Source organism: Schistocerca cancellata, chromosome 9 (genome assembly GCF_023864275.1).
Source record: "Schistocerca cancellata isolate TAMUIC-IGC-003103 chromosome 9, iqSchCanc2.1, whole genome shotgun sequence".
Classification (NCBI taxonomy): Eukaryota; Metazoa; Arthropoda; class Insecta; order Orthoptera; family Acrididae; genus Schistocerca; species Schistocerca cancellata.
Genome location: NC_064634.1, coordinates 212,089,555 through 212,161,643, shown reverse-complemented (window position 1 = coordinate 212,161,643; position 72,089 = coordinate 212,089,555).

Sequence of the window (72,089 nt, the reverse complement as noted above, 5' to 3'; positions counted from 1 at the left end):
ATACGTTAAGGAGGAGGGGAACAAGATGTGACATGGAACATGACTGAAGATTAAGGGGAGGGGGAGGTGGAGGAGGTTAAAGACATGGAAAACTACTTAACAAAACAATAGCTTAAGGGGAGCTGGAGGTTCCAATGCTGCCCATGTTAAAATCACTAAGTTTGAGGAACATTTATGAATAAACTACCAAATAGAAAATTTTGAATTTTTTTACATATAGAGTGGTTTATTATTGCAGTTATGACAGAGGGATTTAGGAGTATCTTTTGTAGTTTCCTTCCAATTATTTTTTTACTAATCACCCAAATTTTTTTACAAATAATTGCTTTATAATTAAACTGAAATGAAACTACTGAACATATTGCAAAATGGCTGTGTTACAATGTAAGTTTGACCACTTGGAGTGCTGTATACAAATTTCATCTCTCTAGCTTGAGTGGAATTTGAGAAAATGTTCCTTAAATTCGAAAAATTCTAATTTATGGGATTTGGCTATCAAAGTTTCTCAATACATTCCTGCACTATAGGATGGATTATCAGGGTCTTCTTCTTCATCCTCCAAAAGCTTCCTCTTCTCTCTTCTTTTCTGGCCTGTTGTTCCATCATACTTGATATGCCTTTCTCTTCTTTCTGCTTCTCTTATCCTTTCTCTGTCAATATTTCTTAGTGCTCGTACAGTGTTCACCCCAGCTGTAAATCCTAATGCGTTCAGCACTTCACAATTCACACTGTTCTCTTGGTTGTAGGTTGCTATTGCATCATAAATGCCAAAGTGCAGTGTTTTTATGCTCACAGACACCCTTTTAGGAATCACTTTCCAAATCAAATTGTTTACACTCTCATTAGGATTCTGCGTCTTTCCGTGTAGACATTTGTGTAACAATTCTGGCTGTGCTAAGTCATGAAAAATTGGTTTTATTGCATTTATCACAGCTGCTGGCAAACCATGTTTGTGATCATAGTCCTTTTTTGGAATATATTTGCACCAGGAATCTTTTGGGAACAGGCTGTGTTGAGGGTATTCATTGGAAGAGGCAGTATGAAGGAACAACACCCACACTGGTTTTCGCATGTCACTAACATTACTAGTATTTTGCCTTATAGCATACCCATAGTATCTCTGTAGACGTTCAATCACCACATCAGTAAGCCTGCCTCTCCCTCCAATTGTCTTTCCATCACTGGGCTTCCTTGAACCCAAAGTTTGTTTGGGCCTTCAAAGCCGTGCACCCATACGCTTTTGCACATGCCCAATGCATTCCAACTTTTCAACTACAAATACATTTCCATATGGTTTCAGTTCCTCTATAGTCTTGAAACCTTTGGAGTCACCATCCCCAAGGTAGTTCAAAAAATGGTTCAAAAATGGTCATCAGTCCCCTAGAACTTAGAACTACTTAAACCTAACTAACCTAAGGACAGCACACAACACCCAGTCATCACGAACCAAGGTAGAATTTGTACGTAACGTTGTATCTGGGAACTGAACGTTCAAAAATTTGTTTCACTCCATCCACTTCCATTGCTCCACTTGATCCACTAAAATTTGCCTCACAGGTTCCACTGTGCTCTCCTTTGATTTTAACTTTGCACCTACAATGTTCTGATAATATTGAAACATCTGTCACTTTTGCACTATCACCACAATTAGCAGTTACAACCCGATACAGGGATTTATGACCCCTCTTTTGCCAGGAACCATCTAATGCCACTACCAAATCCCTAGAACCACCATTCATTTCTACAGATTCCTCCACTGCTTCCTTCATGGTTTTCAAAGCCACATCTTCAACAGAGGATCCTACCAGTTCACAGTAGCACACAAATTTGCTTGGAGGCGATGGCAAGTTCATAATACCACAAAACAGTTTACAAGCAGCAGACCCTTTTCCAATGGATCGAAGACTATACACAAGTCGAACATTCACATCAAACACTCTAGATCGTCCATTTTCACCAAAGAGACTGGCATGTGAATTATAGAAAGTCACTTGATACTTGCAACATGCACAGATTATCTTCATCTCACAAGCTAAACAAAAGTGATTTGTTATCTCTAGACCCACTCCTACACTTGAACACATTTTGCACAGAACACTTTCTTTCAGCACAGAAGATAATAATCCAATATTCAGTACTTCGTTAATATCATCACTGTCACTAACATATTCACGATGTCTGTCACTTCCACCAGTCAGCTTCTTCCTAGAAGATGTCACAGGGCTATGGCTGGCCATGTGTTGCTTAGCAGAAGAACGCATTGTTTCAGTAATTGTAGTACCGCAACTTGGTATTATTGTTAATTTTCTTTTCCCTATGTGCTTCCTCTTCTTATATACATGGTTACTAAAACGTGGCATCGTAACCAGAACAACGCTTTACACAAGAAGTACAATACTACCAACAACAGGTGCAAAAATGAACTAATTCGAAACGATAAATAACAAAGAGACGATGTTCCGCGCTCTTAGCGCTTCATTTGTCACAGAAAACAATGTAGCCAACCCTTGCACACTCGCTGTATGCGTAACAGGCCGAGAAAATCCAAAGCAGTTCGCCAGGAAGTCACGAGAGGGTGTTAGATGCATTCAGCGGCCGCCCATTTCCTCCGCAGGCGTGGGGGAAAATGGTAACAACTCCACTTCTAGGGCGAGCAAAACAATAATTCAAGGTTACATTAAAGAGGAATGTTCCAATTAATTTTCGGTAGCAAAAAAAAAAGTAATTTTTTGGATTTGACCACCTCCGGCTCTCCGTAAGTGTTAGGATCGAGTCTCTTACTCAAAAGTGTGTCGGTATTTTAAGAAGTCGGTGCGGAACCTGAATGTCGGGGGCTTCCAATTGAGACAATATTCTAACGTAAAGGATGATGCCCTAACTGTGCAAGGAAAAACCAATGATGTCATAAGAGAGGGCCACCTATTTCCCACTAATTATTGATAAGTCTAATAAATTAGTCAGTTAATTTGATATGGAGAGTGGTGCGAGTTTCCAAGAAGAGATGGGTGGAGTGCTATGTCCTTCCACATAGATAGCTCAGTGACTTCAATTTAATCTGGGAACGGTAAGGAGGTAGTGGGTGCGGCGATGAAGCGTGCAGGGGATGAATGAACATTTTGTGGTGGTGGCATTGTGCCTAGCTTGTCAATGTGAGCACACGTATAGCTTTTGCTCATCAGTTTCGAGAAAAAACAGTATAACACCCATAATTTTCAAAAATATATATAATATCAACCTATATCTCCCACACCAAAAACACAGCACAGACCGAGTAATTTTCCTGGAATTTTTTTTCTGGAAAGGGAGGGGAAGGGGGAAGGCTGGAGGGCCAATCAGAGGGAGAGGGGTGAGGAAAAATGGTTTAGAAATGAACAATAGTTTGAGGTGAAAAATACGTTAAGGAGGAGGGGAACAAGATGTGACATGGAACATGGCTGTAGATTAGAGTTGGGCAACACGATTCTTTTTCCCGATTCGATTCCTACGATTCAATCTCACATTGCGAATCGATTCCTACGATTCGTTCACGATTCTTTCACGATTCATTCTAGTCTGCGATGGCACGATTCTTACGGAATGCAAAAAGTTCCACATCTTACTCACAGATGGCAGGACATGTCTGAAATTTTCAATGGGGTTAGAATCGATCTGTGTCATGATAAGATATGGCAGAAATAGTTTATTTATGAGTAAACATGCATATAACGTTACAAGTGTGCTGCAGATTAAGGGGAGGGGGAGGTGGAGGAGGTTAAAGACATGGAAAACTACTTAACAAAACAATAGCTTAAGAACATGTCAATCAAAAGTGAGCAATAGGTTAAGTGCTGAGATGGACGAGAACAGTAGATTACTGGTCATCTTTGCCCATGTAATTATCCTTGACCCTGATGCAGGCAACGTGCACTAACGAAACGCTCCAGAACGAACTATCCAGAACAAAATATACCACTACTAAAATATTAATTAGCATTAATATGGTTTGTTTAAACAGAGTAAATGACTACAGTTAATCGCAAATCAAGTCCTATGTGCCATAAAACATTTTTGTATTGATTATCTGACGTTAACTTTCATGGTTGCTAGAGATTTAGGACAGATAGTAATGGGACACTGTCAGTCGGATTTTTATTGTGGTGCTCAGAAGAAACGCAATAATAAAACTAAAGAGGGAAGACATACCTCTGGACAATATGTTTGATTTCAACAACGGAAAATATACTATAGAAACAAGTCTGACTGTGCTTGCTAATGGAAGGCAGCTGTAATAAAAATCATCATGCTATCATACAGTTTATGTTTCCATAAAATGTTAAAGCTAAATCGTGGATTCGTTGCTGTGAAGTAGGAACCAGGAAGGCCAGGCGCAGGTCGTCAGGATTGTTTCTGATATGGTCCCAGTTTCCATAAAAAATTCCAACGCAGACATTAGCTGTAAACAATAATCTTTATTTAAAATGTAACCGTACCTTTTCGTTGCACAAGTACCGGAGATTATGGCCGAAGTGCAGAGGACAGACTATCAATCTGTAATATCCGGCGTACCATAGTACGATCAGTAAAAGTTGAAGGTCAACAGAGACAATTTCCTGTTCAGAAGAACATAAGAGAAGCTGCAGCTTATCGCTACGGGAGAAGCAATATGGGATACGAATGAGAATTTCGTCAAATGAATTACAGCGCAAGGCTGCTGAGATTCGCAGCTGACATAGCCCTTTTAGTCTGGGGTAAGAAGACCTAGAATTATAGTGAATGGATTGCACACGACTGTGCAAACAAAAATTTAATTACCGCCCAGAAAAATTCAAATTGCGCCCGTGTAACGCTGGTGATGTTATTACTCCTTCCACATATTCATTCTAGAATGCGACACGTTTTCTTAACTATGTGTGAGGGCTTAGGAAACGTTTGACCCTGCCTGTCATGTGATGTTATCTTCATTCGAAATAGCAGAAGGTGCTATGTGCCATGTTAGGAGAATACGGCGGTTGAGACAAAAACTGAAAAGCTAAAGAAGCAACAAGGGTGCGATGAGTCTATTTTGCCTTATTACTCTTTCATTTAGTGATCACAACTTTCCATGCCTCAGTTGCAATAGAGCTTGAAGTGTGCTCACAAAGCAATATTTTTTGGTTAAGTGCATCACTTCAGTATCTGGATCTCCTCGCCACTCAAAATGCATTATATTAAGCAGTATTTAGGAAGCCAGTTCTCTCGAGATGAATGGCGAATATGAGCAGTAAGGAGCAGATAATGGCATTGAACAAATGGTCAAACGTTCATTATACAAAGAAATGATACACAGAAGCGCCAAAGAAACTGGTACAGAGTTACGTATTCAAATAGAGAGATACGTACACAAGCAGAATACGGAGCTGCGGTCGGCAACGCCTGTACAAGCAAGTGTGTGGCGCAGTTGTTAGATCGGTTACTGCTGCTGTAATGGGAGGTTATCAAGGTTGAAGTGAGTTTGAACGTGGTGTTGTAGTCGGTGCACGAGCAGTGGGTCACAGCATCTCCGAGGTAGCGATGAAGTGCAGGTTTCCCCGTACGAGGATTTCATGAGTGTACCGTGAGTATCAGAAATCAGGTAAACATCAAATCTCCGCGCTCCGGCCGGAAGCAGATCCTGCAACAAAGTGACCAATGACGAATGAAGGCGATATAGCTTTGGGAAATTAGATTACTACGTCTGACGAGAAGCGAAGCGCATTATGTCTAATTGTGTATATCTGTCTATTATGCTCAAGTACAGTCATTAGTGTCACTCGTCCGATGAGAAAAATCCTAGAAGCTGTACAAAGGCACATCCTGTCTGTAGGGCGAATGCTGATTAGTTTATTGGGGAATTTACTGATACACGTCGTGTGTTTCCGTATGCGAGGGAAAGAAATATAGGAAAATCACGGAAAACCTGAATCAGGAAGCCCGGAGACGGGTTTGAACCGCCGTCCTTCCGAATGAGAGTCTAATGTACTAACCACTGCTCCACCTGACTCGGTAGGTAAGGACGCCAAAAAGTCCATCAGAACTCCAGAAGAGGACGTCAGCTTTCGTGTAGACTGTCTCTTTAGATTTCGTATTCCCTTTTTCTGCCAATGAAATGCAGTCTTTGGTTCGCCTCCCGTGCAACATTTTCTGTATGAAGGTTCCAATTTGGGCTGAGACCTTGGATATTTAGCTGACAAATTTGAAATTTGTGTGATGTACCATACAAACGAAATTTAACGGGACTTTTTTTTACTCTTTTTTTACACTTTTCGTTGTTTAGGGTCAATTCTGACTTTTGGCAACATGCAGATATTACCTGATTCACTTTGTGATTGGTTTTGATTTTGTACTGACCTGTCTACACTGAAGAGACAAAGAAATTGGTACCCCCGCCTAATATCGCGTAGGGCCTCCGTGAGGACGCAGAAGTGCCGCAACACTACGTGCCATGGGCTAGACTAATGTCTGAAGTAGTGTTGGAGTGAATTGGCACCATGAATCCTGCAGGGCTGTCAATACATCTGTAAGAGTACGAGTGGACTGAGATCTCTTTTGAGCATCTCGTAGCAAGGCATCCCAGATATGCTCAATAATGTTCATGCCTGGGGACGTAGGTGGCCAGCGGAAGTGCTTAAACACAGAAGAGCGTTACTTGAGCCACTCTGTAGCAATTCTGGACACATGGCTTGTCGCATTGACCTGCTAGAATTGTCCAAGTCCATCGCAATGCACAATGGACATGAATGAATGCAGGTGATCAGACTGGGTGTTTACATACGTGTCACCTGTCAGGGTCGTATTCAGAGGTATCAGGGGTCCGATATCCACCCACGCCCCACACCAGTACAGAGCTCCACCAGCTTGAACAGTCCCCTGCTGACATCCAGAGACCATGGGTTCTTTAGGTTGTCTCCATACCCTTACACGTCCATCCGCTCAAGACAATTTGAAACGAGACTCGTCCTACCGGGCACATGTTTCTAGTCTTCAAGAGTCCAATGTCAGTGTTGACGGTTCCAAGCGAGGTGTAAAACTTTGTGTCGTGGAGCCATCAAGGGTACAAGAGTGGGCCTTTTGCTCCGAAAGCTCATATCGATGCGGTTTCCTTGAATGGTTCGCAAGCTGACGCTTGTTGCTGGCCCAGCATTGAAATCTGCAGCAGTTTCCTGAAAAGTTCACTTCTGTCATGTTGAACGATTCTCTTCGGTTTGTTCCGTTCTTGCAGGATCTTTTTCCGGCCGCGGCGGGTTCCTGATATTCACAATACACTCGTGAAATGGTCGAACGGGAAAATCCCACTTCATCGCTACCTGGGAGTGCTTAATCTATCACTCGTTCGCCGACTATAACACCACTTTCAAACTCATTTAAATCTCTATATCCTGCCATTGTAGCAGCAGTAACCAATCTAACAACTGCACCAGACACTTGTTGTCTTATTAAGGACTTGCCGACCGCAGCGCCGTATGCCGCCTATTTACGATATCAGTGTATTTAAATACGCTTGCCTGTATCAGTTTTCTTCGCGCTTCAGTTTAGATGGTGAACGACAGCCATCATCAGCAAATAGTCGAAGGCCGTGGCCCGACAAGAGCAGGGCTAGCAGCGTTAAACACTGGCGGCGAGAGTTTCGGGAGGCGCGTGCAGCCGGCTGTACTGCGTTCAGGGGGCCGTGCACGTTCGCCACAAACCAGCACGTGTTTCTCGAGTGTGAGCCGAGCGGCGAGTCATGTCTTTCGAAGAAATTATGACAGCGGTTCTAGAAAATTAGCAATCTAGTCACTCTCAGTATAAAAATAGGTCGACTGGAAGGAGGAAATGGAGTGAAATGGCAATGAATCTAAATATTGAGAACAAGTAAATTTTATTATTGTGTCATTTTCTTCTGACAAATATGGAAATACGTCTCGCAAATTTCATACCACCAGTGATATCACGCGCAATTGTTTAAATTGCGTAATGCTGTTTTTGTTTAAAATAAAACGATAAAAGGCAAAAAGTTGTTGAAATGACTTTTAGTTACATCAAGGTAACAAGCATCTTTTGCTCTGGTGATACAATTGAACGGAAATTGGTGCGGGGTACATTGAAATGTGCCTCGATATTTTTCGAAACGTAGTCAAATGTAGACAAGGACATTCTCGTACATTCATGGAATTCATCAGCAGCAAATCGTAAACCCTTCTCAAAATTCTCTCTGTTTCACTAGAATGCAGGACCTTCACTTATAATGAGCAAATCGACTTTCAGAAATGTATGCCCGTCCAGTATCGGATAGAAATGCAGCCCCCTCTGTTGTTTATCTATGTATAAGAGCTATCGCACATCCTTGCTCTTGCAATTTTATAGAAACGATATGTTAACAAAAACACACAAATCAAAAAGTTTTGCATCACCCCGGTTCCCACAACTCTTGAAGATAGACCTTGACTGCGGTTATTGTATCACAGACACAGTTCCTTTGACTGTTCAGAGATGTTAGTAAACCTGTCCAAAGAAGTAAACAATCATGAGGTCTGACAGCCGATCAGTGCCAGTATTTCCACCAGGAAGGAGATACACAGCTCGTTTTGTCTGTAGTTTAGCCATGCCTAGAGGGTCAATACCGCGAACCGATCGCGTCCGCATTGTTACTTTGTGCCAGGAAGGGCTCACAACAAGGGAAGTGTCCAGGGGTCTCGGAGTGAACCAAAGCGATGTTGTTCGGACATGGAGGGTATACAGAGAGACTGAAACTGTCGTTGAGATGCCTTGCTCAGGCCGCTCAAGGGCTACTACTGCAGGGGATGACCGCTACCTACGGATTATGGCTCGGAGGAACACTGACAGCAACGCCACCATGTTGAATAATGGTTTTCGTGCAGCCACAAGACGTCGCGTTACGACTCAAATTGTGCGCAATAGGCTGCATGATGCGCATCTTCACCCCGCACGTCCAAGGCAAGGTCCATCTTTGCAAACATGACACCATGCAGCGCGGTACAGATTGGCCCTGCAAGATGCTGAATGGACCGCTCAGGATTGGCGTCACGTTCTCTTCACCGATGAGTGGCGCATATGCCTTCAACCAGACAATCGTCAGAGACGTGTTTGGAGGCAACCCGGTCAGGCTGAAGACGAGTACAACAAGATGGAGGTTCCCTGCTGTTTTGGGGTGGCAATATGTGGGACCGACGTTCGCCGCTGGTGGTCATGGAAGGCACCATAACGGCTGTACGATACGTGAATGCCATCCTCCTACTGATAGTGCAACTACATTGGCAGCATATTGGCGAGGCATTCGTCTTCATGGACGTCAATTCAGTCCCCCATCGTACAGATCTTGTGAATGACTTCCTTCAGGGTAACGACGTCGCTCGACTAGAGTGGTCAGCATGTTCTCCAGACATGAACTCTATCGAACATGCCTGAGATAGATTGAAAAGTGCTGTTTATGGACGACATGACCCACCAAACACTTTGACGGATCTGCTCCGAACCGCCGTTGAGGAATGGGACAATCTGGACCAACAGTCCCTTGATGAACTTACAGATAGTATGCCACGACGAATACAGACATGCATCAATGCAAGTGGACGTGCTACTGGGTATTAGAGGTACCGGTGGTGTGTACAGCAATCTAGACCACCACCACTGAAGATCGCTGTATGGCGGTACAACATGCAATGTGTGTTTTTCATGAGCAATAAAAAGGGTGGACATGACGTTCATGTTGATCTATATTCCAAATTTCTGTACAATTTCCGGAACTCTCGGAAACGATGTGGGGCACAACTTTTTTGATGTCTTTATTTGTACCCTCACTGCGGAACTTAATAATACCCTATCGTTGTTTTTACGCCTCTAATCATTAAGTTTATCCAGTTTCTCTTTTTTTTTTGGCAAAAGAAGCAAAACTTGACGTGGCATATAGATGAGTATGCCGTATGTGTTTCTCAAAAGTCGTCACCGGCGACACGTCTGAAGAGAAAAGTTAAAAAAGTCAGATGAAAATAAATAGTTGCGTTACAGGTTCTGGGGATCCTGTAATTCAGTGTACCATTAACAACGGACAGCTGGGTCTGAAACTTACCAAAGGATTTTATTTTCACACAACATTGTTTACGACGTACGACAAACTACAGCAGACAGCGTACCATCTTTCCGTTTCTGTCACTTTGCTGAGTATAAAGGTGAATCAAGATTCAGAAAGTCGTCACTGTGTTCACAGCTTCATAGTTACGAAAGCGTTTCATTGGATCAGTTCCATGCGGCAGCAAAAATGTATCATTGTCGTATTAGAAAAAAGAAATTTGATGCCTCATTCTCTCTGGATAAGAAAGTTTCGAAAACATGATAGACATTATCTTATGAACAGCTTGAGACTACCCATTAAGGTTAAAGTTGATTATAAACATATATAATCTATCTTTAACACATTAAAAGTGAGTCACTTATGGTATAGAAGTTCACCACTTCATTTGAATGGGAATATGAACGAAGCTATGGTACACTGCGAATTATTTTCATATTTCTCAGATGAAGAGCAGGGAAAAAACTTTTCGGTAAGTTTCCATTCCAATGACCCAGTGCTAAAAATATGATGGGTTATAGGATCCCTCCGAAACTGTAACAGAATTGACAATTTATTTTACCTGAATTGCCATCCATTTCTAATTGAAGATGCATCATCTATAATCACTAGCGTATATATTTCTCTTGTTGTCTGGTTTAACTGTGCTTCCCTTGGTAAAACAGAATATAATCAAAAACTCGCAACAGCTACTACGACACAATCTTGAAACAGAGTGTCTTATTAAAAAAGCAAAAGGCGACAAGAGTGGTCAATACCTTATAAAAAACCCCATTGGCTTGATTTGCTGTGATGTAAGACAAGAAGTTTCACATTTATTACCATGCCAGGAGGCGCTCTTTTCACTAGCTACCAGTGACTTTCTAGAACTTGCGGTACTGGACTGAGAACAAAGCTTTAACTTTTTCTATATCGATGAAGATAAGAAAGTTCAGTGCGTTAAACGTATGGCAAAATAATCTCTTCATTGTGAACTATCGTTTGCCAAAATCTTGTTTCGACATCTCGAACAGTCTAGGAGATATGCGGTACGTTAAGAATATTTCGATCTCGCATGCATGCTGTCGGAAGTGATTGTGCTACATTAATTCCATTTTCTCGAGATTGAAGACATACAGACATCTCCTGCCAAGTCTCATGGGAAATTCAATATCTTCGCTAAATTTCACTTGCAGTAACATATGGTGTAGTATTCTCGAAACGCAAAATCATAGCGAGTCATAGTATTCATTGCAAACTTTTGCGAATTTCGCGCGACTTCTTACTCAAAAGCTAATATCACAATAAGTGTGATCACTAGCGAGATGATTGGCACTTCATCATGCAGGTGATATATAAGTCTACGACAACGTAAATATAAAACATTTTTTACCGAATATTTTCTATACAATCGTGTGGGAAAGACTGCAGAGCTAACGGAGCACTGCAGAACTCTACTACACGCTACTGAACTCCGGACACTACAGCGACTGCTTGCGTTCTGACGTCATCGAGAGTTCTGCACGTTCCGCGCGACACTGCGCTCGGGCCGAAGCCTAGAAGGGCTGCCGACGTGGAAGTGTTTCTGTAGAGTAAAAACAACTGAGGGTATATAACGCTTTCTTGGGAAACACCGTAAGTAAGTACTGTATGCCGTTTCACTAGACAACTTCCCGTCAGTGACTACCACTGTAGCATTTCTGACAGGAAACCACGAATCCGTCTGGTATCCGATTCGATACTTCATTCGCACGCAACTTGATTAGACTCTGCTTCTGAAGAAAGTAGTCAAACACCTTGTGGAATTGTTCTCCTAACACCCCAAATGAGAATCAACGTTGGAATGCGAGAACCTTCCCTTTAACACTGTGTACAGGGTTATTACAAATGATTTAAGCGATTTCACAGCTCTACAATAACTTTATTATTTGAGATATTTTCACAATGCTTTGCACACACATACAAAAACTCAAAAAGTTTTTTTAGGTATTCACAAATGTTCGATATGTGCCCCTTTAGTGATTCGGCAGAGATCAAGCCGATAATCAAGTTCCTCCCACACTCGGCGCAGCATGTCCCCATCAATGAGTTCGAAAGCATCGTTGATGCGAGCTCGCAGCTCTGGCACGTTTCTTGGTAGAGGAGGTTTAAACACTGAATCTTTCACATAACCCCACAGAAAGAAATCGCATGGGGTTAAGTCGGGAGAGCATGGAGGCCATGACATGAATTGCTGATCATGATCTCCACCACGACCGATCCATCGGTTTTCCAATCTCCTGTTTAAGAAATGCCGAACATCATGATGGAAGTGCGGTGGAGCGCCATCCTGTTGAAAGATGAAGACGGCGCTGTCGGTCTCCAATTTTTCAGCATGTCCAGATACACGTGTCCTGTTACGTTTTTCTCGCAGAAGAAAAAGGGGCCGTAAACTTTAAACCGTGAGATTGCACAAAACACGTTAACTTTTGGTGAATTGCGAATTTGCTGCACGAATGCGTGAGGATTCTCTACCGCCTAGATTCGCAAATTGTGTCTGTTCACTTCACCATTAAGTAAAAATGTTGCTTCATCACTGAAAACAAGTTTTGCACTGAACGCATCTTCTTCCATGAGCTGTTGCAACCGCGCCGAAAATTCAAAGCGTTTGACTTTGTCATCGGGTGTCAGGGCTTGTAGCAATTGTAAACGGTAAGGCTTCTGCTTTAGCCTTTTCCGTAAGATTTTCCAAACCGTCGGCTGTGATACGTTTAGCTCCCTGCTTGCTTTATTCGTCGACTTCCGCGGGCTACGCGTGAAACTTGCCCGCACGCGTTCAACCGTTTCTTCGCTCACTGCAGGCCGACCCGTTGATTTCCCCTTACAGAGGCATCTAGATGCTTTAAACTGCGCATACCATCGCCGAATGGAGTTAGCAGTTGGTGGATCTTTGTTGAACTTCGTCCTGAAGTGTCGTTGCACTGTTATGACTGACTGATGTGAGTGCATTTCAAGCACGACATACGCTTTCTCGGCTCCTGTCGCGATTTTGTCTCACTGCGCTCTCGAGCGCTCTGGCGGCAGAAACCTGAAGTGCGGCTTCAGCCGAACAAAACTTGATGAGTTTTTCTACGTATCTGTAGTGTGTCGTGACCATATGTCAATGAATGGAGCTACAGTGAATTTATGAAATCGCTTCAATCATTTTTAATAGCCCTGTATAGTTTTTCATTCTGTTGACGCGGATGTAGATGTAGAATAAGAATACTGAATCTGTAAGTCCGACTGATACTCTAACCAGAAACTTTCCCGTTTACCGACTTAATTCTTCAAGCAAGACAGGCACTTGGTCTCACGATTTCATTCGTCTGGTACCTTCTTCCTTATACGTCAGGTCTGGACAGTCCGTAGAACACAGCCTGCAGAAGGCAAAGTTCCGGTTTTGAATCCCGATGCGGCAGACAGTTTTAGCGGCATACATTTTGAAGACAGTGAACTCCACACTGCAGAGTGAAATAGTCATTGTAGACTAAGCGCACTCCGAGGGTTACAGTGATCTGCCGCCTATTGATATTCTGCCTAGTCTTCAGGTGACCCCGGCTGCTAAGGAAAACGCGTTCCGTGCTCCTCCAAAGGCATCCAGCGCTACAGAGAGACCACGTTCCAGTTAATAGCGATTCTTCGGCTGAAGACGTTTCTGGGCTGCGACCTCGCAACGTACAATACGCGAGTGAGGACATAGAAGCGCCTCCTTCCGAACTGTGTAATTAGCCCAGAGGCGGGAATCTACTCTCCGGGCACGTAACGCCGAGCAGCGCCGCAGGTCTTCGGCGGACACGCAACAAGTGCGCCGGTCCAAGGACTCTTGCCGGAGGAATGCGGCGCGGGTCCGGCTGAAGCCACTACTTGGCAGGTCCTCTCAGCCACTCGGCGGGAACACTGGCTGAGCGAGAACGAGCGACTTGGCCTGAACGGGTTCGCAAGTCGCTAACTAGTCAACTAATCCTGACACTCAGTCCCGCATAACCACGGTATTATTGCACTTTGTCTCCCGCGGCCATTATCGGAAACTCGCGTCGGCGTTAATAAGTACAGTGGTGAACAATCAAAACGCGTCACGCTATCAGTGCTCTGAGGCCAGTTGTGCATATGCCGCTAACCCTCCGTTACTCGCACGAAAATTTGTGACATCGTCACTCGGGTAGATGACTCATCCACAAGGCAAGCGGTCTATTTGTATACTTTGAACTGTCTTAATGATGATTTTTTATTAAATCTAAATATAATACATTTAGCATTTGTAGACAGTGTAATATATTCTAACGTATGAAACAGTTTCACTATTCGAAGAACAATATCTTCAGCTGGACTACTGACATTACATGGTCCCTCTTGTGGCTTATCGACGTACAGTTCTAAATGCAAAGTGTAAGCTGTTTTTACATCAACCAAAGCAAACGCTTTCAACCCATACTTTGCTGGTTTGCTAGGAATATACTGCCTGAACGGGTAGCTTCCTCTAAATGCCAAAAGCTGTTCGTCAACATTAAGATAATCAGTAGGTGAAAAATATGTTTGGCAATTGTTCGTGAATAGTTCAAGTATCTCTCTCTTACTCCCTGAGAGCAGCCACCTTTTTAGTCTCTCTGCGAACACCTCTATGATGGATATTATCAAACCTCAGACATCTCAACAGAAACCTGAATCGGTACTGACTTATGCATAAACAACATGATTCAAGTCCGTTTTCCTTTGAGTTATCCCACAATTTCGATATACTCTTCCTAGAACATCTCAAAGATCCACTTAGACATAACAAACCAATGTAAGCTCTGATCTCTATCGCATCTGTTTCTTTATCATCCCTTTCCCTAGAGAAGTTACCACCAACTTAATTGATGTATATGTTAGTGCATGTTGCGATAATGCTTATTATGTTTTCATCCAAGAACAAATTCAGAATTTCTATTTCTGTCTTTTTTATACGAGCTTGATTTTTTGGTCCAGGCAAATGCGTAATAAAATTACGAGCTCTGCCTCTAACATTGGTACGATATTTATTTTTCCTCCGTTTAGTTATTCCATCTTTCCCTGAAAAAATTCATTCTCTTGAGTTACTTCTTCCTGTGATTCAATTCATAATTTTTTGACACATCTTGTTCTGTTCCTGAATCATGACCACTTTCATGAACACAGTCCTCAGTCTCTGGGTCAGCGCTATCACTATGAGCATCTTCATCACTCAGCTCATTGAACCATTCCAACCGTACATTAGGATCTGTACTAAACTCCATCCGAGTATTTTTGCCTTTGACATTTCTTCCACAATTTAGAAATAAAGAGAATACAAGGTAACATGCAAGGTAACTGCAATCAGTTTCAATGTACATACATGAAAGATCGATTGAATCTAGGAAAGCCATAAAGTAATACAGACTTACTTTGTTTCAGATTGTGGCAGCAGAGCTCGAGCGGATGACAGGTGTCCTCCAGTCTATAATAATGTTTCATAAACAATGTATCTTTTGTAACTGAAAGCCAACAATGTTTGGAGCCAACAGCCAGAGAGTTAACAGAAAGGTACTGAAAATGGCGCGAACTCAGTCCTGCCCTGTCAGACAAAATTGAGCGGGAAAGTCATGTGGGTGATGAGTGTCATCCGCGCGAGCAATGGAGGCTTAAGTGGTTCAGCGTGTCCTCGTGATGTACTGTCAGTAATGCATTGTGGACTTATTTGTTGACATGAATACCCCTGACAGTAGAAAAATGAGGAAGCTGTGGCGAATGTGGACACTTCCAGGTGAAAATGAGCTTATACTCAAAAGCTGTACAATTTTTGCAGGAAGAAAAAACACCTGAAGCAGGTAATGATACCTCTACAGAAAGTAATTTTGTGGATGGTAAAAATGGTAGGGAAGTCAGAAAGAAGAATAAAATACATATTGAAAAACTTTAAGAAAGCGAAAGGTATCGAAGAAAGAGTTAAAACTCTTAGAAAAAAGGCGTTACAAAAAAGTAATTTCTCTAGATGATGTTGATAAGGAACTTATTGCAAGAAACATCTGTCGTATAATGAGAGGAAATGGAAGTTCTACCGTCGAGAAAGCTTCTTATATTTCCGAGAACTGAGAGAAATTTTCAAAGGAGAAAATTTCGAAAGAGATGGAGTTTTATTTCAGAAACTGTAAAAATAAGAGTTACGTCCTAACAGAGTGTTCCGACATTGTTTCGAAGCTAGAGAAGCACTTGAAGGCAGTGACAAATAGTGAAATATGGCAAAATAAAGCAGTGGTATTCACGGACAAAAAGTGGATGCCTACGCATTATACCGCGACAAAATTGTAGCAAATATTGTATAGTGGGAATTATACCTTAATGTATAGGAACCCTCCAGTTGTATGATAAATCTTTGTTTACGATTCAGCTAGTTCGTCTAGGTGGTCACAGCAGACCTCGAGTTGTTACGATGATTTCAAGCCTTAGATTTCCTGTATCGGGATGATGTTCCCCGCTTTCTGCTCTGTTTGAAAATTGGACTACCGACCTCTTGACGACTAAACTGTGTCATCACTACTGAACAAAGAATGTGGAGTCATGTTCTGGACTGGAATAAATTACGAAATAAAAGGTAACCCTGAATATCAGGTACTGTATTTATCATACAACGAAAGTGGTCTTATTCATTACGGTACTATGAAATAGTGCTGCAGCACGAAGAAATTCCGAGTCTAAGACTAATAACATTGCTGGCCATAGAGCTATTTTCCACGTCGGAGGAGCAATGGCTCTTGTAGAGGGAGCAGATTTAACTTACGGTTCGAAATCTAAATCTTAACATTGTCAGGATAATACGTGTGGGAATAATTATCGCATATGTTAGAAGATGTTTGTAGCATACCACCTGGTAGTATTGTTGTTCAGAAAAATAAATCTCCTACAACTACAGCTCGCAGACAGGACATAACTCAGTAGCTCATCGAGACCAAAATCAGCAGAGCATCATAAGAAATGAGCTTTTCTAAATTTTGCATTATAATACACCAAACCCTATTTTTAAAGCAGATGCCGTTTTAAAGTCTAAGGGATATGCTGTTCTGAGGCTCCGACCGTACCACTCTGATTTGAGCCCTGTTGAACTGATACGCAATACAATGATACAAAAAACTGCACATAAAATATCTTCCATTAATTCAATCACCCTAGAACAAATAACGCCAACGGTCCCACCGCAGTGGTAACATCGGTTCTCGTCAGACCACCCAAGTTAAGCGCTGTCGGGCTTGGCTAACACTTGGATTGGCAAGCGGGGCGCACTTGGCTATTGAGAGGCCAATTGAGGAGCTACTTACTGGGCAAGTAGCCGTTCCAGCTAGGAAAACTGACAACTTTTGATAGTGCAGTATGCTGACCATGGGCCCCTCCATACCCGCATTCATTGACGCCTGTGGACTGAGGATTACGCGGCGATCGGTCGGTACCGTTGGGCCTTCTTAGCCTGTTAGGATGGAGTTTAGTTTTTCTTAGTTTTTCAAATCTAAGATTACCCAGCATGACTGGTTAAAAGCTTGCGAACATATAAAAGGAACTGCGTATCGGTGCATAGACAGGTCAATGGGACAAGCAATAGAGAATACAGTAAACACTGTTGGTCGAGAGAGTGAAAACGAATGTGCAGCACTTATGGAAATCGACATAGGAGTGAAATTGGAACGGACTCCAGTGAAACAGACACTTCAGATGAAGAACTTGGCGTCTATGGCTTGTGTGATGGATCAGCTACTTCGTAACACTATTCCCAAAGGTCGAAGTAGTTTTCGTAGCGCTACTGTAGTTATACCGTCCTTCCTTCTCTCGGTAACCCCGACTAAGTTCTGACTCACGATACGCATACTGAAATGCCCTCACTCCCAGTTGGAATAATTCTGTGGTCGACTAATAACTCCTTCTTGAACTTCGAAGGTGTTCTTACGGTCTTCAATCCGAAGACTGGTCTGACGCAACTCACTACGCTCATCTATCCTGCGCAAGCGTCATCATCTCTTGTAACTACTACAACCTGGATCTATTCCAGCATGCTTATTGTATCCAAATCTTGGTCCACTTCTACGACTTTTGCCTCGCACATTACTCTCAATTACCAGCTTGGCAAATCGTTGACGCCTCAGGATACAACCGACCATTTCTTTTGTTCAAGTAGTGTCGCAAGTAGCTGTTCTCCCTAGTGAATTGGAGTACCTCATCCATAGGAACCCGATCCACACACCTATTCTTCAAAATTATTCTGTAGCAAAACATTTCAAAACCTTTATTCTCTTTTTTACTGCTTATCGTACAAGTTTCTCTTCCGTAAGAGGCTGCAGTCCAGACAAATAACTTCAGAAATAAATCCTAACACTTAAATGAATATTCAGAGTTAAGAAATTTCTGTTTTTCAGAAACTTTTTGTTGGTGTTGCTAGTCTACATTACGTTTCCTGTACTTCAGCCATCGCATCTTTTTTTGCTGCCCAAGTAGCAAAACTCATCTAAAAATCATAGTGTCTCATTTCCTATCGTATTTTCCTCGGCATCGCCCGATTTAATACAGCTACATCACATCTTTCTTTTTTTATTATGCATACAACTTTGCTTCTGCCGTTTTGCGACACTTATTAGTAGTAGCAGGTAGTGACGCAGGTAGTGCATCGTATGTGTCATACAATAAGGTTAGGTATTTGTAAACATGGCGCCATAAAAATATTAGTCGATTTGTGATGAAATCATAAAGCTATTCTCCGTTGATTATGTGAACTTACGAGCCCAGTCCTCGTCATTTGCGGAATGTTTTAATTTTCTAATTTTCAAAAAGTGGTTCAAATGGCTATGAGCACTATGGGACCTAAAATCTGAGCTCATCAGTCCCCTAGACCTTAGAACTACTTAAACCTAACTAACCTAAGGACATCACACACATCCATTCCCGAGTCACGATTCGAACCTGCGATCGTAGCGGTCACGCGGTTTCTGACTGAAGCACCTAGAGCCACTCGGTCACATCGGCCACCTTTCTAATTTTAACGTGAAGAAATCTGTGGCTAAGATTCATTAAATGCTGCAGAAGACTTTTGGTGGGCCACCTGTTAGCGAAAGAACGCACAGAGTATGGTTTCAACGCTTCAAGATCGCTGATTTTGGAGTCGAAGAGCGGCATGGCAGTGGTGGAGAGAAGGTTCTCGAAGCTACTGAAATCGATTAAACCAATCACAGAAGATCGTTATCGAAAACAATTAACGTGCTAGAGCCGGACACTGAAAGACAAACGGCCACAACAGGGCGGTGACATGAATAGACGTTTTTTCAGTACGACAACGCTCGACGCCATGGCGCATAACCTATCAAGAGATAATTACAAAGGTTGGAATGAAAAGTCCTAGACCACCCGCCGTATTCTAGTCACATTGATTCCTATGCTTACCACCCATTTCGTTCAATGGTACACGGACCGGCTAACCAACACCTCTGGTCATATGAACAAGTGCAAAATAAGATTCATTAATGGATCTCCTCAAATGATGCCCGTTCTCACGTCACGGGATTCGTATGATGCTCGAAATTTGGGAGGAAGTAGTGGCCAGTGATGGATAATACTGATCGTAAATGTTTTGAAAAGTTTCCTCAATAAAGTCTCGAACTTCGATAAAAAACGGCGGAAGCGAGTTTGGAGACCTGATACTCTTTCCTAATAATCGTATTATGATCTCATTTTTGACCGAAACCTCTCTATTCCGAGAGTAAATTGTTCAAGGTGGTCCCAGTAACTTTCACTGCAAGTTCTTTCATAAAGTTTGACTACTGTTGAATGTTTCTTTCGTCAGGTGGGTATTAGAATGCTGTAAAGAAAGTATTCACAAAATTCTACATCTTCATCTATAAATATACCATGCAAGCCATCTTGCGGTGTGTGGCGGAGAATACTTCGTGTACCATTGTCAGTTTCTCCTATCCAGCTCCAGCCGCGAATAATTCGCTGGAGGAACGATTGTGGGTAAGCCTCTTTGTGGGGTCGAATCTCTCAAATTTCATCTTGTCTCTTGGCAAGACATACTCTAGGAACATACACCCACGGAACTTTACCAATGATCCACACCGTCATATAGAACGCATCTCCTGCAGCGTCTGCCACTGGATTTGGTCGGTGATATCCACGACTCTTTCGCTCTTTCTAAATGAACCTATAATGAAAAGTGCTTCACTTCTTTCGATCTTCTTTATTTCTTTTGTCAGTCCTATCTGGTGCGGAACCCATACTAAAGAGAAATATTGTTGGTGGACCGAATATTCTCTAAGATACTTCCTTTGCTGATTAATTACATTTTCTGAGGATTCTTCCAGTCAATCACAGTCTGACATCTCCCTTAATCGCTGTTGATTTTACGTGTTCCTTCCATTTCAAATCGCTTCGTACTCATACTCTTTTAAATTATATGGAAGTAACCGCTTCGAGTAATCATATTACAATTATGTAGTCATATATCAAAATGTCTCTTTGTCTGTGTTTTCACAATACATTACATTTGTTTGTATTGAGCGTCGATTTCCACTTCTTGCACAAAGCGTCGAACCTCTCTAGGTCTCGCTCCATTTCTCCACATTTCGCAAGCTTCGCGACTTCTCTGTATACAACAGCATCATATGCAAAAAGGCTCGTGGAATTTCCGACGTTATTTACTAGATCATTTACGTATACTGTGAAAAGTTATGGTCCTATAACACTCCCCTGTGGCACGTTCGAAGTTGCTTTTACGTCTGCAGACTTCTCTCCCATAGGAATGATATGCTTTATTCAGTTCCCTAGACATTCTTCAATCCAGTCACACGGTTATGTGATATTCCGTAAGCCCGTGTTTTGTCCATTAGGCGGTAGTGCGGAACTATACCGAGCGCTTTCCAAAAGTCAAGGAACACTAAAATTGATCATTACGACACCGCCAATAGACAGGAAAACGAGTCTCTGCATAAAAATTGAATTTGTTACTAACATAAAATATTGACCAAAATATTTACAGACCGACAATGTTCAATAGAAAAGGTCATAAAATTCAACTCTCCGAAAGAGATAATTTAAAAAATGGGTTAGGACGTGCATCCATAAAGAAAGAGGATACACAGAATGGAAAGGGCATAAGTACTAACAAAAAGTATTTAGAATCAAAAGCGCACATCACTAAATGCTACATGGTAGTGAAACTACAACTCTTCTTGACACTCAGTTATAAATTAGACCTGGAACCTTTGCCGGCCGGGGTGGCCAAGCGGTTCTAGGCTACGTCCCATAGTGCTCAGAGCCATTTGAACCATTTTTTTTAACCTGGAACCTTAGAGAGAGAAGAATCAAGTGGATCGTTTTAGGCTAAAAAAAAAGCAAAAAAAATATGGAAATTAAATATCAGTAATGAAATATATCAAAATCTAGCAAGAGTAACAGAAACAATAAGAAAAATAAAGACTGATATTCTTAGGACATAAACAGAGTATGATTTACAACAAGTTGAGAGTATGAATCACGAAATATCTGCGAGGACAGTAATTAACAATGTACTGGACCCCACAAGTTAAAAATTTCTAGAAACACACAAATAAAATAGAACGGAAAGAGAAATAATTATACTTTTAAGCTGACGAGTGTTGAATTTAAGACTCAAGGTTGGAAGCAGTATGAGGTGTGGAGTGATCTAAAGGATATTGAAACATCCAGAACAGAAAAAAATTATCATCATCATTTTCTTTGGGCCTTTGTCCCCCTCCAACGCGGGGTCGGCCGTCTTACTATGGATTTGGCGATGTTAGCGTCAGAGGGTGGCCGGATGCCCTTCCTGTCCTCACACCGAACCCCCCCCCCCCCCCCCCCCGGACGGAATTAGTGCAAATGGCTCTGAGCACTATGGGACTAGACATCTTAGGTCATCAGTTCCCTTGATTTAGAACTACTTAAACGTAACTAAGCTAAGGACATCACGAACATCCATGCCCGAGGCAGAACTCGAACCTGTGACCATAGCGCAATTCCGGACTGAAGCGCCTAGAACCGCTCGGCCACAGCGGCCGGTGGAATTAGTGCACCCCAGCTGTCTGTGTCTTGTGTAAGCCATGAAATAGTGCGAACGTTTTTCAAAAGTTTGGGAGTCATGTAACTGAGGCGGAACGTGGGGACCAGCTCGGTATTCACCAAATGGGATGTGGAAAACCGCCTAAAAACCACATTCAGGCTGGCCGGCATACGGGCCCTCGTCGTTAATCCGCTGGGTGGATTCGATCCGGGGCCGGAGCGGCTAGTGGAGTCCAGGAAGCAGCGCATTAGTGCTTTCGGCTACCCTGCCGGGACAAGAACAGAAAAGAATGATAAAGAGTTGACAGTGTCACGTGCTCCCTAGTTGGCCAAAAATTATAGCAAATATATAACTAATCAGTTTGAATATAACCAATCACTAAATATACCAGAGGGCCAAAACTTTAAGATCGCCTGATCAGAATGCAATACAGCATGGTAGGTTTCTGGAGCTACGTGGTGTAAGATATCTATATACAGGACACGAAATTCTTGTAAATTATGGTATTTTGATTTGTGGGCACAGAGATAATACCCGGTACCGTTCCAGATGGGTACCACTATGTTGAGATCAGGAAGATTTGTTGAGCAAGCTATGAACCAAGACATCAAAATGATACCTACTTCATGTTCCTTAAAAGCCTGTAGCACGTTACTGGCCTTAACTGTCTTAATGGAAGAAACCATCTGAGCCGAGGCGACTTTAATTTTAACAGGCATAGCACTGCACTGAATCTGCCGTTGTCTATCCTGATCATGTGTGTGTGAATAGAGTCTTTGGTCGAGGAGTATGTTGTTGGTTTTTGTCGGGCCGTGGTACTGACAGTTGATGGCACATGGCTGGAAGTTGTTGGTTTTGGGGAACTGCCGCTGTCCGGTACGGGCCTCGAGAACTGGAGAGTGGTTAAGTAAATCGGATTAAAACTATGCCGGTTGGATTAAGGACTGATACCGGATAGTTGTGGGAAGAGCCGCAGATGCTGCATGCAACTTGGTCAGCAAGTTTTGGGTCAAGTCTGCAAGCTTCAATTTTCGGCACCTGGAGATCACCGATAGGGGCTGGAGATAATATCACCCCTGCATGGCTCCTTCACACCTGAGTGGAGTTAACAGTTGTTTTCATTTTGGTACTTGTTATCGTTAGGCCACGTGTGTGTTAATTTGAAGTTAGAGCTGTCATATTAAGACGCCTCCGACTGACTATGTGGATGGTCATCGATCAGTGTAACTGATATTAACTTGTTTCAGGCCATATTCCGTGTAAGTGTATGACCGTTCTGTGTCCTAAATTGAATTTATGAAATTTAAATTGCAATATAGTCTGTGCAAAAGGCAAGGCACTTTTTACAGATGGTATGCTTTTGTAATTGGATTTGCTGGAGCTTGTATTATATTTTGTTAAGCTTGCAAGTTGTACCTGTAGGCAATAGTCACACTATTGCCTACATCCTGGACATTGTCGTTAGTATCCTTGTTTGATAACATTACTGTTCCCTTCTCATGTGTGTTAGCAAGGTAAATCTGGCAGCGGACGAGCCGTTCCTGTTTCCTGGACCTGGAGCAGAGACCAGTTTTCTTCGTGATGCGACAACACTTCCCTCTTCGCACGACGTCTATGTTGGCCTGCAATCAGAGGCCTCCCCCAGCTACCACGTTTTGCCTCAGGTTAAGCAAAATTGATCGTTTGATACGTGCCACGGCGGAGTGTTTCCACTTACTTCCGGAACTCTTGAGCTGTTCAGTATTGTGAGTTCAGCAGGCACATAAGTTTTAAGGTGTGTTCTGCAAGTCTGAAGTCCCTTATCACTGTATTTGCTCTTTCACTAGTTGTTTAACACTGCATCCTTATTGCTGGTTCTGTAGCATGTTAAGTTTTAAAGCCCTTTATTCTTGAGTGTGAACTGTTGAGGTTTCCATTTTTATCCACAGTCATTAGCTAACTCCGTTCATTGTGAAACTTCCCTGCTTGTTGCCTGTTGGCTGTGATAGCCGTTTGCTGTAATGTGCCACCCTCTCTTGTATTTTGGGGGTCTGCGTATTCATTCGAGGCTCTTGTCAGCGTTTCTGGTGGTGTGTCCCAGCTGGTAGTCACATTTAAATTGTACACCTTCCAAGCTGTCCTTGTATTGTGGGCGATTGTGCATTTTATTGAGTAAGGGTTTTTGTTAAGGTTATAAATTGTTAAGGGCTCTCCAGCAGCCACAATCAGTGAGGTGACTTCTTAACCTTACTGTATTTTTGTTAGGCATTGTCCATTATTTAATGTTTACCCATGATTGGGAATTGTTAGTGCCTTTAGTGGTAGTTTCTTTGCTTACTGGTAAACTGTTTGGTTGAACCAGCTTGCAGTCACGTGTAGTTGGTATGACCTACTTGCATGTTCAACAGCTAAAACTGAACGGTGTCCGACACACTTGTTCCTTCACCAGTCTTGTAAACCGACATTATATACAGGGTGTCCCAGCTATCTTGTCCACCCAAAATACCTCTGGAACAATAACACCTATTGGAAAACGACTTTCACCGGTATCAATGTAGGGCTGGGGCCCATGAATGTACATATTTGGAAACATTCTAAAACGAAAGCATATGTGTTATTTAACACAAACTTAAGTTTTTTTAAATGGACCTCCTATATTTATTCTTCAGCAATCCATAGCATGACAAAGCACATACACAAATACGTTGATTGCGTCGCAATATCCCCATTACATCCCGAGATATTAAGACGCGAAGTTGACGCTTGAAACACCCGACATGCGCTGCTAGCGCACGTCCTGAGGCTCAGGCGTGAATCCCATGTTGCCCGTAATCGCGATGTGATTGACATGTGTAATCACACCTCCATCCCTATCAAGAGGTCCGTAACGAATAATACGGTCTGCTGTCATCAACTCTCATAAGCTCATAATGATTTCCCTCTTGCACGTTTTACGTATCTACGTACACAATATGAACCAGTGCCGATCGGTGTACACCCGTCAGGTTGTCTTATTTATCCTGCACACCCAAAATAAAGTTTATCTAATGCGTTTTATGACCCATTGTGCCTGTCGTGCAGGGCCTGGCTCTACCTAGTCAAGTGTCCAACGTAGTTCCCACTACTGCCACAGTTACCACTTCGCCTTGTTTATGATTTGCGACCCATGCAAACTCCTGTACTCCACCACCCTCCGAGCATCCTATTTGTTGTTGCTTTGGCATGCAGTACACCGCTTGCCAGTGTAGTCGTGCATCAGAGTAATCTAGTGACGGCACGGAGGTAGTACACATTGTGAATAAACGTTGTGTTGTGGAACTTACACTGGTAGAAATGCTGCTGATCTATGGAGAGTGTACGTTGACGGGAAATACGTTATGAGATTGCTTGTTTTTTGATAGTACTGTTAGCGAACATTATGATTATTAAGTTAATATGTCTGTTTTCTACTCTACTCTACATACCTGTACTGTACCCTGTTGTAGGTGGACGAAATTCTGTTCAGGTAGGACGACTGTACAGAAGACAATTCCCTGACAAGCCATCGCCTTCGCGCCGGATGTTTGGTCGTCTCACATCTCGTCTACGTGAAACGGGAAGCTTAAATCCAAGACCTCGACATCGTCCTAGAACACGCACAGATGAACGTGCTGAAGTTGCTGTGCTCGCTACCACAGCTGTGAATCCTCAAATCAGCACACGTCAAATTGAACGTGAAGTTGGTGTGTCGAAATCAAGTGCACAGCGTATTCTTAAACGTCATAAATTTCATCCTTACCATGTTCATTTACACCAGGATCTTCATGGAAATGACTTCCGCTATAGGGTAACATTTTGTCGGTGGGCTCAGCAAAAACTTCTGACTAATACAAATTTTTGCATATGTTCTCTTTACCGACGTGGCATCATTCTTCAACAAAGGAATTGTCAATATGAGGAATATGCATTATTGGTCCACAGACAATCCAAAATGGCTCCGTCAGGTGGAGCATCAACGTCCGTGGAAAGTTGATGTTTGGTGTGGGATTATTGGAGATACCATTATCGGACCTTTCTTTATAAACGGCATCCAAAATGGCAGACAATACTCCAGATTTATACGTCACAATCTTCCTGTTCTCTTGGACACCGTACCTCTGAACAGGAGAATGGTCATGTGGTATCAGCATGACGGATGCCCTGCACATAACGCCTTACGAGCACGACGACTTCTGAACTGTAAGTTCCCTGGTACGAGGTGGCCCAGTTAGGTGTCCTGCCCGATCTCCGGACCCTACACCGCTGGATTATTTTCTTTGGGGAGCAGTGAAGGATGCTGTTTACCAACATAAACCAACAACACCAGACGACATGAAGCAACGCATTATTGATGCTTGTATAGCCATCAAAAAGGAAACAGTAGCACGAAGTAGGGCATCCTTCATCCGCAGAGTGACCCTACGTATGCAAGCCAATAGTCATCACTTTGAGCATGAGATGTCAAGACTATGTTTAGTATGTAGTGCTGGTATCACAGTGGATGTTTCTACAAAGGGCCATTTTACCCAGTGATGTTAAGAAACATTTGTTTGCAGCAATTTGTCATTTAACGCATTAGATAAACATAATATTGATAATTATGTGATAATAAAACTAATTGGTTAAACACGTTTACATTCATCTTCTATGTCCTACCTGAACTTCCTAAATCAAAACATTTTTACCTAAACAACGGTAAAACTTTTAGTCCAGTTACTCGTTTCACTAAAACCATCAACATGAATTTTACTATTACGAGTGAATAATTAACTGTCACTTGCGCTAGATCTAAACGGCATTACCTTTATAGTAACGGATTAACGATAAGCGAAGTTAACTTTGTGACAACGTTGCGGTACACAAATATGTTACAGAACCGCCTCACCCCTAGCCTATGGGATAAATACCTGCTGGAATGTACGACGTTAATGCAGGATGGCAGCAGACCGTATGATTCGTTTCGTGACCTCTTGATAGGTATGGAAGTGTGATTACGCATGCAAAATAACATCGCGATTACGGGCAGCATGGGGTTCACGCCTGAGCCTCAGGACGTGCGCTAGCAGCGCATGTCGGGTGTTTCAAGCGTCAAATTGGCGTCTTAATGTCTCGAAATGTAATGGGAATATTGCGATGCAATCAACGTTAGTGTGTATGTGCTTTGTCATGCTATGGATTGCTGAAGAAAAAATATAGGAGGTCCATTTAAAAAAAATAAGTTTGTGTTAAAATACACATATGCTTTCGTTTTAAAATGTTTCCAAATATTTACTTTCATGGGCCCCGGCCCTACATTGATACCGGTGAAAGTCATTTTCCAATATCTGTTACTTTTCCAGAGATATTTTGGGTGGTCAAGATAGCTGGGACACCCTGTATGTCACACATCACTGCCTTTCCTAGTTTACAGAGCTGCAGAGCTCCCGACCTTTACTGCAACATTTTGTCGCGGACTTCTGGTTCCACTGTCCTCCTACCATTCTGAATGGATGTTAAGCACAGTAACAGGTGAGCGGCTGATCACCTTCGCCATATCCTTGGTGTTCGTTGCCGGCCGTCTGGCCATAACAGTATGCCGTTAGTTACAGTTGCTTATGTTTGTGGATTTCCCCATCTGCGGACCATATCATCTCGACGCTCTAACCCATTCGTGTCCGTTCCACTTACATACCTTCCCTACTGCTTCATGTACCTGGAATGTCACCGTGCTGCTTTCACTCTCGCGGTGAGCGATGGTCAATTTTTTTGCCTCCTGACAATGACTCATCTCAACTATTATCAGAGGCCCTTCATAAATTACATCCTACTTCGTAATTAGAATTTTCGTCATAGGCTAATTTCATTAAATTGGCAAAGCTGAGACTATGTCGCACCAAAGTGCAGGCAGCCGCCAAAACGCACCACTCTCAGCGGCGATGGATAATCGCTTCAATGCCATTATCTGTGATAAAAAATTTCGTATTCACGCACGGTGGATATTTCTAAAGTGTCTCTAAGAATGTCAAACACCAAGTTCATAATTTTATTTAATCCTAGAGCTACGTTTATATGTTTCAGATGGATGAATGTTTCCCAATCGTAAACAGCTTCAGACTCATAGCATCATATCTCAAAAACTACGGAACTTATGGCAATATGTTTTTCGTTGATTACCAAAATGTCTAGTTCTACAACGAACCTTTCTAAACTTGTTTACTGGATTGTGCTTCCTACTTATAATCTTCTGAAAGTGGCGTTCTTATGAAATATCGTTAATATGTACTAGTAAAAAGTAGGAAGTTCAGAGTTTCTGTCACCAACAAAAACCACGTACAAATTCTGAAATTCAGTTATGGTACGGCCCTCTCCAAGCACGACAAAAATGTTTTCCTAATTTCATTTAGTGGCGATGTTAACTTGTTTACCCAAATAAGAGGAATTTTCACGTCCGGAAAAATTTCCTTCTTGTCGCCACAAATCTCGAAAACGATTCCACTCACTGAAATAAGATGTTGGTGTTTACACAAAGTGAAATATATCTGAAACGCAGTCTAACTTACCACAAGGTACGACCATGAGCTCTTGGCGTTACTGTAAACAGGAGCTCAGTACGGCAGGCTGTCGGGTTTCCACCAGCTGTCATAAGAAAACGTCTTAAAGCCGGAAAAGGCACTGAGCACCTCAGGTGATTCACAATACTCTACGTTACAGGAGGAACAAGCAACAGTGCAGTATTGCATTTCGCTCGATAAATGTTTTTTGTCCTTACTTTAAAATCATAACGGCATTTACTTTTTGACTTTGGCGAAAAATAAAGTTCTTAATTTGTTTTTCTCCATTTCTTTATTTGTAGCCCATTTTATTTTCTTTAGCTGTGGGCAAAAGTACGCATTACGCGCTGTTGCAACAGGGCCATGTACTCTTACCGCACAGCATGTGGCGAGTGTGCGTAAAATTATTTTTAGGAAATCTTTTATTACTCCTCCAAGAATAATTGTATGGCAATGAAACTTTAACACAATGTTACCAACTTGGTGTTGGAGGCATAATTGACATACTACTGCTGCAAGTTTTTTAAAAAATTAGTAGAACGAAAAATGCATACATTTTCCCTCACCTACGCTTTTATTAAGACACGTTATTCACAGATAAGTTAATCTCGCGACGAATTTCGGGATACAAAACTCACATAACTGACTGTCTATTCATACAGTATTAACAGATATTTTCATGCAGATGTTACAGTAATTAAAATCTAAAACTGAATGAAAAATTCAATAGTCCGCAATAGTAATACAAGGGTTAAATTGTGGCAACTGTTTATTCACAATCGATACAAAAGAGTTACATGTTTGCACCTGTTACTGTCTTTTAAACTAGTCACCAGCGACGTGTAGAACTTGTTGCCGGCGATGTGGAAGGCGTAGCAGAGCCTGTTCTGTTGGTGCGAATGGAGCGGTCTACTGCCTGTCGAATCTCTGGAACAGTTCTGAAGCGAATGCCACGAAGTGGTTCCTCCATCTTCGGAATCAAATCAAAGTCACAAGGACTTATGTCTGGGGACTATGGTGGATGGTACAGTACTTCCCAGACTCCTCGACCGAACAGAGCAGCCACAGCTTGCGCTGTATGCGCACGCACATTGTCGTGCAAAATGATAGGTGGGTTGGGCCGAAAGTGTAGCCGCTTCTTTTGCAAAGCTGGTCGCAGGTGACGCTCCAAACACGTGTAGTAATATGTGCATTGACGGTCTACCGTGGAGGAACGTAATGCGTTAGGATAATACAATCACAGTCGTACACAAGAATCACTATAACTTTCAGCATACTGGGGCTCTGACGCACTGTCGACTTTCGCGGCGATCCATAAAGAAGCCATTAGTGGGGTTTGCGTTCCAGTTTAGGCTCATATGATGTGGCCCATGTCTCATCAAGTGTTACGATACAGCGTAAGAAAGACTCTCCTTCGCGCTCATAGCGCTCCAAGTGCGTCTGAGCAGCGTCGTAACGCATCCATATCCGCATTTCCGTCAAGTCATGCGGAACCCATCGTCACGCAATTTTTCTCGTGCCCAGGCGTTCCTTCAGGATGCGAAGCACAGTCGTATACGCTAATCTGGTTTCATGAGCGAGTTCACGAATCGTATGGCGTCGATCACTGCCCACTAACGTGGCAACAGCATGCACTTCTTCTTCAGAGACGCTAGGACGACCTGCCCGATGCATGTTTGCCACAGTACGCTTATGTTCGTTGAAGGCTTTTACCCAACGTACGACGGTTCTGTACGGCAATGCCGATTCCCCGCACGCCTCTTCAAGACCTTGATGACACTGTCGCGCTGTATGACCTCTGGTACTTTCAGTCTTCATCCAACTCCGTTGTTCCTGTTTTGAAAACATAGTGACACCGTTACGTTAGACCGCTCGCTCACAAGTGACTGCGTTTCCCTCGACTAAGGGCACGCCAGTGACGAAAGAACTAAGGTAGGTATGTCAACAATGTGTGCTATCAGCAACAATAGTAGATTCCATTACATAGTGTCTCCACAGCAGTGTTGCCACTATTTAAGTTCCAACCGACGTATTTACTGCTGTCTATTATGGATTCACGCAACCGGTTTCGCAACCTTCATTTTATAAATTATCTGTAGAAGAACCCAGTAATATGTGCTGGACATGAAATGTCCTACAGAAACGAAAGAAATGTCGGATGTGTCGTGAGAAAACGTATCAGTACGTCTTATGTTTTCACTGATTTTTCGCTGACAGTGCTGTTGCCGAAATTGCGCGATCACAGGAAAATGCATTAGAGCTTGGACGATATTTGCACTTCTTATAATGAATGAAAGTTCTCTTTGGAAGTGGATCAATAAAGACAAAAATACTTGCTTACACATTGTTTAAATTCGTACAAGGAATCGTAAGAAGGGCCATTAAATGGGACATACAAAATCGGTCGAACACATGGCAAACAGAGTGCATGGACTTGGAAGAATGGTATGTTATCCGTGAAAAACAATGTTGCATGAATATAAGAGATTGGTATTTGAGAAAACTGTATGGTAATACAGCTGTCACTATCGTATGTTCCGCCTAGAGATCAAGAAATTACAACAGTAGAAATTCGTAGGCGGATAGAGACATGTAAACTGTCATTTTGCCCTTAGTGGATAGCTATTTTGAATAAGATATCGCTAATATAGGTACGAAATGCATACTCTGTCTCGAATTGTAAAATTCCCAGTCGGATACTGATGATCTGAACTTCGCACCGGACGCTATGGTGACCCACAACGTAGAGAGGGTAGTAATATCGTACTGTTACTTCATAAGACTTTTACGTTATTTTGGATGACAGTTCCTTCAAAACTAACTTTTCACCTGATTGAGATATTTCTTGTGCATTACCATAAAATGATTTACGATTTCATCTGTGAGATTTTGATTGTGTCCTATGTAACGTGTAGGCTACAGATGAAAAATATTCATCTTATTGGACCAAAACTATGATTTCCAGTTTACTGCTGTGTCACACCAATTTTCATTTCTTACATTATGATGACAGCTGCGACTGAGTCTCATACGGAGTCTGAAGTAAGTCTAATGTGGCCCCTCCCGCCAGAGGTTCAAACCCTCCCTCGGGCATGGGTGTGTGCGCGTTGTTCTTAGCATAAGCTAGTTTAGAGTTATTTTAATAGCGTGTAAGTCTAGGGAGGGGTAGTTGTGCACCGTCACTTTAAAGCACAAATACAAACACAAAATTAATCCAGAAGCCTTTTATTATTAGAGAAACAAGTCAGCGAAAATAAATACGTCATCTAGTAAACAATAACTTAAATAAGTTTGAAATATAGAAATGTGATTCTGCTAAATAATAAGATAAGCTAACCCAAACTGTTCTAATGCATGAAATGCATACGACTGTAGTAATATTCCACCAGAGCTGCCTTCTTATACTTTATTTATTGCTACGTGAGCACCTTTCAAGAAACATAAATCCGAATAACATGTTAAACGAACCTAGGCAATTTGGTCCCTTAGGAATTCACACACGTTTCAAAATTTTTTTCAAGTATAATGCTGGCTAGGAGGATGTCATTGTGCTGGTACTCTACAAAATATACCATAAGAGTACTTTTGGTCTGTAGACGTATGTCAATAAACGTGAATTGTGCATATGTGAAAATAACTGCCTTACAATAAATGTGCTCACGACGACATTAGTTGGTAACAAATAATCATAATTTACAGACAACAGTAGCATTCATGAAAATAATACGAGCAACAAACATGGACTCCTTTGAAAACGTAGTTTTTCGCGATGACGTTATGGAATAGATGCTTCACACACTTTTCTGGTATCGGCTTTGTATTCCATCTGAAGCTTCGGCGACTTCCTACATCGTTATCTTACGGAGATATCAGTAGACCGTTAGGTTCTTTATTAATTACGTTTTGGAGACTTCTCGAAATCACGGAACTCCCATACCTTACCACAGATTACGTACATGTCTGTGACTGCTTCCTTTAGATGTGTGACGACTCAGTTGACTTGCCTGTTGCCTTTCAGTATTAACGCCATATTGGTGACAATGATAGATGTTTTGAAAACAACTCGAAATAACTTTCGTGGGATGAGTCCTCATACTCTGTAGATTAATTTCTAAACAGAATCAGTCACTAAAGTTACATCTAGATTAAGTTTTAACGAAACGCCAGCGTTGTAAATGCTCAGCATGTTGCCGTATTGTCACTGCGAATTGTATTATGTATATAATCTAAATAACAGCAATATTTTGATATAATCCTTCTTATGGATGTGAGACAGCGGTCCTTAAATCAATCGTCATGTTATGGAAACTTTGCTGTGTGGGAGTCGAATGGTAGTGTGCTGTACCTGGAAAAAGGAAGTGGACGAACGTATGTATAAGACAAGGACTTTTCACTCTAATCATTTTACTTCATGATTACTATTGAGGATGAGGGTTTTAGTCCAAGTGCTTAGTTGCTACTTTTTAGCATGTTAAGGCGCATATTTAATGAGTTAGGAATGGAGACTCATTGCGTACTCTCGCAAACTGCTGTTGTGTATTCTTCCTGTTTTAACATGTTCCTACGTTAAATAAACGATTGCAGTGATAGATTGTACATATCATCAGTGGAGTATAAAAATAGCAACAATAAAGAGGACCTGAGGACAAAATGTGCCTACGTCTTTATTGCCACAAGTCACTCCGATTGGGTGATTTGACGTGGGCAATACACGACCTAAAATGAAGTTAGTGAGGGGTAGTTGTGCACCGTCACTTTAAAGCACAAATACAAACACAAAATTAATCCAGAAGCCTTTTATTATTAGAGAAACAAGTCAGCGAAAATAAATACGTCATCTAGTAAACAATAACTTAAATAAGTTTGAAATATAGAAATGTGATTCCGCTAAATAATAAGATAAGCTAACCCAAACTGTTCTAATGCATGAAATGCATACGACTGTAGTATTATTCCACCAGAGCTGCCTTCTTATATTTTATTTATTGCTACGTGAGCACCTTTCAAGAAACATAAATCCGAATAACATGATAAACGAACAAACAAGATTTAGAAATAAAAAGTAACTTTGAACTTCGATAGAATTCTTATCAGAAATCGATATTTCAGAACTGAAGAGTGCATTTGCAGTCAGTGGGTTGAGTGTGCTGGTGGCTGGCCAGAGGGCCGTGTCAAAACACTACTGAAATAGAAGAAGTCCTTTATTCAGTGTCGGTACATGTTTTATCGTGGCTCAGCGAGGCATAACATATATCACTTGGTTGACTCTGGCCGGCGCTGCCGGATGGGTGACGGGTTAGACCAGTGAGAGGTAAAATCATACATTGCTTAAATGTTTCAAGTTCAATTCTACTTTAATTTAGCTTCTTTTTAAATGTTGGACTCGAACCTGTTTGCTGTTTAGATTTCTGAGTCTGCCTATAAATTCAAATTTTGTTTAATTATTCGAAGTACAGTTTGCCTTAATTCATGTGTGTCTAAACATTTATTCCGAATATCAGTAATGACACTTACAGATTTCTGATCCTGCCTGCAAGGTCAAATATTGCTTAGTTGTTTCACATTAAATCTTTGCCGTAATTAAGGTTAGCCTAAACATTTGAACTGAGTCTCGGTTGCACTACTCAGATAGCTGAGCTTATCTGGAAAAACATAAGTTGTTTAATTGTTCTTTGCATGCTACCATTGTATTGCATAGTGGTAAATAAAAGGAAAAAAGTTTTATGTTGACTGTATCCTGGACTTGGGTTTGGTCCTTCCACTGTAGTAGTCTTTGTCCTGCTATCTCAACAAGTCACTTCCTTTATCCAGTACTTCTCCATCAGTCTCCGATTCGTCACCCTGCATCCCCAACGGCCTGACAAGAAGGGATCATGCCTTTTATATGGCAATCTGCTGGCACAACCACAACATGATCCTTATTTTGTTCCTCTATACAATAATCCGTCATGCACGCAAAAATTCAGTTGCTTAATAAACTGTTTACACTCCATGTGGTTGCTCTGTGCTGTTTGCCATTCAGCAGGGTCGTAACCCAGAGCTTGTACGCCTGCTATTTTATTGCTTAACCCATCCACGCTTACGCGCTTTTTCCCTGTGTATGCGGACTACTTCATACTCCACTAAGTTTTAATGAACATTTCGTCAGTGTACTGGAAGGGTCTTTCAAACCTAGTAGCCGCGCTGGGTACCCGCGCGGTCCAGGGCGAATTGTCACGGTCCGCACTGCTCCCTTGGGCAGGGGTCTGTGCGTTGTCCTTAGTGTAAATTTGTTTCAGTTAGCTTAAATAGTGCGTAAGCTTAGGGATCGATGACCTCAGCAGTTTTGTCCCATAAGACCTTACCACAAAATTCCAATTTTCCAAACCTTGAAACTGCGAAAAAGTAGCACGGTCCATCAGCACCTAGAATTTTCTTCTGTACAGGTAGCACCAGACAACTGTTGCTCCACACACAAAGCTAAGAATTTCTCTCTCTATTGTTGAATAATTCTTCTCTATTCTGTTCATTTGCCTAGATGCAAAGGCTATAGGATTTTATTGACCATAGACCTCTTGGCTCAAAGTGCACTCAGGAACATGGTTTGATGCATCACATGACAACATAATCTCCTTCCCAAAGTTCAGAAAGGGAATAAATGTTAACACGTTCTTTAATGAAATAAATGCTCCTTGACATTCCTCTGACCACACAAAAGTAACACCCTTCTTTGACAACTGTGTAAGCGGTCATGCAGTAATTGCAAATCCCTTCATGAAGTTTCTACAACATTTTGAAAGACCCAAAAAAGATTGTAGCTCTTTGGTTATTCATGGTGCCCATAAACCTTGCACTGGTTCCACTATCAAGGATCAGTTCTTACACCACCCTTGCTACTCACACGGTACAAATAATTGACTTTTTCTACCATGAAGTGACATTTCTCAGTACTTAATATCAAATGGGCTACCCAGAACCTATTGGACACTATCCTTTCCTCACCTGTTGCCTATGCTCCTGTACATCTCTAGAAAAGACGATTATGTCGCCCAGAAACACCAAATACTGACACAGTTTCAATCGTTTTAGTAGACCATCCAATGAACGCTGGAATGTAGCTTATGATTTTTTTATCCAATCTGATAGTGTTCGCAGGCTGCTGAAAACGCAGTTTTCGCTCTATCCCATGGAGACACTTTTAACTGATGGTATCCACATTGAATTTCATCGTCAAAAAGTACTGAAATAGCACAAGATTGTCTACCATTTCTGTGATGTACATAAGTGGGAAGGCTTCTGTCAGAGTTTTGCAATTTAAATGGCTGTAATCTAACAGAACCGGCATTTCTTCTTGAAATGCGTACAGGTCTTCAATAAAATTACAGTTCTCCCCACCCAGGGGTTATTACTCCCTTTTACTATACCATCAGCCAACTGTTGAATAATAAACCCCTGAAAAATTGTTTGCAGAGATCATGGTAGTCCGTGCGGTCCCCAATATAGCAGTCCTTCACTCCCTGTCATGATTCTGTTTTGTGACACTAGTGTAGCAGGTGACAGCCCTTGCAGGAAAAACTGACCTTGAAATTCTAGCAACAGTTCATCCCTCTGTGTCCTTATTTTCACCTTCAAATGCTTCAGATTTTCACGAAATGCAGTTCTACCAGCATCCTGTGTCTTCTTATAGCGTACACCTTCTGTGTAGCTCTCTTCCTCGTCTGGAATTTACTAAGTAGCCTAAAACGTTCCCTTCAATAACTTAATCTTTTCAGTGCCAAAATGTCCACAGTGATAATTACTATCTTGCCTCAATCTCTCTCTTGCGTGCCAACAATACATGTCTCACACACAAGATGCTACATATAATACCCTACTACCCTCCAGTGATATAGAATACATATTACTTGGTAAGTTAGGCTCCACATTCACCCACAGCGACTTTATGGTTCCACTAGACACACAGTCTAAGCATTAATGTAACTTTTTGCTGTCTAACTGCGTTGTCATGCACACAGGAAGTTCCCTGCAACAGATGAACATTGACGACGGCTTCCACTAGCTGGTGTGTCTTCCCATTATGACGCCGAATGTTAATTATAGCATGATGTTTACGAAGAAAGTCTAACAGTAGGATCATGGAGTACGCTTCGTTTGCATGCGGCACCACTTCCTCAGATTGCCTGAGCCTAGTCGTCTCAAACGAAAAATTTATCGTCGCTGATCCCAATAATCGTACATCACTAACCTCACCCCACGTACTTTGTAACATATTGGTTTCCAGTGCCTCCTACCTACTAACCCTCTTCAGGACACTGCCAAATGCGACCAACAAAATCTTTTATTTCCTACCACCTATCACCACCTCTTTGGCACATTACGCCTCTGCATTCCTTTTTCCTACATTCATCTTTACTAGGAACTCCGTTCAGCGGCTCTGAGATTCCATCTTAAGTTCAACAGGTACTACCCACCCCTCAGACCATCTCTAACATTATCCCTATTTCCCTGTCGATGATTTACCATTAAATCATCCGACGTCCGTATCATTCACCTCCCCCCCCCCCCACCTTTTGTGGCCGGTAGCACTGCCTATGCAATTCCCGACGTCCGCAATTTATCATTTTATACTGGATACAAAGATGGTTCCTTGATCCCTTACAGTTACTGACACTTTGATTTCCTCATATACAAATTCTAATTTAACAACTGTATGGAGATTTTAGGCGCCTCAGTGCACATCCTCCTAAACGTCTGTGGTGCAAAGTCTCTCAGCATCAAGGTCACACTGTTCGGCTTCTTGTATCATAAATGTATACATTAACTTTCATGATCTTGTTTGGAAAGTCTTCATTGATTCATTATGCCCTTTTTGCAAACCACACTCAACTCATGGAAAGACAGTGCACTGTTCTGTTTCCTGAACCTCTGTTCCTATCATTGCCTGACGTGGTCAAAAGAATCTGCGCTGCACACTGCCTCTTGGCACCACCTAAACGATTTCGCTTCTCCTGTCACATGTAACCTTGCAATCTGACGAAGCATGTATATCAGTCAGTGACCCGAGATCCTCCAAAAATGCTAACACAACTTTATACAACATACCAGCAATGGGAGAAACAAGGTTAGCAACAGCCTGTTCCACTCCTAGAGCCTGTGGCTTTAAGACAGAAGTTTACTATCTTCTCCCACTTATTTGCCCTGAATTGAGCTAACTGATAATTGTCACCATAAAAGAACAAAATATTCTCATTCACCTCAGATGGCCATGTTGTAGGCTATGGCTTCGACAACACGCTGTTGGCTGTAGTGACATCACCTGCCCTGACACAACTCTGAAGAGTGCTGTGTGCCACGCATTGGGGTGAGAGGTATCGGTAATGGGGCAGACCCGTCTCTGTTTTACGTGCACTACATCCTACTGCACTGTACATTAAATCCATGACTGCCTACTCTCATGATGAGTATGTTCCATCTTTGGCTACACGTCATGCACTCAACACAGTAACACAACTCACCATGGGCACGTAATAATAGGTCTGAGACAACAGAAAAATGACACCAGCGGTAGTGGTGTGCATTCCGCAGAGATTAATGCAACGGTGAGATGCGTGTGGTCGTCACATGACACATGTGCTATGAGCTAAGTTGTGTACAGTCGCATTTGGTGCTCAGAGGTGTACATGATCTTCTCGAGAGTGTTACAGAACTACATGCGCCGTTGCAATAGATGCATTGAGACTGGTGATCGTCCCTTTGAAAAAATTCCTTTGAGCTATGTTGTTCTTATGCAGTGCAGACTGTGTAAGTGTATAACATAATCCATATGCATTTCCGACCAGTGATTGCCAATTAAATATAGGCGGCTGTGAATGCGCTATCACTTGTTTCAGTTTCACCCGAAAGGCAGTAGCGCGTGCAGAACAAGTGCGTGTAGCTGCGATATAATTCATGAAAAACAAGTAGCAAAATCTCAGAGTTTGTTGACACAAAATCTAACATTCATAGAAAGATCTACATTTTAAAACAATTAAGACTACTGCGACTGATACAGAAAAATTACTTTACCCACTTTAAATAAAAAATGCTTGCAAGCAAATGACATTTAAGTTCGCGTTATCGCCGAAAAGTCAGTCACTCGAAGCAACGAAAAGTCCTGACCAACTTCAAATCCCAAAATATTTCCAGGTGTTGTAACCTCCCCACAAAAATTTCAAAGGAATGACAATATTTAATAAAAATGGAGCCAAGAGAAACCTTGCCACAAAAATGTTGACCTGACAATAATTTGAATATTAACAAGAATACAACCTAACGTAATCTCCCAGCAAATAAATTTACTGACAATGACAATTAAACAAAATTAGCAATCTGACCCAAGTATAAATTCCTCACAAAACAAAATGAAAGTCAATTCAGTGATAAGAAAATCTCAGTGATAATGAAATTTCAATTAAACCGAAATATTGGTCTTTGGCCCTGTGCAAATCAGAATTAAATTCTTACCTCATTGTAACTGCTAGTCAAATTTCTGCTCTTATTCTTGCGCACAGCTTGGAGGAACTGCATTGCAAATAATAATATTCGTTTTTTTTTGTAATTTAATTGAAACTTTTCTTTTAAGTGAAGTGGAACGAAATCGTTAATTCAATTAAATAAATTTTTTTTTGTAAAATTGCTTTTGAAATCAAAATTATTATTGGGGCACTTGTTGGAAATTAATTACAATAAATAAACTTTACATTATCTGATGATTACCTTAATTAACAATATACCTCATTCATCTTCTTGACCAGTGTTGCCGACAGACTACATCACACAACCGCACTGGGCTGCTACTACTGACCGACTGCTCTGCATGACGACTACTACAGAACTGCTCGCAACACTCGCGCGGTCAAGCGCAGACTAACTACGATTATAGGCTCTCTGGTCAAAGATTTTAACGTGCCTCACCATCGCTGCTATGTTACATACGTGTTTCATAACCCTCCACTGGGGGGGCAAAAATTTGGCAGCGATGGTGAGTCATTTGGACTTGCCATCGCAAGAAATTTTTACAATTTACAGAATATTCAAATTTAGTACATAAATTAAATGTTGTGCATATGCACCGAGTACAAAACATTTCAGACAAAGACAGGATGTGAGTACAAAACATAGTAGTAAATCAGAAAACTGTATATACAAATTATTTGACAGAAACAAAGTGCACATGCACTGAAAAAATTCTTTACCATTTTCAGAACAAATAAACAGAATGGCAGAAAATCGTGTTGATAAGTGACATGAGTGTACTCGCACTGGAGTTGAGAACATATTAGCAATTTACGAAATGTATATATAATTAGTAACAAATGACATAAGTGCATACGTACTGAAGTATTGAATATACAGAATGAGTACAAATCATATTGAAAAATGAGAAAAGTGCACAGGCACTGAAGTTCAGTAGAAAACATATTAACACACAACATAAGTTCACATGCACTGTAGTTCAGAACATATCATTAAAATAAAATAATAAAAAAAATGTATATACAATATTAAAGACAAGAGTGCACATACTGTACTTGAGAACAAATCGAAAAGATGTCTTAGGCATTTTTGCAATAAACATAATGGCAAAAAATCATATCGACAAGTAACGTAAGTGTACTCGCACTGGAGTTCAGCGAATCAAAAAAAATGTATAACCCATGAACATAAATAATGTTAGCAAAAAATGATTTTCACTATGTGACAAGAATTAGGATAGGAAAGGGAAGGATTGCATCATGGTTGTAGCACTTTAGATTGCACACAGCTGTTCTGAAAGTCATATCTTTCCACAGAAGTATAACACCATGTGACACAATTTGAAGTTCTTTTCCCATCAGAATTTACCAGTGTAGCCAAGACACTGAACTGTCGTACTAATGTTCCATGTTCTCATTTTGGCAGTACACTAGGTACACCAAACAGTGGGACCATAATAACGTCTTCATCGCTCACGGTGGTGGACAGCATGTCGTGTCAACACCACGCTCTTACAAGGCACACCAACGTAGAATTAGTGCAAAACCAAAGATAGTGCTCCATGATCACTAGGATAGACAGGACAAATGGACATTGCAGTAATTCAGGGTAGTTAGCTCATGATGTGAGGGACATTAAGTCACATAATATTAACAATTACAGTCTTCATGAGTAGTTTGCGGCATTCATACCCCAGTGATTGAACATTTCTGTACCAAGTATGTAGTATTACAGAAAAATGTTCATTAATTGATTTACATAGAAACAGTAACCTTCTTTTCCTCGTTACAAAGCATTATTTTTCAATAGTAATAATCATTAGCCTTCTCCTAATTACAAAGCATTATGAAGCAATCGCATTCTTTTCCAGTTACAAAGTATGGCATCGTTAATTAATTATTTGTCATTTCAATATAGTAAGAATCATTAGCCTTTTCCTAATTACAAAGCATTATTAAACAATCACATTCTTTCCCAATTATAAAGCATAGTTAATCATTTGTCATTTCAATATAGTAAGAATCATATTCTTTTCCAGTTACAAAGTATCAACATTGAAAACAAGAGCTAATTAATGGCATAATTAATACATAATTCATTGAGTGACAATTATTGGCACTCAGTGGCCATCAAGTATTGAATAGAATACAACAATGTTCATCATTCAGTATTATTCAGATCATTATGAAGTCATTATTAAAAATCAGCTAATTACAGTCATAGCATTAATAATCAGTATTACTCAGAAATCTCTTAAGTCATTATTCGGGACTGGTAATACATTTTTTTTTGTGCTAGCAAAGCATTGCTTTTGGTAATTATAAGAGAAATCAAGAAGAGAAAAAAGAAAAAAAATTGGTACTGGGTTGTTCCTGTAAATAAAAAAATGTGTAACGTCATTCGTCATGAGTCAGCTGTAGCAAGGTTATGAAACAAGGCAGTAATGTGATCACATGTATAAATGATAGACACAAATGGGTAAAAAATGTAAGTGCTAGTACAGGTATAATAAGTAACAGGTTTAGTATGTATCATGAAAAACTTCTCCTGGAAAAAATACAAAATGGATTATTGACCTGAAAGAAGAAACGCACACTATGCTGAAAAGTAGTGAACTTCGAATTAACAAGTAGTGAAATGTGTATAAACATGTGTTCCATAGCTGTCCTTTCCAAAACTTTCCGTCATCCTACTATGCAATATAACACCTGCTGTCAAAACAAACTGCAACAAATACTTAAATAACTACGTAGCATAAATACATAACTTCAACATTATCCTCATCTGTAAAGAAAAAACTTCATTATCAATCACTTCATTATCCATATTATCATAACTTCATTATTATCATCACCTGTAAAGAAAAATTTCATTATTCATAATAGCATATTCTTCATCATTATTCATCAGTATTCATTATCATCTGCAAAAATATCACTTCATTACTCATTATACAACTATTCCTTATCTCTAGCATATTTCATCACTAAAACTAAGATGTGTAGTTCTGTCCGACAGCCTGCATCAATCACCTTGTATTCTGAAAGAAAAAATTAGTTAAGACTGCTATTCTACGATGAGTATAGTATATTCTTGTTAATGCGTGTTAATCCTGATCGATTTACTTTTCCTCATAAAGTTATTGCATCTTCTATCGTTTGTTCCGTAGGTGAAATTCCCATTTCTGTTGAATTTATTTCTTACACGCATCATTTCTTTCTGAAATTGATGAACAGAGATTAACGTCTTGCATTTAAATCATATACCCACTAAATAATGACTGGTTTATGGTGACACAATTAACCATACAGCATAACATTACAGACAACGTAATATGTCAAAGACATTGACAGTGTTCAAAGCCAAAATGTACAGAGAATATCACAATGCAGCAGCAAAAAATGTAAAAGTCACGATGTTGAGATGTCATAAGGCCAAAAAAAAAATGTCAAAGTCGACTGGTGTGTGTTATATCTTAACTATTTCACAGTGCATATAGACAAAACTGGAATACAATCGTACATAAAAAAGTGGAAAATGTGCATGGTCTGATGTGTAACGACAAGAAAAGCGACCTGCTAACCTTGCCAAGAAAAAATACGATAATCATCAGTAATTAGTCAGGTGAATTAATTGCATTAGTAAATGGCATCATAGCATGTTACATCATAAAGTGATTTCATTCAATAAACGGTTTAATGTTTGAGACATGGTGATTGCCTTTCGATTTTCTGGTTCTCAAAGTTTCGACGTGTACAACATTGGGGTGAGGGATGCTGCGAATCCGATATGGACCTGCGTATAGAAGTTCAAATTTACTGCACTTACCTTTTAATTTGCTGGATAAATAGTGTGTACGTACTAATATTTTCTGTCCAATGTGAAAGTCGCGGCGTGTACAAACCCGTTTTTGCTGTCGTCTCCGGCGCTCTGCGGCACGTTTGATGTTGTTCAGCGCAATGTCAATTATTTCGTGGTGTCGTAAGCGACGAGATGTAGGAAAATTTACAAATTCTTTAATTTTGTTTGGTGGTTCAACGTTTTTCAGTATAACAGACGGAGATAGCGTAGTGGATTCATTTGGAATGGAATTAATTACATCTTGGAATGAGAGTATGTGTGTATCCCAATCAATATGTCTTTTGTGGCAGTATATTCGGCACAGCTTACCAATTTCTTTCATTAACCGTTCACAGGGGTTCGAAGAAGCGTGGTACTTGGATATATAGATCGGAGAAATGTTTCTGGCTCGTAACATGCGTGTCCATATGCTACTACGAAATTGAGATCCATTGTCAGAAATTACTTTCATCACATGCCCTACATGAAATAGAAAATGTTTTACAAATGCTTTCGAAACAGTTTTAGCAGTAGCTTTGCGTAACGGAGTGAAGGTAACAAATTTTGAAGTGAGCTCAACAGCGACAAAGATGTAGCAAAAACCTCTGTTAGTTCTCGGAATCGGACCAAAAATATCTACTGCGGCCATATGTCTTAATTTAACAGGTACAATGGGATATAAAGGAGGAATATGTGAAGTGGTGTCTGACTTAGCTTTCTGGCAAATTTTACAAGACGCTAAAACTCGTCGTATACGTTTCTCCATGTTGGTAAAATAACAGTTCTGTCTCAGTATAAGAAAACATTTTCTTGCTCCGTAATGTGCGTAACTTAAATGAGTGTACCAGATTAATTTGTTAACAAGTTCGTCAGGGATGCATAATAACCAATTGTTGCTGTCAGGATGAGAGCGGCGAAACAGAATGTCATTGCGTACAGTGTAATGGTTTCTAATCGTAACATTTTTCCTATCTTGCCAAAGGTGTTTAATTTCTTTCCACACATTGTCTTTATTTTGTTCTTGTGCTATGTCCCGTAATGACGATGAAATAAAATTTTCAAATGCTACTTGCTGAATGTACATGACACTGAAATTTGTTTTGCAGAAGTTGGTTGCTACGTCTTGCTGATTGTTGCCGAGAGAACGCGATAGTGCGTCTGCTATAACATTTTGCGTACTGGGAATGTGAACTATTGTAAAACTAAATTCCTGTAAATAAAGTTTCCATCTGCTTAATCTGTCGTGTGTGAATTTAGCTGAAAGTAAAATTGTATCGCTCTGTGGTCTGTGTACACGGTGGTATGTCTGCCATAAAGAAAGTGCCTAAATCTCGTGAAAGCCCAAACAACACATAATGTTTCAAGTTCAGTAACGGAATAATTTCGTTCAGCAGGTGACAAAATGCGGCTTGCAAATGCGATGTTTTTAATTACTGTAGAACCATCTTCTTCAATTTCCTGAAAAATATGTACGCCTAAAGCGGTGTTAGAACTGTCGGTGGCAATGGAAAAATTTCTGGTAAGATCTGGGTGCGATAAAAGTGGTGCATTCAACAAAGCGTATTTCAAATAACATTTTCGTGGACAAGGTTCTGCGTGTCTAAGGTATTGCTTGCGTTACTGAAATATGCAACCTGTACTGTATTTTAAGCAAATTCTATCTGACGTGTTACTATTTTCAGGGGGACACTGTGGAATTTTGACTATTTGAACTATTCTGCTATTCCTTCCTGACGTATTACGCTATGTATGACACCTACTGTCTGGTTCATTCATGAAAATATGTTGTTGCTGATCATTTTGTTGCTTGTAGGACCGACTGTTATTAAACGTACGCTGAAAATTGTGCTCATTATTTTTACGTCTGTCATGATAGTCATTTGTATACGTCGCATTGCTATACGGATTGAAATATTGTGCTTTCTGTACGTAGTTATTTCCTCGTGGCTGCCGTGCGTTACTATTTGTTGTACCAGGGACTATACGTGCACACGGCGAAACATTAAAGCTTGGTTGACCTTGTAGACTGCATTGTTGGTTAGGTATGCTAACCGGCTGACTTTCATGCTGTTACGGTGGAAAACGTCTATTGTTACAAAAATGTGTTTACTGTTGCTGATAATTTTACACGTACTGATGATTAAAATTTTGTCAGTTATTAAAATTACGCTGGTAGTTGTGGAGTGCCTTATAAAAATTGTCACTTTCGGTATAACTTGTCAAATCCGGTTTTCTTATTACTACGTTTCTTAATTCTAGATAGAGCAATAGTTGAAGAGCGGTTAGACATAAAGGATAGTAGAAGAGAAGGCAGCAGTGCAGAAAACTAAAGATGAGACAGCACTACCACAGCTCGGGGCCCTATGCTCGCTGCGGCACATATTCATTAAAGCGTAATGAATCCCCTGAGGTTTCTTCTTCTAGTCACATCCCCTGAGGTTTATTACGCACTGCAAATACTTTTCAGCTTTCGCCTTACAGGCAATGCCGGTAAAAATTCAGAAATAAATTGCTGCATCCATACTAATTCAAGTTTTTTCATTACACGAAATGTTGGTAAAAATTCAAGAGCAAATTGTCGTATCCAGATCAAAGCTAGTTTCTGCGTTACAGGTAATAGCGGTGAAAGTACAAAAATAAATCGACGTATCCAGTTCAAATCGTGTATCTGTGCTCTGTCATTATTAAATTCCTTACATATTCTTATGAATAAAAATTGTTCGTAATCAACGTTCTCGTCACTGAATTTGTGAACACGTTCAGGTTTGTGCGAGAATCTGTTTGTCTGTGTCAGTTCGAATTTCAAGTTGCGTAGCTTTTCAGATTTTAAATCGCGTGAGTTTTCGGATTTTACGTCTCGTAGTCTCTGTAAATTGCTCACATTATACACGCTGCCTGACTCTGACAAATGCTCGCAACGTGGCGGATTCTGTGACGTGTTGGTGACTGAAATAGTCTTTATTTCTGTTACTTTGCTACTTTCGTCAATTTGGTTGTTGTGTCGTTCACTATTATTAACAACTTCCGTATTCACAGTGTGTGAAACTTCCAGTGGCTCTAAACTTCGTCTTTATGTGATTCTGTTGTGCCTACACGTGTGCTACTTAATTCTTGTGCAACAGTGCCAACTTTTTCATTACTGTTATTAGCACAAGTCTTAGTATTCACACGTGATTGTTCTTTAATGTCCTGGCATTGCATGGTAACACCTGTAATCTGTTTGCTAGCTTGTTTGTTCTGTTCATTAAGGTTATCGTGTTTTTCTCTCGGTTGTTTAATACTTTCAGAAAATTGTTTGTTCCGTTCTCTAAATTGTTTGTTCTCTTCTTCCAGTCGTTTGTTCTGCTCATCAAGTTTTTCATTAAGTTGTTTATACTGTTCATTAAGTTGTTTGAAACCATCATCCATTATTTCCTTCCGCTGTTTATACTGTTCACTAAGTTCGTTCTTAAACTGTAGCATTATTGCCATAAATTGTTCCAAAGTAACATTACCTACTCCATTATTTGTGCTGTTTGATTGTGTACCTGGAATTGTCGCGCTTTGTGTGACCATTTGGCCATTCTGTAATTTACAAAAAGGATTATCACTCGGATGTACACTGTCAGACACTATTACGGAATTAAATGGATCCGTCGTACTTTGTGTATCCTGTTCATTTTCATTAGAAAAATTCGTCTGAACGTTACCTGAATTTTCCAAACCGGGTGTGTTAAGCTGGGCAGCGCTCATTACAATAGAGCGTTCCGCGTCATCAATTGTCGTCAAATTAACAGACGAGACAATTGAGTTCGTTTGTTCATCATTAAGGTAAAAGTCATCATTAGTGGTTGGAATGCACTGATTGTTAGTGAACGCACGATTATCATCATTACACTGCACGTCACAAGTCCTATCGGTAAAGTTGTTTGAGTCGGTAATTTCATTCATAATACTTCGCGATACACTATTCACAGTCTTTCGCGGCATTTTTACAATAGTCACAAATATTCACAAAACAAATAATCACAAAAGCAAAAAACAACACACAAATACAATAAAGCAACGGATTGCCGTTGACCTGTAGAAAGAAAGTAACAAGATTAGTAAAAGCGCTGCGCCAAATCCTAATTACATCTAAGCAAATAAGAGCAGATTTCTGACTACTTTTCGGAAGACTCTCAACGAAATACGATCCTGGACTGGGTGTCGCCAAGTGTAACCTCCCCACAAAAATTTCAAAGGAATGACAATATTTAATAAAAATGGAGCCAAGAGAAACCTTGCCACAAAAATGTTGACCTGACAATAATTTGAATATTAACAAGAATACAACCTAACGTAATCTCCCAGCAAATAAATTTACTGACAATGACAATTAAACAAAATTAGCAATCTGACCCAAGTATAAATTCCTCACAAAACAAAATGAAAGTCAATTCAGTGATAAGAAAATCTCAGTGATAATGAAATTTCAATTAAACCGAAATATCGGTCTTTGGCCCTGTGCAAATCAGAATTAAATTCTTACCTCATTGTAACTGCTAGTCAAATTTCTGCTCTTATTCTTGCGCACAGCTTGGAGGAACTGCATTGCAAATAATAATATTCGTTTTTTTTTTTGTAATTTAATTGAAACTTTTCTTTTAAGTGAAGTGGAACGAAATCGTTAATTCAATTAAATATTTTTTTTTGTAAAATTGCTTTTGAAATCAAAATTATTATTGGGGCACTTTTTGGAAATTAATTACAATAAATAAACTTTACATTATCTGATGATTACCTTAATTAACAATATACCTCATTCATCCTCTTGACCAGTGTTGCCGACAGACTACATCACACAATCGCACTGGGCTGCTACTACTGACCGACTGCTCTGCATGACGACTACTACAGAACTGCTCGCAACACTCGCGCGGTCAAGCGCAGACTAACTACGATTATAGGCTCTCTGGTCAAAGATTTTAACGTGCCTCACCATCGCTGCTATGTTACATACGTGTTTCAGTGTTCAACTCAAACCACAAATACGGTCTTGGGCGCCGTGGCGCTATGGCTGCCTAAGTACGCTGGCAAACATCCTACCGTGCCTGCTCACCGACAAAGACCTTACCCTACTAAAGGAAACTCCACAAAAGATCTTCAACTCTTCTCTACTCTTTGTCATATAACCACTACTCTGATAAACACATTTATTTACAACACGACCATCATTCAATAAATCTGAATAAAGCTGTTACACACACACACACACACACACACACACACACACACACACATATATATATATATATATATATATATATATATATATATTGTCAATTTCCAACCTCATAATAAAACTAGGTAATTAAGTTCAGCAGTAATGAAGAACTTCACAAAATTCTCGTCTCGTTACATACGGCAGTGCAGACTGATTCTAATCAGTTTACGAACTTTAAATGAATCTTAAATATCGAATTATGATTATCCAAACATCAGAATTAGTTGGTTATTTAGCGAATGAAAACGACACGAATGAAAAAAATAGGTAAACTATTTATTATTTCAAAAGTAATCGCCACAACTGTTAAAGCATTTTTCCCACTGTTTGGAAAAGACGGTCAGTGCCTTGACGGGAAAATGTTTACGGTTCTCTACAGAAACATGACTGCATCCAGGCGTGCATTACTACGTCCGAAGAAAATCGACTGCCACGATTTTCTTTCTTCATGGCTCCAAAAATGAGGGTACACCTCCTATAACTTTCATTGTTATTGTAACAGCATAAACCAACATGTGTTACTTGCTTGGCATAATTATACCTCTGAGGACTCTGGCGTGTATTAGAAATTACGTTATGTAGTGGAGACTGTAAGTAAACACCATTTTAAATCATTGTTACAACAAGATAAATGTACGAGGGTGAGTCAAAAGAAAACCTTAAATTTGTAATAACAAATCGAAATTTCTCGCCGTTATCCTGTAAGTTGGTAAGCGTGCCACAAACAGCGTGCAGAATGGCCTGTAGGTGGCAGCATAGTGCAGATGCCTGTAGGTGGCAGCATAGTACAGATGCACACATACCGCCGCAGTATCAGTATAAAGACGGCAGCCCCACTTTCGACTTGCACCGGGGAAGAACAGCGTTCTGTTATTCGGTTTTTGCGTAGTGAAGGTGTGGAACCTATTGAAATTGATCGACGAATGAAGGTTCAGTACGGTGAAGCATGTTTGTCACAGAAGAAGTCTACGAATGGAGTAGGAAGTTCGCAAATGGTTTGACTTCAATGAAAGATGCTCCTCGTCCCGGTAGGGCACATCGAGTTGTGACTCCACAGAACATTGCAGCAGTTGAAACCATAGTGAAGGAATACCGCCGAGTGACACTGAATGACATTGCAGCATGTTTACAGATTAGGCATGGGTCAGCACATCACATTGTGCATGATGTGCTCCAGTTTCAAAAAGTGTGTGCAAGGTGGGTGCCACGGCAGCTGATTTCTGAAATGAGAGAACGATGTGTTGATGCTTGTGAAGAATCTTCGGCGCTTTGAACGAGAAGGTGATGGCTTCTTAGCAAGAATCGTTACTGGGGACGAAACCTGGGATCACTTCCACCAACCGGAAACGAAGAGTCTTCCTCATCCATATACTCACCAGACCTTGCCCCAAGTGGTTTCCATATATTTGGACCACTTAAAGACGCAATGGGAGGAAAGCAGTTCCGTTCTGATGAAGAGGTACGCCACGCGGTGCATGAGTGGTTGCGCGGACTACCAAAAGAATTTTTTTCTAAAGGAATTTATGCACTTTGTAAGCGCTGGAGGACTTGCATTAAGCTTGGGGGAGATTATGTTGAAAAGTGATACGGCTTTGTACCACTTCTGCACAACAATTAATATTTAAAAAAATATTTAAGGTTTTCATTTGACTTATCCTCGTATGTGTAAACACTTCACATTTCTAGGTCGTAAACACAAATGTATTACTTACCTACAATGCATCTTACTGAGTTAGTGCTGTAGTAATTGCTACACCTTTCAGTAGTTGTCTTCTCAGGTGTATCAGACTCTGTCATCCTACTGGTGGGATCTACTTTCACCCGAGTGGGTCAGACAACGAAAGTTCTTTGCACAGAACAGCTTGCACGGAATCAGATGAGTCAAATAAATGCAGTTAGGATCAGTGGTTATCGTGAGCAGAACAGTAACAGTGATTTGGTTCAATGAATATTTCCGTTGGGCTTATCCAAGAGGCCGTTACAATGACAATAAAATTTAATTCATGGCCAATAACTGTCACTACGTATTTCTGGTCATATCCGATGAAAATCTCGCAGTAGCTTTTTCGTCAGAGTAGCATTACTTCATCTCCGCCCCTAGTCACACTCACCCAAAAAATTGTTTGGTCACCGTGAAGGTGTATTCAAGCTGAAATCGCTATCATTTTGAGTGTGTGTATTCCACTAGATGACACTACACTTCACTACACTTTTGTTGTCTAGTTCATTTGTTCTGTCAGTTTTTTTCATAGTTAAATTGTTGTTCACTCAACTCATAGTGCGAAACTCGAAAACTTAGCACAAAGATGTGCAAAAATGTATTTATACCATATTACCCAATTAGGGCTACGGTGCTAGAGAAACTGGATTACGTTCGATTTGCTGCAATGCTTTCAACATGGCGAAGGGACAAGCATTTTTAGTACGATATCCGTTACTTACATGCATTATTTCTAGTATGTCATCATCCTGAGCAGTACACCTATACAGCAGTACAAGCATTCCTTTCTATACTTTCACTTCCAGTTTTCTATGCTGTTACTGAAGATACGTTGGAGCTGTAACATTTACAGTAGGCTGTCTCGAATCCTGAGAGTGAACGTTTCTCTTTTTCAACTTCTTGCACCTTCATATCTCACCGTATAGCGTTGGAGAAAAATTAAGTGTTGATATGCAATAGCATTTCTGTATACAATGTATGCCGTCCGTTGTTTCCGAGCGGTTCTGGGCGCTTCAGTCTGGGACCGCGCGACCGCTACGGACGCAGGTTTGAATCCTGCCTCTGGCATGGATGTGTTAGGTTAGTTAAGTTTAAGTAGTTACATTTAAGTAGTTCTAAGTTCTAGAGGACTGATGACCTCAGATGTTAAGTCCCATAGTGCTCCGAGCCATTTGAACCATTTTATACAACGTAACACAAGGAAAGAATCATTTATAAACACCACAATTGAAAGACATTAGTATCACCGTGTTTGTTGAATTTATTAACAGTAAGAACTTAGAGGGCCATAACTGTTCTAAGATACAAAATCTTTTTGTGACGGTGACCAAATTTAGTTTCTAGAATTTCAAAAAGTGGACACAATTTAAAAGAACCTTAGAAGTGAAACTTTGGAACATTGCCATGTAATGATAAATAACTGGTAATAATATTAGCTATTTCGACGCAAGAGATTTTATTTGCTGATTTTTTATTACAAATTTATTTTCGTTACGAAATTTTCTCCTTATAACTGACATCGAGAGTCGTGGCAACAAAAGTAAATTGCTAGTGCCAATTTGTCCCGGCGCTTATTTTAAAATTTTTATTCAGTTTTCATTCGTCTGGATTATCAAGAGACAGCAGTGAGGACTGTTCTTGCTAAATTTGACATTGCCGTTCTAATACATGAAGAATATCAGATACTGAATCGTTGACTCAGTCCTTTAACTTTCACGTTTAAACGGCAGCATTACATTACAATAATAATACATTACTCCCATTCGTATTTCATAGTTCACTAAAAATCCATTGCTGAATTAGTTCTTTTCTATTTGTGAAAGTTTTTAATCTCCACATATTAAACATCTATTGCTGCTTCGCTAGAGGTATTGTCTCCATTATAATGTTACGTATATATTCATGCTCGCATGCAAGTGCACGTGCGTAAGCAGTAAAGGAAATCAAGTAGTAAGAGGAATTCAAACTTAAAGTACATCTTTAAAATATATCACTTATTTTTATTGGCTATGTAAATTAATTACATACTCTTTTTCGTTAAAAGGATTACGTACTGAAGAGTTATAAATTTTTCTGCACCTTTAGCTGAGAGGGCAATATCAGCGGATGATATCGCCATTTTTTATCAGAAACATTGTGATGTTCCCACCATGAAGTACACAGGGTTGCAAGGGACACAGAAGTACTGAGGAGTCAGTATCATGCGATGACACGAATTTCCGTAAACCTCATATGTGCCAGCAGACATCCTCTACATACAGTATCTGGACGTAGCAATAGACTGGAGAGAGAACCGTAATCATATGGCTTAATGCAGGCAGAGGAGGAGGTTGGATTATATACGACAAATAATACAAGGTGCTGCTCTTAGATGAAAGGATTGCATTCGATGAAGAAACCATTGCGGAGCGCATGTTACGGATAGCCCACATTCTGTGAGGTATATGATACTAAGTCACTTTGTACATGTGGAGAAAGGAGAGGTTCGTGGATTGCGGAAAGAACAGCGCCTGTTCTTCAATAATCCGCGGCAGCAGTTAGATGGCACAGAAACACGCAGCTGCCGTGTACGGGTGCAGCTGCTGCGGGGGCAGGCAGAAGACACGGCGAACGTACAATCAGAACTCGTTAGCGGGTGGCGTGTCCATAATTGGTGATTCCTCCCGGCCTAGACGCACGCTGCATCCTCTCCTCGTCGCTACATGATTGCCTCAAGTCTGCGCTGCAAGTTTGTTCCTCGTTTCACCCCTCCGAATGGACCTTGATCGCAGCGATTCAAAAGTGTATATTATTTCCAAGTGAGCCGCTTAAACATTGCCAGGGAACAATTAGAAATTAGTATTTCTCTGATTGGTGTATCTGAATGACTATACCGAAAAATTATAATGATGAGGTTTCTACGGCAACGAAGAACCCACTGCCGGAGTGGGCTTATTGGGAAATGTTACTACATGTAAACAGCGACCCCAAGGCGAAAGCTGAGACAAAATGATTTTTTCTGCCTGTAGCCTGCTGGAATGTGTTGCTGTTGTTGTGGTCTTCAGTCCATAGGCTGGTTTCATAGAGGTCTCCATGCTACTCTATCCTGTGCAAGCTTCTTCACCTCCCAGTACCTACTGCAACCTACATCCTTCTGAATCTGTTTAGTGTACTCATCCCTTGGTCTCCCTCTACGATTTTTACCCTCCACGCTGCCCTCCAATACTAAATTGGTGATCCCTTGATGCCTCAGAATATGCCCTACCAACCGATCCCTTCTTCTAGTCAAGTTGTGCCACAAATTTCTCTTCTCTCCAATGCTATTCAATACCTCCTCATTAGTTATGTGATCTACCCATCTAATCTTCAGCATTCTTCTGTAGCACCACATTTCGAAATCCTCTATTCTCTTCTTGTCTAAACTATTTATCGTCCACGGTTCACTTCCATACATGGCTACACTCCATACAAATACTCCCAGAAACCACTTCCTGACGCAATCTATACTCGATGTTAACAAATTTCTCTTCTTCAGAAACACTTTCCTTGTCATTGCCAGTCTACATTTTATATCCTCTCCACTTATACCATCATTAGTTATTTTGCTCCCAAATAGCAAAACTCTTTTACTACTTTAAGCGTCTCATTTCCTAATCAAATTCCCGCAGCATCACCGGATTTAATTCGACTACATTCCATTATCCTCTTTTCATTTTTCTTTCGTTTCCTTTCCTGCTTGCTCAATATACAGATTGAATAACATCGGGGATAGGCTACAACCCTGTCTCACTTCCTTCCCAACCACTGCTTCCCTTTCATGCCCCTAGACTCTTATCGCTGCCATCTGGTTTCTGTACAAATTCTAAATAGCCTTTCGCTCCCTGTATCTCACCCCTTCCACCATCAGAATTTGATAGAGAGTATTCCAGACGACATTGTCAAAAGCTTTCTCTAAGTCTACAGATGCTAGAAACGTAGGCTTGCCTTTCGGTATCTTAATCTAAGGTAAGTCGTAGGGTCAGTATTGCCTCACGTGTTCCAACATTTCTACGAATTCCTAACTGATCTTCCCCAAGGTCGGCTTCCACCTGTTTTTCCATTCGTATGTAAAGAATTCGTGTTAGTATTTTGCAGCCGTGGCTTATTAAACTGATAGTTCGGTAATTTTCACATCTGCCATCACCTGCTTTCTTTGGGATGGGAATTATTATACACTCCTGGAAATTGAAATAAGAACACCGTGAATTCATTGTCCCAGGAAGGGGAAACTTTATTGACACATTCCTGGGGTCAGATACATCACATGATCACACTGACAGAACCACAGGCACATAGACACAGGCAACAGAGCATGCACAATGTCGGCACTAGTACAGTGTATATCCACCTTTCGCAGCAATGCAGGCTGCTATTCTCCCATGGAGACGATCGTAGAGATGCTGGATGTAGTCCTGTGGAACGGCTTGCCATGCCATTTCCACCTGGCACCTCAGTTGGACCAGCGTTCGTGCTGGACGTGCAGACCGCGTGAGACGACGCTTCATCCAGTCCCAAACATGCTCAATGGGGGACAGATCCGGAGATCTTGATGGCCAGGGTAGTTGACTTACACCTTCTAGAGCACGTTGGGTGGCACGGGATACATGCGGACGTGCATTGTCCTGTTGGAACAGCAAGTTCCCTTGCCGGTCTAGGAATGGTAGAACGATGGGTTCGATGACGGTTTGGATGTACCGTGCACTATTCAGTGTCCCCTCGACGATCACCAGTGGTGTACGGCCAGTGTAGGAGATGGCTCCCCACACCATGATGCCGGGTGTTAGCCCTGTGTGCCTCGGTCGTATGCAGTCCTGATTGTGGCGCTCACCTGCACGGCGCCAAACACGCATACGACCATCATTGGCACCAAGGCAGAAGCGACTCTCATCGCTGAAGACGACACGTCTCCATTCGTCCCTCCATTCACGCCTGTCGCGACACCACTGGAGGCGGGCTGCACGATGTTGGGGCGTGAGAGGAAGACGGCCTAACGGTGTGCGGGACCGTAGCCCAGCTTCATGGAGACGGTTGCGAATGGTCCTCGCCGATACCCCAGGAGCAACAGTGTCCCTAATTTGCTGGGAAGTGGCGGTGCGGTCCCCTACGGCACTGCGTAGGATCCTACGGTCTTGGCGTGCATCCGTGCGTCGCTGCGGTCCGGTCCCAGGTCGACGGGCACGTGCACCTTCCGCCGACCACTGGCGACAACATCGATGTACTGTGGAGACCTCACGCCCCACGTGTTGAGCAATTCGGCGGTACGTCCACCCGGCCTCCCGCATGCCCACTATACGCCCTCGCTCAAAGTCCGTCAACTGCACATACGGTTCACGTCCACGCTGTCGCGGCATGCTACCAGTGTTAAAGACTGCGATGGAGCTCCGTATGCCACGGCAAACTGGCTGACACTGACGGCGGCGGTGCACAAATGCTGCGCAGCTAGCGCCATTCGACGGCCAACACCGCGGTTCCTGGTGTGTCCGCTGTGCCGTGCGTGTGATCATTGCTTGTACAGCCCTCTCGCAGTGTCCGGATCAAGTATGGTGGGTCTGACACACCGGTGTCAATGTGTTCTTTTTTCCATTTCCAGGAGGGTAGTAAGCACCATCGTAAAATTCATCGGAAAGATGAACTAGTTGTTCGTTGAAATATCGGGGAGGTCAACCTCGAAATTTTATGTTGTAGTCATTATACAAGTAAAACGTATCGATACGTTCTTCTCTAGGAATACAATCCAGTTCTGCTTTCATTGTGCCAAATTACACCAAACGAAATCCACAAGAAGACATGCAATTTATTTGTCTGTTTTCTAACTTTGCAACGATTTCTACGAGTCAAGTGAAAAGAACGAACGCAAAGTCTCTATAAATGATGCGTTCAGCGACGCTGCAACCTGTGTAACTCTACTCCTTCACTGACGTTGGCTCAGTCTGGTGACATTCACATACTTTGAAGGAAATGATACGTCAGAGATGTGTTTGGTGGTCTAGCAAATGAATACGAAACTCATCAGGTAAAAACGGTCCATATTGTTCAGGGTCTGTGTTCTCCAATTAAATTGGTATATATACCATATTTATAAAAAATGGCTCTGAGCACTATGGGCCTTAACTTCGGAGGCCATCAGTCCCCTAGAACTTAGATCTACTTAAACTTAACTAACCTAAGGACATCAAACACATCCATGCCCGAGGCAGGATTCCAACCTGCGACCGTAACAGTCGCGCAGTTCCGGACTAAAGCGCCTAGACCCGCTCGTCTACCGCGGCCGGCCCATATTTATAATCAAAACGATATACACAGGGTGAGTCAGGCGGAAGTACAAGGTACATGCTTTGAGAGGTGATAGAATTAGTGATTCTCAACAATAAACTTAATGTGGACGTATGCCTTATTCCGAATGGTTTCCGAGATAAAACACAGTTAATATCACCTTTGCACGTTTTTCTTGAATAACTCAGAAACCGCACCATCCAGCGAAAACGTGTCCCAGTACAAAATTAAACTATATTAAATTTCCTATAAAAAAGGTCCCTTTCATTTTTTTTATAGAACTAATGGTTTGTGCGAAGAGAGAGCGAGCATGTTGAAAAACTCGCTCGACGCGCTGTCCCTGAGGCTTACGTTGTTTTGTGGTCCAATTTGAGGTAGTTTCCCGACTTGATAGACCACAAGTGTCCAGTATCAAACTGTTCTACTCAACTTGCTCTACACTACTGTTGTACATTGGCACTGTTTACAATGTATATCACATCATAATTCAAGAGACCTTGACGAGAGCAGCTAATTCTGATTAGACGTCTTCCCAAAACCCTTTCTTTACCTGGTGCGACACGCGTTGGAGCTGAAACACGCAAACGAGCATTAATCACGCACACTTAACGACGCCTTTATAAAATATTCCACACCGCACCAAAATACTGTTCGGTACCTTTCTCCAAAGGATGCCTCACTCCCGTTGCGTTTGCCTAATAAGTCACTACTACAAGCCCATCATCGATTATCTAAATTGCGCAGAGATTATCTACTCCAGGTTGGTTATCATAGGTCTACAAGGTTTGGACAAAAATATGGAGATACAGCGAGTAATGCTTGAACATAAATATGGCCTGTAGGATGTGCAGTTGTATGTGACCACCAACGACACCTGTGCCAAGTCCTCAACACGTTTCAGGTGTCAACCGTATCGTAACCGTGTTGGGTTGTGAGCGCATTACGTTCGAGCTAAATGAATTCGAACTTGAGCAAGTAATTGGAGCTCGTATGGTGTATGCTTCCATAAACAGGGTACCCGAAGTGTTTGGCGCTTCAAAAGGCACCATATCGAAGATCTGTACCGCATGTAAGGAAAGCTGAAAAACGCACACATTCGACCAAGAGCGGTGACGAAAAATAAAAGTTACTCAAGTCGTGGTTCAAATGGCTCTTAGCACTATGGAACTTCACATCGGAGGTCACCAGTCCCTTCAACTTAGAACTACTTAAACCTAACTAACCTAAGTACATCACACACATCCATGCCTGAGGCAGGATTCGAACCTGCAACCGTAGCGGTAGCGCGGTTTCAGACTGAAGCGCCTAGAACCGCTCGGCCACACCGACCGGCTACTCAACACATCCCAGAGTTCAATGTCGCATTTGCGAACCCTGTCAGCACCAAAACAACACGAAGGGAACTCCATAAGCAGGAAATAACAAAACGAGAAGAAATTGCTAAACCAAGCACCAGTCATGCGAACGGCTGTAACAAGAAAACGTGGTACCGAAGCCATAAAACAGGGACTATGGAGCAATGGAAGAAAATAATTTGGGTGGAGAACTCTTGTTCCACACTAGCTTCTGATCAAGTTTGCGTTGCAGAGTGCAAGATGGCGGGGGCTCGGCGATGATTTGGCAAGCCTTATCATACTGTTCAGAGGACACCATGGCTACCAACGTGGCATTATTCCTAGAGATTATGTGACCGCTTCGACTGATCACATACATCTTTGTTCCCCAGTGGTGACGATGTACTTCCAGGCTGGCAGGATCCATGTCGAGACAAGTGTCATCGTCCAGGACCGCTTTTGTGAGCGCGAGGATGAATTGTTGCGTCTCCCGTGGCACCATAGGCACCACATCCTAAAGTTATTGAGCATTTGTGCTTCACTTTGGAGAGAAGGGTACGTGATCCCTTCCCTCATCGTTACCCGAACTTGCCACTATTTTGCAGGACGAATAGCATACGGGTCCCTTGAGAACCATACGGATCAGTATTTATCCGTACCGAGACTAATGGCAGCTGTTGTGAATACCATCTGGTGTCCTGCATCGTATTGGACATGGTAAATATGTTGTGAGTTTCGTGTTTCCATATGTCTGCCACCCGCTGTAAATAGCATTACAGTGGAGAGGTATGATAGTCATACCTAGCATTATAGTATGACACAATGACACAGTGGAGCGACCTGTTCATCTGGTCTAACAGGATCTAAGTTCGCAGTTATTGTCACCATTAACACTAAAACATTTGTTCACCATTCAGAACCATTTCCTACGTGATCTTGTATATTTCACTTGGTAATATCAACTATACTACTAATTCAGTTTATTGCGCCGCTAAGGATCGATCGCCAACAGAATATGATCTGAGATCGGACAGTACTCTGTACCATTTAGCTGCTCATCTCGCAAGACGTTACAACAACACAGTTCGAAGATGCTGTGTCCACTGAAAATCGATTAAAGTGATAGATAATGACGGAGATCGCCTAATGAAACGGGATGAACCGGCAATGAACTGATACATAAAGAATTTCAGTTATTTAGTTTGCCACGTGTCCTAATATGTCACTCAAAAAAAGATGAAGGAGAGTAGTTACAAATTTGAAACACCACAAATTATCTGTATTACGAAGATGTGACCCCTAACCCATTCAGCAGTGAGACAGTTCTGGTATAACCGGCATGGGTTAAAGGTGTTTCCCATTTTGGATGCAGTGTGGCAGTCGAGAGCTTTCTTATTTGAAGATGGGTATTACAAAAGCGTGTGACCTACGTTTGCTTTCGTGGTGGTGTATTACATTCGACGCGGTCGTGCGTTAATGCAGGCTCTTGCCCGCCAATGGTACAATTACAGCCGTTTATTAGGCCAGCCGTAAAATCTAGTATATACCAACTACCAGGTTCCCTTAACGAGAAGGTGAAGCTAAATTACTTGTATACGGCCGTGTATTAGTTTCAGCCGACAGATTTCTATAATACTGAGACTGAGCGTTGAAATAGATGTGACGCCGTATTCGAAATATGTGAACCGTTTCTAAAAGTTATGTTTGCAAGAAAAGAATCGGGAACATATAAGCGGTAGCCTCCGTCTATCCGATCTTACACCGAGCGATCCTTGCAGTCTCGTTATCAGATATTTCACTCTCTCTGGCCTCCCAGATCTAAAGCCTTAGTGATACTGAATGAATTACACATCCGAGGATCACGGAATTGCAAGATTTTTCTGGAATATACGCCTTCCTTCCGCTGATGGCCCAGTCAGTCAGGTTGAGTCGCGATTTTGTACCATTATAGATCACGAAAATCTTAGGTGGTTTCAGCACATTTATTTAGCTACCTTTAGAAACCACGTTTTAATGAGTAAAAGTAAAACCTACATCATATGATAGCACCGACCTTGCCTATGAGTTGATGGTAAGACAAACGAAGCTAGAATACTGTAAACAACTATACATGTGCACTTCAGCAATAAAATGTCTAAATCAAAGGAAAGAAGGAAAGATAAAAAGGAAAACCTGCCGTTAATAATGCTTCATTAGCAGCTTTCCTACGCATTTTGCGCTGTATTTGCTTCAGTCATCGACTCTTAATCTGGTTTTGTGGTAAGTCTTGTTTCTTTTCATCTTAGACCTATTCTCCGTCCGAACATGCATTGGAAGGACCCACGGGACCGACCGGCCGCCATGTCATCCTCACCCACAAGCGTCACCGGATGCGGATATGGAGGGGCATGCGGTCAGCACACTGCTCTCCCGGCCGTATGTCAGTTTACGAGACCGGAGCCGCTACTTGTCAGTCAAGTAGCTCCTCTGTTTGCCTCACAAGGGCTGAATGCACCCCGCTTGCCAAAAGCGCTCTTCAGACTGAATGGTCACCCAACCATGTGCTAGCCCAGCCCAACAGCGCTTAACTTGGGCGATCTGACGGGAACCGGTGTTACCACTGCGCCAAGGCCGTTGGCAGAGCTATTCATATTCGCTTTATTTAAGCGTAACTGCAGCATCACGTACCAACAACGTTCTTCCGTACGTACACATATCTTGGCCTGAAACTGCAATTCTTTCCTTTCACCATCCCGTTAATTGCATGTTTCAGCAGTGAATTAAGTCGTTATACGCGTACAATTACTGTGTTTCTTTATGTAATTGCTTCTTTTATCACGTTCCTTAAGTACCGTCTTTGTTTACGTATTTCTTACCAGATAAGCCTGTCTCCAGTAACATCGCATTTCAAGGGCTTTAATTTTTTATTTCTGTCTTCCTCGCTTTCGGTATTTAGCACACTTTCACAGCTGCGCTCCAAGCAACGGCTTTCATCAATTTTTCTCTGGCTGTAAAACTTAAATATTTGAATATTTTCAGGTGTTTCATTTTTATATGAAGCCCAAAAGTTGTGTACTGCAGCAGTCACCCTCAAGTGACTTCTACTTTCAACGTAGAAAAATTAATCCACCGGTTCAACAGGCGCTTGTCAAACTTACAGTTATGCACCTAGCACGTCCATTTGCTGCGCACATGATTACTTTTTGTTTATAAGCATTATGTAGCCGCCGGCCGTTGTGGCCGAGCGGTTCTAGGCGCTTCAGTCTGGAACCGCGCTGCCACTACGGTTGCAGGTTCTAATCCTGCCTCGGGTATGGATGTTTGTGTTGTCCTTAGGTTAGTTAGGTTTAAGTAGTTCTAAGTCTAGAAGTCTGATGACTTCAAAAGTGCTTAGAGCCATTTCAACCGTTATGTAGCCATTAGGTATGATGATTACTTTTGGTGACCACTGCTACGGTATGTGATCACTGAATCGCATGCTCATGACCTACACGTTACAAAAAAATCACAAATAAACCTAGTCCTTTCCCTTCCGTCAATGACTCTTCAACATACAAATTACATATCCATGGTGACAATGAGAAACCCTGTCCCTGTGGTTTCGTCCCTTAATACCATTCCGTTACTGGTGAACACTGTAGCCTGCTTCACAATGCTGAAGCCCGAACTTCAGGTAGGACTTGGTAACAAGCCAAAAGATATGAAGAGAAGTATCCAGCTTGCAGCAATCGCCGTTTACTACAAAATGTTTCGACTGGGCATCTGCCAGTCACGAGCACCTTCACGTGAGCCATCAAAGTCAGAAGGAGGACTCCTCCGTCCTGTATTTTACTAGCGAGGAGTGTGTATACGATGCATACGTTAAGATCATTGTAACTCACCAACTACGCACATCAAACAAAGTTTTGCATCACCTCGGTTCCGGGAGTTCCGGACCTGTTCAGAAAATTCGAATAGAGATGAACGTAAACATCATTTCCGCCCTCTTTATTGCTCATGAAAACCACACATTGCATGTTTACCACCATACAAGAGACCTTCAGAGGTGGTGGTCCAGATTGCTGTACACACCGGTACCTCTAACACCCCCTCCATGAATCGGCGCTGCGCATGCATGGTTAATTACATCTTTGGGAGGGTTTAGTGACATCTTTGAACAGTCAAATGGACTGTGTCTGTGATTAAATATCCACCGTCAACATCGGTCTTAAGGAACTCCGGGAACCGGGGTACTGCAAAACTTTTTTTGATGTGTGTATATGACAGGCAGTGCCATCGCTTATGGAACTGCGGAACTCAGGTTGTCTTCAGGATAGACGCTCGCTGTGTCCTTGGGTATACTCCGTTGCTGGAACAAATCGTGGAACTGATGTGATCCCACGCATTATCCCACTGCTACCCATTATCGCAGTTCATCACATTTTCCACCAGGCGTTTTTCCTCAGATTCTTTAGTAAGACAGTCCCAAAACATATCCTTCCGTTTCCAAAATTATTGCCTTATCGTACTCCACTGAATTTCCTGTGAAGATACAATGTTCAGTAGCAGCAATATTTGTTGGTAGGAAAAGGCGAGTGCAGTGCTAACTTTCAGTGCAGCATTCTTCCACGGTGCGCGTCGTCTCGTTTACGTTAAGTTATTTTGTAAATTGCACTATTCCGCAGCAACAAATTGTCCTTTAGTGACCACAGATGTTGAGCACGAAACTATTTTAAGCTTAAATTTATCGAGGATTCTAGCTATGCGAAGAGAAATATTGTCAACGTATGGAAAAAAGCTAGACATTTTGCAACCGTGATTTGTTTACCCATTTCTCGGTTTTTGGCCTTAAGTGATAGAGTTGTGTTAAATTTTTGGTGAAATATCATTTTTATCTGAATACTACCTTTAATTGGGCGGACTAATTAGGCAAAGTATCTTGATGCGAGACTGCGTAAATTCAGTGCGTAAGTATTTTAACCGCACTAGTAGCTCGCAACGGGTGATGACATCTCGACCATTGAAAATTCAAGACTATTTCGATAGCGAATTACATGGTGTTGCGAATGTAGTTTTGGTGATGTTAGATTTCCAATTTATCTTCACAGTGAGGCCACATTACGAAAGTATGTTGGTTTCCATGAGAGTGTTGGCCACCAGAAGGTACCCACGCCGACCCCTCATTCTGGTCAAAAAATTGTTAGCGACGTAAAGCTGGTTGAAGAATGAAAGCAGTGATGCTTACCTGAAATTCATTACCATTTACTGCAAAGAGAGTGACCTTTGTAAAAAGTGGAATTGCGTCCCATCTAACTAACCGATCTGAACTGCTTATATGAAGAGTTCCAAGTGTATTAGAAAAAATCGGCCGATTCATGTATATGACAGGAGTGCTTTTCCACGAATTCAGATGCACCAGTGTTTATTACTGCTGTCCGTAAAGGTAAAGTAGTTAATGAGTTTTAGGACTGCCATATGCTCTGGGTGATACGTAACCATGTGATGTTAATCGCATGATGGTCTCTTTAAGTAAGGACGGAGAATTCAGGGTTGTAATCAATCTTCATAGAATGAATTAGCTGGGCATGTATCTTGTCTACGTACCGAATACAAGGTAACAGTACTGATGCATTACTTGTGTCGACCTTCAGTTCGACTTTGTCAGGATCGTTTCAGAGATATCGTTGTGAAGACCTTCCGGCAGAGATTAAGTTTCTGTGCAGCGGAGGAGCTTTCAAAACTGCATGGCTGGTTTCCCTTCTTATTGCTTCTGCAGAACCCACATGAATGTGTCGTACTGCTTTTTCAACATCACTCACAAAAGTTGTTAATGGTACTGCATTTGCTGCAGGTGTAAAACTCTGTCGTTCTCTTAATACAGACAGCATCGTACTGTCCAAATTTTTCTCTTTTAAGTTGAACAAGGAACGTATTGCAGGTATTCCCTGTTGCGACTGCTGCTCTGACAATGGGCGGTCCAATTTTGACATGTGCAAGACGTATCATCCTCATGGATCCAATAGAATATGACCCAGTCGCTGTCAACCATACAGCCTTCTCTGTAAAGTTCCGTGCAGCAGCAATCTTAATGAGATGTGCACTGTGGAAAATTTTGGCATTAGGCCATTGTCCAGACATCTTAATAAACCCTTAAATAATTCAGAGGTTTTCCTCTCTACCCACCCAACATGTCAAAATGTTGGACATGTCATGCTATCTCCTACTCAGAAAGGTATACGGTGGGAATTAAGGCGATGCTGTTCCAGCATATCGTTGGGGACGGCACTCCTTTGCGATTCGTCACGACTGGCACCTGGGCTGCTCCGTCGAAGCACTGTAATAAAGAGTGTTACTGCTGAATAACATTCTTGACTTCACATTCACAGTCGGCACTGGGAAATCTATACTTCCTGCACACGTCACACTGCAGTCGGAATCGGCCAACCCGTAACATCGATGTCAGAAGACCTGTGAGTGACATCACGCAAGGAGGATATGCGGCGTCACCTCACTATGGTGAGCTGAAGCTTTCTAAATACGACTATTCTAATGTTGTAACTGACTGAAAGTGAATCAGCTATTACTTTTATTGTTACTGTGTGACTTTCAAATTCCGATTACAGTCTCGCCCATGTATGCTGATCTAGAATACTGTCTTCTAACACAAACAAAACTGTGCAAATCACTCCTGATGTATGTTATATCAATTAAACTAACTTCTATCTATCCGTAAATGAGACTGAATATAAAGAATGGTCGTCAGTAATACTAAGAATGGCTTTGTCATTAAAGAATCACACATAATGGCTAACTGGTGCACAACGAAAAGTGTTCCCTGTTATAAAACACATGTACTAAATTGATGTGACAAGTTCACTAATGAATAAAGTTCCCCATTTCACCTGATAAAGTTACTTTAGACCCAAAAATTGCTTCTTGCATTTTAAAAGACAATTCGGCTCTATCTGCATGCTGGAAGAAGTGCTGAATTTCATGTACCTGAAACAAAAGACAGTGGCAAACGGCCAAATTAAACTTTTGTCCTCTTTCCGAAAATATGGTTGATTGTCCATGCAACAGCGCAAGGCATGACAGTTCAGGGTATAACAAATCTCATTCTCATCTAAGAATGGTTATAAGCTGCACGAACTATTTACAGTTGAACAGAAGAGCATTTTGCATTTATATAGTATCCTTTTAATAAGACAGAAGAGAAAATTGAACTATAACGTACATTTTCTTAGCATTATCGTATAAAACTACTTTTACACATAACATAACATTGGCCTCTTTAAGTGAACTATTTTTAACTATCGATGGTGGGAGGAAATTAACTAGAATACTGGGCTGATAATAGCTCACCTTGGATACCGACACGTAGCTTTTATTGAACACGATAAAACCTTTACACTGCAATACTCCGCAATTAGATCTTGCAGCAAAATAACACTTGATGAATGTTACGTTCTTCCAAAAGCGTAATTTCTCTATGAAATCATCTCAAAATCAATTTCTATTCCTCAATGACCTGAGGGAGCATCTCAGATAAAATCTCATTCTCTGTGTTCCACATCCGCCATCCTAGCTGCTCACACTATAACGATACAACTTCCTCTCTCTCTCTCGCTCTCTCTCTCTCGCTCTCTCTCTCTCTCTCTCTCTCTCTCTGGCCAATAGCTTCTCTCGATCGCCTGACCTCTACTCAATAGTACTACAATTTCTGGTAGCCAAAAATTACGTATCAATCACGTACTCCGTCATGCAAAGTCTCTCATAGTCGTAAACGTTCCACATTAACTGTCAAATATATCAAACAAACTCATTACTCGTGATGTGTGCATCTTTCATAGTCATTTATCTTAGTATGTACAACTTTTAGGGCGGACAAATTTGTTTTGGATTTTGAGTTGGTACATAGTGTCTGTCCGCCTGATGGAAAGATCAAGTGCTCAAAAAGGCCCAAGTCAAATCGAGAGTCGCCCAGAAAGTAACGCACTGCATTTTTCTCTTCAACAATTCTTTATTGAACATAATGAAAATTACACACACGAAATAATGGTGTTTTATCTACACACCTTATTTTTCCACGTAATCCCCATTCGGTTCTACGGCTTTCCTCCAGCGCGAAACAAAGGCGTGTGTGCCTTGTCGGTACGAATCCTTGTCCTGGTGAATCATCTCCTTATCGTCCTCAAAATGTCTTCCGTCGTCGCGAATGACAACATCAGCTCGCTGCAACATCTCATGTGTGACAGCTGTGGATGGTTTCCTGGACCGCTGCAAATCATTGAGCTCCGCCGAACCATCTTCTGATGTCCTCACACCCGTGCCCAGCGACTAACTGTATTCTGTCGAGAGCAGATGCTCCATAGACTTTGCACAAGCGGTCGTGAATATTCCTCACGATTTCTTTCTCTGCAGTGAGAAATTCAATGACGGCGCATTGCTTGTAACGTACATCACCTCAGACGCCAATTTGAAACTGTCCTTCAGCTACGCTATCTGTCGGAAGTGACGGAACTCACTCAGGTGACTTCAAACTATACATTCGTAACGTTTAGCTTTCGTAGCATTTTTTCGGCTGAAAAGAAAAAATGCGGTTCCATACTTTCTGGACAAACCTCGTATGTAAACAGAGGAGATCATCCACGGCTGTCACACATGAGATGATGCAGCGAGCTGATGTTGTCATTCGCGACGACGGAAGACATTTTGAGGACGATAAGGAGATGATTCACACAGTGAAGCACTGGCTCCGCCACCAGAACAAGGATTGGTACCGACAGGGCACACACGGCTTTGTTTCGCGCTGGAGGAAAGCCGTAGAACGGAATGGGGATTACGTGGGCCGGCCACGGTGGCCGTGCGTTTCTAGGCGCTCCAGTCCGGAGCCGCGCTGCTGCTACGGTTACAGGTTCGAATCCTGCCTCGGGCATGGGTGTGTGTGATGTCATTAGGTTAGTTAGGTTTAAGTAGTTCTAAGATCTAGGGGACTGATGACCACAGCAGTTGAGTCCCATAGTGCTCAGAACCATTTGAACCATTTTTGATTACGTGGAAAAATAAGGTGTGTAAATAAAAATATTGTTGCCTGTGATCCTTATACGCACACAGTGTAGTATTTTGGGCACAGTGAACTGTTCGTTCAGTCATCACAGGTTACTGAAGTGTAGGAGACTTTGACATTACGCCAGGGAATGGCCATTATTAGAATGCAGACATAAGAATGGCTTCAGTGTGTGACGGTACGTCATATAAATGGACATTTGGAGAAAGGGAAAGGAAGTTTTTGTTATGAGACGTGTGAATTATAAATTATTTCAAGACTGTGAACGTGTGCGTGATGTATAAAAAATAGTAAAGAACGTATGTTATTATTATCAGAATACAAATATCGATGTAATTAACAAAACACAGTTTTGTTGGTATAATCTCTGTGTAACATCGGCCATGAAGATCAGAGACAATAATTTGATTGAACTAGCTCTCCTGTTTTTGTTTCGTCTAGCGGTAGGCCGCCATTGCAGTGCTTTCTGATAATTAACGTGAGTTTATCTGTATTTTGAAAAATATAACAGAACTTGTGATTAGAAAGTGTGTATTATTGTATTAGTTGTCACCTCTCATGATCGCTACCATTAATTATAATTAACAAAATTATTACAGAACTTCGTAGTGCCGGGAGTTCATCTCGCCTAGCAGGATTTAGTCGTCCATTACGCTGACTGTATTATTTAATTAAAATATCATGTCATAATATTAAATGAAAATTCGAGACACTTCCCAATTTTGATCTTCCATTAATTTCAAAGTTAGAAAGAGTCAAAATAGATTTGGTTTATTAATATTCAGAATAATGAGTGAGTTCAGTACATTTCATTTTGGCCGCCTAACGGCAGATGAGATTCTCTCCAGTTTTACCTTGCAAATAAATGAACAAAAATTTTGAAAAGCATTACATTCCGCAATATCTCAGTTAATCTTTGTGTAATTTGGTACATCAATAACCAGTAGCCCCTGAGACCCATATTAATAATTACAGTTTGCGTAAGAATACGCATATTTTCTTTTCTAAATAGCAGCACTCACGCAAGCTATTTATAAGAAGGCGGTAAGTCACGCGCTGTGTTTAAAAAAATATTATATCGTACGTACTTTGGGACGGTCGATGTCCGTACGAGTGTTATCGCGGTATAAGTTAATTAAAAGTCTCATGCTAGCCCACAATATTTAAAACCACCTCAACCTAAATCATAATATATATATATATATATATATATATATAAACGATAAAAAATGTACACTTATACCGTGAAGTGCAACCTTGACATTACGCCAGGGAATGGCCATAATTAGCACGCAGAGATAAGAATGGCTTCAGTGGCAATGTGCTGTTGCTATTACTTTCCTTACCATTTAGTTTTTCAATTTTATTGCGGTCATAGGCTTTCTAGTGAACGAATGTATGTTGACCAAGATTGTCACTGCAGAGGCTGTTGACACCTTATTGAATCACATGGTGCAAATGTAGACAGACAATGTGGGACTGCACAGCCATTTGCGTGCGTTTACAGGGTAGCAGGGATCAGTCCTCATAAAGTATGTTGCAACCCATCCAACACGCTAGTCCCAATTCCCTGGTCGCTCACTATTTTCGCAAGACATCCTGCGATCCATATACGAAGGCCAACAGGCAGTTCCATATTCCTAGAATTCGGGATAGCGTTTGACCCAGTGCCCCCCTGCAGACTGTTAATGAAGATACGGGAATATGGAAAAATTTTCGCAGATACGCGAGTGGCTCGAAGGGATCTTTAGCAATAGATCTCCTCGACGGCTAGTGTTCATCAAAGACGAGGGCGGCTTCATAAGTGGCCCAGGGAAACGTCACAAGGCGCTCTTATTCTCTTTATACATGAATGATATGATATATACAGTTTGCAGCAGTCAGTGGTTGTTTGCTGATGATGGTGTCGTGTACGGGAAGGTATCGTTGTTGAGAGACTGTAGAAGGATACGAGATTACTTAAACAAAACTTGTGGTTGCAGTGATGAGTGCCAGCTTACTCTAAATATAGAAAAATGTAATTTAATGCATGTGAGTAGCAAAACTAGCCAGTAATTTTGGAATGCAGCATTAGTAGCGTGCAGCTTGATACATTCAAGCCGATTACATACCTACACGCAACGTCGCACAGCAATATGAAATAGTACGATTATGTAACTTCGGTAGCTCCCTGCCGCCGTTGGATAAGCAGCTGCAGCAGCAAGTCGTATACTCCTAGCTCACTCATTTGTTACATAGTTTAATTCTTAATTTCTTTGCGTGTTTTTGGTACTTGCATTGTTAAATTCATAAATTTCGGGCGTATTATAGTATTTGAGAGTTGTAGCATCGCGTTTTAGTACCTGAATAGTGTAAATTCGCGTAGTCTCCTTCCGCCGCCGAGCAGAGTGTCAGCAGTGCACAAGTGGCAGCATTACTGCATTTACTAGGCAATCTCGTATTTTAATAACCGTTTAAATTTTGTGTCGATTTGTTTGCGCTCTCTGTAGATTAGTTCAGACGTTCTTTGCACAACAGTTTTTAGCATGGATAGGGACTGCAACTGCTGTGTTCGGATGCAGGCTGGGTTGGCATCCCTTCGCTCCCAGCTTCAGGCAGTGTTGGCTTCGGTCACACAGCTTGAGGCTGTTGCCAATGGGCATCACTGTGAGGGTCCGGATGGGGGTTTGTCGGTGACGGCCAGCTCGTCCCACGCATCCCCCGATCGGGCTACAACTGTGGTTGCCCGGGATACTGCCCGCATTGAGGCTGATCCCTCACCTGTGGTAGAGTGGGAGGTCGTCTCAAGGTGTGGCAGGGGGCGAAAGACATTCCGGAGGGCTGAACGGAAGGCCTCTCCAGTTTGTCTGACGAACCGGTTTCAGGCTCTGTCTCAGGTTGATACTGATCTTCGGCCTGACATGGCGGCCTGTCCTGTTCCAGAGGTTGCCCCTCAGTCTGCAAGATCCGGGCGGTCGCAGAGGGTGGGCTTACTGGTAGTTGGGAGCTCCAACGTCAGGCGCGTAATGGGGCCCCTTAGGGATATGGCAGCAAGGGAGGGGAAGAAGACCAAAGTGCACTCCGTGTGCATACCGGGGGGGAGTCATTCCAAATGTGGAAAGGGTCCTTCCGGATGCTATGAAGGGTACAGGGTGCACCCATCTGCAGGTGGTCGCTCATGTCGGCACCAATGATGTGTGTCGCTATGGATCGGAGGAAATCCTCTCTGGCTTCCGGCGGCTATCTGATTTGGTGAAGACTGCCAGTCTCGCTAGCGGGATGAAAGCAGAGCTCACCATCTGCAGCATCGTCGACAGGACTGACTGCGGACCTTTTGTAAAGAGCCGAGTGGAGGGTCTGAATCAGAGGCTGAGACGGTTCTGCGACCTTGTGGGCTGCAGATTCCTCGACTTGCGCCATAGGGTGGTGGGGTTTCGGGTTCCGCTGGATAGGTCAGGAGTCCACTACACGCAACAAGCGGCTACACGGGTAGCAGGGGTTGTGTGGCGTGGGCTGGGCGGTTTTTTAGGTTAGATGGCCTCGGGCAAGTACAGAAAGGGCAACAGCCTCAACGGGTGCGGGGCAAAGTCAGAACATGCGGGGACCAAGCAGCAATCGGTATTGTAATTGTAAACTGTCGAAGCTGCGTTGGGAAAGTACCGGAACTTCAAGCGCTGATAGAAAGCACTGAAGCTGAAATCGTTATAGGTACAGAAAGCTGGCTGAAGCCAGAGATAAATTCTGCCGAAATTTTTACAAAGGTACAGACGGTGTTTAGAAAGGATAGATTGCATGCAACCGGTGGTGTTGTGTTCGTCGCTGTTAGTAGTAGTTTATCCTGTAGTGAAGTAGAAGTGGATAGTTCCTGTGAATTATTATGGGTGGAGGTTACACTCAACAACCGAGCTAGGTTAATAATTGGCTCCTTTTACCGACCCCCCGACTCAGAAGCATTAGTGGCAGAACAACTGAGAGAAAATTTGGAATACATTTCACATAAACTTTCTCAGCATGTTATAGTCTTAGGTGGAGATTTCAATTTACCAGATATAGACTGGGACACTCAGATGTTTAGGACGGATGGTAGGGACAGAGCATCGAGTGACATTATACTGAGTGCACTATCCGAAAATTACCTCGAGCAATTAAACAGAGAACCGACTCGTGGAGATAACATCTTGGACCTACTGGTAACAAACAGACCCGAACTTTTCGACTCTGTAAGTGCAGAACAGAGAATCAGTGATCATAAGGCCGTTGCAGCATCCCTGAATTTGGAAGTTAATAGGAATATAAAAAAAGGGCGGAAGGTTTATCTGTTTAGCAAGAGTAATTAGAGGGCAAATTTCAGACTACCTAACAGATCAAAACGAAAATTTCTGTTCCTATACTGACAATGTTGAGTGTTTATGGAAAAAGTTCAAGGCAATCGTAAAATGCGTTTTAGACAGGTACGTGCCGAGTAAAACTGTGAGGGACGGGAAAAACCCACCGTGGTACAACAACAAAGTTAGGAAACTACTGCGAAAGCAAAGAGAGCTTCACTGCAAGTTTAAACGCAGCCAAAACCTCTCAGACAAACAGAAGCTAAACGATGTCAAAGTTAGCGTAAGGAGGGCTATGCGAGAAGCGTTCAGTGAATTCGAAAGTAAAATTCTATGTACCGACTTGACAGAAAATCCTAGGAAGTTCTGGTCTTACGTTAAATCAGTAAGTAGCTCGAAACAGCATATCCAGACACTCCGGGATGATGATGGCATTGAAACAGAGGATGACAAGCGTAAAGCTGAAATACTAAACACCTTTTTCCAAAGCTGTTTCACAGAGGAAGACCGCACTGCAGTTCCTTCTCTAAATCCTCGCACAAACGAAAAAATGGCTGACATCGAAATAAGTGTCCAAGGAATAGAAAAGCAACTGGAATCACTCAACAGACGAAAGTCCACTGGACCTGACGGGATACCAATTCGATTCTACACAGAGTACGCGAAAGAACTTGCCCCCCTTCTAACAGCCGTGTACCGCAAGTCTCTAGAGGAGCGGAAGGTTCCAAATGATTGGAAAAGAGCACAGGTAGTCCCAGTGTACAAGAAGGGTCGCCGAGCAGATGTGCAAAAATATAGACCGATATCTCTGACGTCGATCTGATGTAGAATTTTGGAACATGTTTTCTGCTCGAGTATCATGTCGTTTTTGGAAACCCAGAATCTACTCTGTAGGAATCAACATGGATTCCGGAAACAGCGATCGTGTGAGACCCACCTGGCTTTATCTGTTCATGAGACCCAGAAAATATTAGATACTGGCTCCCAGGTAGATGCTATCTTCCTTGACTTCCGGAAGGCTTTCGATACAGTTCCGCACTGTCGCCTGATAAACAAAGTAAGAGCCTACGGAATATCAGACCAGATGTGTGGCTGGATTGAAGAACTTTTAGCAAACAGAACACAGCATGTTGTTATCAATGGAGAGACGTCTACAGACGTTAAAGTAACCTCTGGCGTGCCACAGGGGAGTGTTATGGGACC